This window comes from Thermobia domestica, chromosome 17 (assembly GCF_964235325.1).
Source record: "Thermobia domestica chromosome 17, izTheDome1.hap1.1, whole genome shotgun sequence".
Lineage (NCBI taxonomy): Eukaryota > Metazoa > Arthropoda > Insecta > Zygentoma > Lepismatidae > Thermobia > Thermobia domestica.
The window spans coordinates 178,204,479-178,276,567 of NC_137470.1; the positions used below are offsets into that span (position 1 = coordinate 178,204,479).

Consider the following 72,089-nt stretch of genomic DNA (forward strand, 5'->3'; position numbering starts at 1 on the left):
CGAACTCATAAGCTCCTGTCGTGCAAATTTGTCGAACACAACAGCATCTGTTGCCAAGCCGAGTCTGTCCCTGTCGGATGTCGGCCACTAGATATCACCTGTTTATTTCAAGAGTGACATAACTCAAAAATCGGCGTTACCCACACAGCACACAGATGTCCACTGGACGTCCGAGACTGATTCCGCAATGGACAACGGGACATCCCGGGATCATCCGAATTTGCACCTGGGACAGTCATAGGACCTCCGCGAGATATCCAGATATCCGCTAATATCCTGGAAAATGGGATATTCAGCGGAACCTCAAAGGAATGTCCACTGGTAAATCGTGGGATAATGTGGTCCTAGATATGTCCGGCGTGGGATTTCCTTGGGATCTCCTGTCCCATCCAGAACGTTCAGTTCACATCCTACGCGGAAATCCCCCATGCAGGACGTCCACGGGATGTCTAGTCATTGTCTCGACAATCCCTGAAACTACGTTGGATAATTGGGATCAAAATCGGACGTTCTAGGGACGTCGTGTGCTATGTGGGTATTGACTCGTGGCCGGAAAATGAAAGCTAAATTTCATGTCTATCTCTGGTAAAAATTATACAGATGTGCTTCCAAAATTGGTCGCTAGAGAGCACTTTGTGTCGTTCTTTGCGATTCGAAACTTTCAAACTCTTCTCCTGAAAATTTAGGCATTTTGAGTTATGTCATTCTTAAAATAAACAGGCGATATATATCAATCTTTATTCTTTAGACCATGGACTACTTATCCACCAAATTTCTTACAGATTCGGCCAGTAGTCATCGAGAAATAATGTACCACATAGAAGCCAAGCCGAGCCCTTCTACCAAATATAAAGATCCTTATTCCTTAGACGATGATCTACTTGGCCAACGAATTTGGTTTGTATGACCAGTAGTTTCCTAGAAATAAAGTACCACATCCACCATACACACACGCCTGGAATGAAGCTAAAAGCTCGCGTATGCTTATGCCTGGAACTAATAATAAAAAAAAAAAAGAAGTTGAAATTTTTACGACAGTGTAAAGCGTTTAACGTACTCTACAATACCACCAATTGTATTCTGCAAACGGCACTACGTCAGATTATCCTACCTATATGTAAAACTACATGAACTTCCTTACTGACTGACATAAAATAACGGTTACTTCCGGTTGACGTGGAAAGATAAAAATTGGCATGATTGTAGCTTTTCGGTAATAATCCACAGGAAAATTGCCACAAGTAAAAATTTTTCAATTTTTAGGGTGTCTAAAGGGGGGAACGAAGAAAAATGAAATGAAATGAAATCTTTGAGTTTTACGTCCCACGCTTATGCCGGTTAGGCTAAAGGAGACGGTGATTGTGAGAAATGAATGAAATGGTGGAATGAAGAAAGTGGGATGAAACGGGAGAACCCCGAGAAAACTCACGCACACGGTGTAGGGGAACGAAGAAATTCCCTATATTATTTAAATAGGCCTTATTTATGAACCTATAATCTCATGTTTTAGTTACTTGAAATTGGCTATTACAGGTTATCTTTCACATAAACTCACACATTGTACCATCTGATTTATTAAATCTTATGTCCGTGGTGGATGGAATTGACTGTAAACGCAAAATTAAAATATTAAAATATTATAAAATATTATGCCCTATGGACATTTATTTATAAGCCATGACTTAATAAACGTATAACAATGTAATACCATACAAATGATGTTAACAAAAGTTTATAGCCTAATTGCAAAATGTCTTCATCTTCTGAGGTGGAATACAAGAAATGCTATTATTGGTTATCAGCAAGACAACCCCAGCTCCAATCTCATTATCATCGTAGATTTTCTTACATGCTCATATAAATATTTTTATGTTAGATGTTACATTAGAGAAAATCAGATCCTGAAACAATAATATACATTATACAGATAAATCAACACTTAACATTATATATCAACAACAGAAAATCATTATTTTTCTTTTTATGGGGGTCTACAAGAAGATGAAAGCTTCTATTATTTAAGTTTAACGTTCATACTAAGTACAATGCTATGATAATATACTGTAAGTTAAATATTAAACTCAATATGAATGTCGTTCCACCAAGGATAAAACCTTGTAAAGTTATTAGTAGTTTATTAAGTAACGTGTGCTGTTGTGTTAAACAGAATTTGGCCAGTATATCTTTTCTAAATGTTTTATGTTTAATGAGATACAAGTCCCATTTTGTGATGTCTGCTCTTTATCGCTTAGGTCTAGCAAGCCAGAATAGGAGGTCTATAGTTAGCAGAGCACGCTGAGTTGTCCTAGATGTTCTAGATATGATCCTTCCGCAAAGTGTTCTGATAAGTTTGGAGGATCGGATTGAAGAATAAACTGCGCGATAGACATGTTCTCTTGAATGAAGACCAGCAGTGAACTGTGGTGTAGCTTATTGACTCCATATCAGAGTGTCAGATGTGGGTTCTGAGTAAAGATTGCAAACATACACTGTATTTTCCTGCTCATCTGTATATGTGCAGGCACATGCGTGTCTGACACTGTGTCCAAGACAGAAACAACTGTCGTCATGGAATACTATCACCTTGTATTCTCCTAGTCACTGAACTCTTCCCAGACACCACGAAAGACATTTTCGGCGACGAATGCGAGTTAAGTGTAAATGTGCGGGTTGAACGCATAAATCTAGACCTACTTCCAATAACCATTGAGTGTCCATGCTCTTATTCAGGGTGCCATAGTGGTTCTGATTGAACTAACTTTTGCCATCCTGTCAGTTAAGAATGATCTCTTCCCTTTTGAAGCTTTCTCCTCTCCCCTTAATATCCGAACCAAAAAGTGCTACGTAACCTACACTTTCTTTCAGATTATGGTCTCTTCGATAAAATTACTTTGAAGTATGTCAATTTAACGGTGTCGATTTGTTTATCGGTAGGGTGACCATAAAATATTCAGCTGAAAACGGGACAGGTTCCGGCTTTTTAAAATCATGAGAAACGAGAAACAGGTCAGTGCGTAAATTAGTTCCTATTCACCTCATCAATATCAATACATTTATACTGTAATATAACTTAATATACATAAGCTATAGAATATCAACAGCATTTAACTTACAATGTAGTATAACATGATGCTGCCTGAAATTATTGCTTTGCCTTAGCTCGAATCCTTGATATTACATTGAGTGAGAAGTTGACTTTTGAACTGAACAATACCAGAAGTATTTCTTAGAAGAACCTATCTTGTTGAGAATAGCTTTAGTCAAGTCAATAGGACAAGTAATTCGATAGTTATGAAAAAGAAAAGACACGTTGAAGTTTGTTCAAAATCAAGCAACTGCTAAAACCTCTGCTGCCTTTTAAGCACTACTGCGAACTATAGATCATGTTCAATGTATGAAATTTCAATTCAATTCTTGCCTCTTTGTTATTATTAATTATTAATACTCTTACAAGGAGTAAAGGTTGTGGGTTTGTTATTTACTTCTTTCACTTGCATAAAACGGGACAAATACTACTTTTTTCCATCTACTGACGGGACGACCGGGACACGGTCCTAAAACGGGACTGTCCCGGTCAAAACAGCACGTATGATCACCCTATATATCGGACAAACAATCAATCATTTTTAAATATAATAATATCTCACTAATTACTCATATTAGGAAGGTGAAATTTGGTATGTAAACTCATTTCTGAAAAGAAGTTGACTTACACATGTGACTCACATATATGGGTGATAAGGGGGGTGAAAAACGAAATGTCCAAATTGACCGAACTTAGTGTGGAATCCGTAGTTTTCGGGATCGTTAAGCTAAATGGTGATAATTCCAATGCATATTGGTGAAGCATGTACATGTCAGCTGGCCCGAGAATTGACACAGGTAACGGCAAAGGCTTTGTTTGTCGTTACTTATTGTACTCGGTTCTTTATTTTCAAATATTGTACATGAACCAAGTCTGTGCAAAGTCGGGCATTTCTACTAGTTAATTCTAAATTAATTCGAATATTAGTTCTAATGGAAACCAAACTCAGATCCCCTTTTTCTATTTCATTGGTGTGGATCCGAAATTGAGTCATGAGAATTATGTACTATAATTTTCTTCCTTGCCCTCAGAGAACAAAATCAGATGAAGAAAATGAGGAGAGGGAAGAGCGATGAATGCTGGATGGGTATGGTCGGAGACTCTAAAAGCTGTTAGAGAAACTGTGAAACATTGTAATTATGATGACACTCTGCACATCCATTACTTCTTTCATATGCTTATACAGTCACGTAGGAAGGGAATGTTTAAAGACAATGCAACAGAAAAGATACCTTACACTTTGTTCTTTCTTTGTGAATAGCCTAATTTCAAGTAGTGGAAAGAAAAGAGATCAGTATGGTTGTAAGGAAATAAATTTTATGAAAGTTTTAATTTTATGAAAGTTTTAATTTTAATCTTTTCATTCAAAAGAAATATCTTATCCACATTCATATTAATGTAGCTTACACATTTTACAACCTTAGCAGAGCTACTTTACTGAGAAAGGTGTGAACCCGTATTAAGGGACTATGTTTCGTAACAAGCGATTCGGTGCTGCATATATTTTGTCGTCGCGAATTTTGTCGACGAATTTGAAGATTAAAATATATAAAGCGATAATCATGCCTGTTGTGCTGTATGGTTGCGAAACATGGTCGCTTACTCTGAGGGAAGAACGTAGACTGAAAGTGTTTGAGAACTAGATTCTGAGACGAATATTCGGACCGAAGAGAAACGGGACTGGTGAATGGCGGAAACTTCATAACGAGGAACTACATATTTATACCGTTTACCAGATATTTATAAGATCATAAAATTAAGAAGGCGTAGATGGGCAGGTAATGCAGCCATAATGGAAGAAAGTAGGAATGCTTTCGAAGTTTTAACTGAAAATCCAATCGGGAAACGTCCATTTGGAAAAGCTAGCCGCAGATGGAAGGAAAATATTAAAATGGATCTCTTAGAAATAGGAATACAAAGTAGAAACTGGATCCAGTTGGCTAAGGATACAAGTCAATATATAGCTTATGGGAACATTGAACCTCCGGGTTCCATAGGCCATAGAGTTAGTTAGCATATACTGGTATCTTTAGAGAAATTTCACTGTGTACATTTTCTGACAGGCTTGAAGAAATGATCTAGGACATTGGGGCTATGATCGCAAGATGCATCTCAGGACATGGAAACTCTTAGCTTTGATAAAGCTTACGGGATACACTAATTGTATATCGATTGCAGTTACACTCAAATGAAGTATATTACTATTTTATTAATGCTTCTTTTATGAATTAATTTTCAAAAGCCAATTTTGTAGTACTACAGCAGATGTATTAAAAAAATTGCGTTTTCGACTGTAATAACATTTTCAGGCTAGAAGCGAAGGAAGAATTGTGTACGTATGTATTAATGTCTGTTCTATTGCTAGTATTTTCACATGAAGAACCACGCAACTACCTAAACGCTTTGAATTTACAATATAGATATGAAATTCGTAGCTACTAAAGGATTTTCTATTGAAAACTGAGATTTTTCAAGTTAGTAACAGATAAGTTATGTAACTAGATAGGAGCTGTCGCGGTAGTTACATCTGTCCTGTCCTTTTGGCAGGCATAAGAAATTCTTAGCTGCTTTTTGTATATTTCTCAAGGCACACTAAAAAAGGATATTGCATTTAGAATGGCAAACCAAAAAATATTATTATTATTATTATTATTATTATTATTATTATTATTATTATTATTATTATTATTATTATTATTATTATTATTATTAAAAACAACTCAAAATGTGTTAAGCTACAAAATACACTGCGTTCTGTGTAAATGTTTACAAGAATTTTCGCTAATTTAGACTATGCTTCATACAGATGTCTAAAATAGCATCAGGCACAGTGTATAATTAACGTTAACAATAAAAATGGTTGAAAATAAAGCCAATGAAAATTCGAAATTAATTGACTTCTTGAATGAATTCATAAAATGATACAGGAAAACAAGATCAGTATTTTTAAAATTATTTTGTAAAACTCTTATCCATGACTTACATTGAAAACTTCGTTGTAAACAAAACATTCCGAGTTGTATTAAAACATCTCTTCGGCCATTCTGTCTCAACTGTTGCCTCCAGAATTATTGTTATAATGAAAGTTTGTGTGAGTGTGTGTAGGTTTGTCCGGTATACAAATCTATACGGTTGACTTGGCATAATTTCATAGTGGTTTTATCGAAGAGATCATAGTTTGGAAGAGACCGTAGACTATATAGAACTTTTTGTTTCATATCTTAAGGGGAGAGGAGGAGACTTCAAGGTGAAAGTAGGGATTTATAATTTGTGGAAAAAAATTAAAGAAAGAATATCTCGCGAATTCCTCATGTTAGGAAGATGAAACTTAGTATGTAAACTCACTTCTAAAAACAAGTTGACATACACGTATGACATGGGAGTAAGATACCTTTAGAGGTGGGAAAAGATGACGTAAATATAATTGAAAACGACCGATATTAGTGTGGAATCAATAGTTTTTGGGGTCGTCAAGCTGCTTGATGATAGTCTCGATGACATTTAAGCTCAAAATTTAGTCAAGAACGTATATCGATTGGCTGGCTTAGGAATTGACAGGGTCAATGTCGAAGATGTTAATAGTGGTTATTTATTTTACTCAATTCTTACTTGGCGGGTACCGTGACTGAGTGGTCGAGTGCTTACCCTCCGTACATGGGGTCCCTGGTTCCATGTCCGGCCAAGTGAGTTTGTGGTGGACAACATCATGTCCGTGGGTTTTCTCGGGATACTCCCGTTTCCTCCCACATTCTCATTCCACCAATTATTCCATTATCATTCACTGGCTTATTCATCCGTTTCCCTTACCCTAAACGTAGGACGTTAAACTGAAAAATTTCATTACTTTTCATTTTGAATTCTTCACTTTTGACAAGTTGCTTCAAATTTATACTACTTCTTGTTGTGACTAGAATATAGTGGCAGTAACAAAAATTTGGTTATTTGAAATTCTTAATAATCAGTATTATTTTTCTCAAATATGTACTTGTTTTAGAGCTGTTAGGCACTATAGTGAAGAAACTGGTAATAGAGTTAAAAGTTCTTCGATAGCCATTGAAAACAATTTCCAAGTCTTCCGAAGATACTATCTAGAAAAAGTTAGTGAAATCTGGATCAAATTTGTGTGAATCTACAGAAAACTCTCTTGATCTCTTCACCTTGGAAAGGCTCTACGGTTTCGGCCTGGAAACAGTCATTCCAACTAACTTATTAGGTTTAGATTTAAATAATTTTTATTTTACTTGTGAGATGAATTTGAGTAGAATAGAATTAAGTTTTTTTTCCTTTCACATAGTATTCACCTTATGATTCCATATGATTTATGATAGCTCTAATTTGTGACCAAGGCCGTTGTCGTTCATGTAGCGATTAATTATGATAACATTGATAAAATTAAATATGATCTACAGGTTGATAAAGTTGATGAGCTACTAAGAAAAATTCCAGTTTGTGATCAACCAATAATTGGTTCTTTAAATAATCTAAAAAAAAAGAATCAATTATATGTTATACGTTAATTATGTATATTTATAAACTAACATGGTGAAATAAATAAATAAATAAATACATAAGTAAATAAATAAATAAACAAAAATAAATATAAAATAAATAAATACACAGACATTTCAGTTTATTCGAAAGAGAGTCAAGTGAAAAATCATAAAAAATAGTGAAATGTATCGGTTAAAACACTGTGAAGTCCGATGTATGGATATAAAATTACTTCTCCACCAAGTACTTTTCTCTGAACTAATCAAGTAAAGGTATCTTAATTGTTTGACGTCACAATTAATTTGTTTGCCCCTCTATAACATGTTAGTACATATATATCACATATTATCTTTTTATATTCCACTCCCCTTCTTAGAACTCATATCTCTGCCCATTTCTATATCAGTGAGCTGAATCACACTCCAATGGTCTTGTCTTTTTCACGTATCAGAGATTTTATATTTGTTCGCTCATTCTCTGGTTGTGAAACAAATATTGGTACACTTGATTGAACTAATAGTCAGTAATAGTTATCTAGAAACGATAGCTCCCTAAAATAGGGTTCTTGTATGTGTTTAAGGAAAATAATGTAACTTAATTGTATTGTTCTAATTACATTTCTCAATCAACCTTAGTAATTCTACTAACTAACTTCGAGCTACCCAAATTAGCGTAATTAATTATTTATTATTTGAAAAGATTTCTGCATTTAGACAGAACACCAAGGTCTACTTTAGGAAAATATTTTGTAGTAATCGTGAGTTTAATTTTCAAAAGGATGAAGGACGTTTAGTATTTTGAAATGTCGTGAAGGGATGTAGAAGCTAATTCAAGTAAAATGTAGTAAGCTGCTTTGTAGAAAAGCACAACATTGGCATATGATACACAATTCACCCATAAAACTCTTAGTACAATGCCAAGGAATTTTTCAGAGATTTTCATTTGTGTTCACACCATCTAAACCTCTGCTAATTTCAAATACTATTAGGTGCAGGTATTAGCAGAATTATATATATATATATATATATATATATATATATATATATATATATATATATATATATAACCTCTTGTATATCAAATTTCATATTATGAATAGTAAAGAACAAACAAATAATCGGAATTTAAACATGAATATTTTAACTTTTTGTGTTTAGTCATATGGTATGTCGTGTTTTATTCATTTAACTCAAATGTTAGATAGGCATTCTTCAATTTATTAGCAAGTGATTTACGATTCCACAAGAAATGAAAGCGTGTTGGACACTGTTTCCATTTTTTAAATTTCAATCATGTATTATACTATACTCGGGCCGCGGTGGCTCAGTGGTACAGCGTTCATCTCTGGCGCATGCCCAGCTTGCGCCAAGTGAACTTTGTGGTGGACAAACACCGTCTGCGTGTGTTTCCTCGGGATTCTCCCTTTTCCTCCCACTTTCTTTATTCCACCATTGCATTCATTTCTCATCATCACCGCCCCCTTTAGCCTAGTCGGCATAACCGTGGGGCGTAAATCTCAAAAGATTTTATTTCATTTAATTTCAAAATGATCTTTCCGATTACACACTTTAATATTTCACGCTTGTTAACATGCATATACATGAAAGTGATATCAGATGAAAGAGGAACTCAAAAAGTTTCGGTATCTGGCAAAGCTGATGTATTAGTTGAGTAGCTCGCCACTAGGGTGACAGTAATACAAGATGGCAGGAAATTAAGACAGGAAAGGGTTTTATGTATTAAATTTTCATAATAACCAATCTGAAGGCTTGCAACAATGTCAACCGGTATGGAGTTGATTTTGAGTTTAGCATCTCTTTCAGCAGCGAGACTATATGAAAGTCAAACTGTATGGATAAAATTTCAGTCGCTTACAGATAATCCTCCACACAATAGGCTGCGGTATCTGCAATTCTCTGCTTGCTTTCACCTGAATTTCTGTGGACTTCTCGTGAAACTGATCCGAACATGCTCCATTGTTTCCGCACTTGTCGATGGGCGGCCGGGCGATTTCATCTTACAGATGCATCCTCTTGCTTTAGAATCGATGTACCATTTACGAATACTCTGTCTGCTAGGGAATTCTTCTCCAAACTTAGTTCTAAACCTTGTTTGGGCACTAATAACAGACTGGTTACTATGAAATTTTAGCACACAAAAGCTTTATTGTCTTCATTTGCTGCCATCTTGTCTTACTATCTCCCTAGCGGCAAGCTGCACAACTAATGCATGAGCTTTGCCAGATACTAAAACTTTTTGAGCTTCTCTTTCATTTGATATCACTTTCATGAACGTATGTATTTAGAAACGTCAGTTATTAAAATGTGTAATCGGGAAGGTTATTTTGAATAGCCCTGTATATATTCTAATATCGTAAACGTTTACTTTTACCTAACATTTTGCTCAAAGGGGTGGAGGTTAAAACCCCAACTCACTTACGTACGCCACTGCTAACCTACCTTCTGTCATATTTCAGATATATTTGGGAGAGCTCTTCATGAAACAGAGATAACGAAGAAACAGTTAACAGTTCCTGGATTTTCTTCCACAATATGTGAAAGGACGTGGAAACATTTTAGTCTAAAATCTCGCTAGAAAGTGTGAATAATTTCCATTATGAACACTACAAGATGTCACACTTATTGATATCACGTAAAAATTGAAAGTAAAATTTCCTTATTAGTACGTTCACTAGTTATGCATCTTCACCTTCGATGGGAACCTTATAAAACTTAAAAAAAAAATATTTTAACGAAAGGAAACTCTAAAATGACATGCACGTTTTACTCGATATTCAGAATCAATTATGACAAATTAAGTCACCGTTATTCTATACGTAAATACAGTCCCTTTTATATCTAAGTGACTAAAGCTACTCTCTTATTTGGTTCCACTTAGAGGAACTTGACTTCGATCAGTGGCGTACGTAAGGGGGTAGGTTTGTAGTTTAAATCGTTCTTGAGCAATATACAGTGTGCGGCAAATCAAACGGTACTGAAAACACATCGTTGACATTTATTTATTGGATTAAAAGATCCAATATATTTCAGGCAGAAATTTCCTTGTAGGCCTTATATCTGAAGAACTACATATAGTGTAGCCAAACCAAAACTACCACTTAACTCGGTATGACGTTCTTATTCCGTAAAAGATATGAAAACTCGATTTAGAGGCCATTAAAAATTTTTGTGAACCCTGATCCAAAAAATCCAATGTTTTTCATCCAATTATAAATTTTCTTGTAGCCCTTATATCTGGAGAAGTACATATACTGTAGCCAAACCAAACCTTCCATTTATCTCAGTATGATGTGCTTATTCCGCAAAAAATATGAAATCTCTATTTAGGGTCCATTCAAAATTTTTGTGGTCCCTCATCCAAAAATTCCAATATATTTCATTCAATCAAATATTTTCCTTACGCCTTATATCTCGAGAACTACATATAGTTCAGCCAAACCAAAACTACCACTTAACTCAGTATGGTGTGCTTGTCCCATAAAAAAATACGAAAACTCGATTTAGGGGCAATTCAAAATTTTTGTGGCTCCTGATCCAAAAAATCCAATATATTTCATTCAACCAAACGTTTTCTTGTTTATTTATTTATTTATTTATTTGTTATATAGCATAATGAAACATAAGAAATTTTGTCAAATGGATATAAACTAAATGCTACCTAACCTATATTGTAAATGTAAGAGTACGCCTGTAAATCGTGTTCAAAATGTTGACCATTACATTGCACACATTCTTCATAGTAGTCCTGTAGGACGATGAGCATGTTAGTGGACACAGGTTGCTGGAACGGCAAAATAAATCACCGAATCTTCTCTCCTAACACTGGTATACTGGTACGGGGTTATTTTTTTCGGAAAATTGCTTCCTTTAGCATTCCTCATATGTAGGCATCTGAAGCCATGAGCATCTGGGAAGAATATGGGAAATTCCTTCCATGGAAGATCAAGCGATCTCTAAACTCTCATGGGCAGAAGGGCAAGTGATTCATTTGCAGTGTGGGCAGTAGCTCTGCCTTGCTGCATCCATTATTGTTGTAACGACAGATTTTTGATGCTGTAAAAACCACACATATCATGCAAGAATGGGTCAATAATCAACTGTCGATTGACGTTGCAATCAAGGTACACATGGCTTTCATCACTGAACCATACGTTGCTGATGAAATCTTCATTTTCGTATGTTATAATTACACTTCATAGCAATACAGTAGACGTGCGCGCTCAGTTCCTGCAGTTAGTTGCTGCTCTACATCGTATTAGCGGGAACAGTGGCCGATAATAAACACCTTCTTCTTTGTTGTGGATAACATTATCTTCGCGCTAACTTTACACTACGCTTGTCCACACACAACTAATACACACGTGGCGCTCACGGCTTATACCACATTGCACCTGTACGCCAGCCGTACGTGAATTTCAGTACTGTTTGTTTTGCCGCATACTGTATTATGGAAAAATAAACAATATACAACCACATTTGTCCGGAAAGGATATGGATTAAGCGTTCGAATTCTCCCCCATCCTTGACGAAATTCTTTGTACACTACTGTCTCAGATACTAACTCGAGTAGTGGTTATGTATCTTATATGCAATGGGTTTTGTCTCATATGGCCTTGGTGCAGAAAAGGGAAGTTGTGAAATACAATCAGTCATATAGTATCAATACATATAAAAACATCACAATAAGTAAAAAATACCTCTCCTCAGGGGTGACTCCTGAGGAAAATCACACCATAAATATAAATTTGTCTCTTCAAGCTAAGGGGAAAACTGTTACCAAGTGTGCTAACTATTGTATATATTGTATACAAAAAAAAAATCATGTTACGGTATTGAAGATAACTTCGAATTCCTTGTAATGATTGTTCACCAAATTGCATCTCCAGATGGATTGACTTTACATGATATTCAGTTTAGCGTCTCTTTCAGCACTAGGCTATATGAGACTTGTACCTACGGCTTAACGTGGGATCCGAATCACATGAGCTCGAATCCGGAATCGAACCCAGGTCTCCTACCCCAAAGGAGCGTGCGCTAGTTGCTTAGCCACGAGGAAACTTATCTCCAGGAGCAAAGTAGTAGACTCTAAAGGTATAGACATACCCGAAAATACCTCGCGATCAAGGTCGAGGTTTAAGTCACAGTCGCTACCTCGATACTGGCACAAACACATGGATTCAAATGGATAAGCGCATGCCCAAGATGTACGCTACATCGCGACCTAGAGGTCGACCACGATGGTGAATTAATGGTCGGGATGATAAACAACCGAGTTTGTTTTTACATCGATGCTCAGTGGAAGCACCCAAGGATTTTATAAAATAGAGAATCTGCCCATACCTATCTTCATCGTATGTAGTCAATGAAGCCAAAACACAACCGAGCATGGTTTGAGCCGGCACGTCTGATTGGCTACTCTCGTTTCCTCCATGATTGGTGGCTTAAAACATTGCAACCTTAGTGGCACGGAGTGGGCAGAGTAGGTGTGGCGAAGCTGTGACGTATGGCTTCACAATTTTGTTGTATGGGCAGATCCTCTATTTTATAACATCCTTGGAAGCATCACTGTGGCTCGTGTTGTCATTGATTCTCCTTGAAGCGCTGCACGGAATAAAACCTTCATTTGTTCAGAATTTAGTCTGCAGAGGATTGTGTGTATCCATGCTCAAGAGACTTTGCTACACAAATTTGATTATGAAAGACATATTGCTAGAACTAATGAGGAATGTTCCAGCAATATTATATAGGGGAAAACGGGGTAATGGCACGCTGTGTATAATCGCACGCATCCCTGTTTAAAGAGAAACAGAAGAAGGAGAAGGCCTGCATGGTGCTGCACTTCACCAACAAATTGGCCAACGAACCTCTCTTGAGTGGGAGAGCGCTGCAGAGAACGTACTGCGGAATGTGACCATATATTGAAAATCTTTGTTTTTCTTCAAAAATTTCACCACTTTTCTTTGTAGGTAAGTTCAAACTTACTTCTGGAGTACGATATTTTTGTAATCAATATGTATGAATAGTCGATTTACAAGTATAAGTTTGGTATTTTGTTCTAATATTTACGCATGCCAGTCAAGAACAAAAAAACAAAATATCAAAATGGCCTGATTTGGGGTAATAGCATGCATGAACTCCAGAGTGCGTGGGATTACCCCATTCAGTGGATAATTTAGAAATAGGCCTAATACTCTAAACATTAACCCCCAGAAGACGGAGGTATCATCTGTCACATGGAGGACGAGGGGGGGAGGTAATTTTGCTCGCGTTTGTAAAATACATTTTTAACCCCTACAAATATTTTTAAAGTTGTTGAATGACTTCTGCTAATAAATAAGAGTTTTGAATTTATAGGCTATCAAATATCACTAACACTTCCTTAGTCGCTTTAAAACACATATTTCTTTTTAAAAAAAATAATCTTCGTGTAAAAACCTCTTACTAATTGTTGCACGAAAAATACGCAAATAATAGTTCTAAACCGGTAAATCTGCTCGGAAAAGTATTGCGCAATAATAATATTCTAGTTCAGTGTTTTTTTTTCGTTCTTCTCCGAATTTTCAATTGTTACAACATTGTTGCCATATTATAAAGTGCATAAAGAAAGAAATTGATTTTAATTTCCTACTTTGCAGATGGTGCAAAGTCCTCCTCCAAGGACTACTAACAAAGCAAACTGCACAGAGGACCAACTGAAGGCGACATTAGACGCTGTGAAAGGGGATAGAAATATCCAAGGATGTTATAAAATAGAGGATCTGCCCATACAACAAAATCGTGAAGCCATACGTCACAGCTTCGCCACACCTACTCTCCTCACTCCGCGCCACTAAGATCGCAATGTTCCGAGCCAACAATCATGGCGGAAACGAGAGTAGCCAATCAGACGTGCCGGCTCAGATAATGCTCGATTGTTTTTTCTTTTTGGCTTCATTGAGTTCATATGATAAAGATACGTATGGGCAGATCCTCTATTTTATAACATCCTTGGAAAAATCCGAGAAGTTGTCAGATCTTTTTGTATTCATAAAGCTAATATTAGAACAAGATTAAGAAAAGAAATTTTCGGTGGACCTAGAATGGGAAGGAAATCAGTGTTTACGTCGCAGCAAGAAGAAGAAATTAAACACTACATCATAATATTGTCGAACCTCTTTTATGGGATTACTTTAATGGAGCTTTGTCGAATTGACTTTCAATTTGCAACACTAAACAAGTTACCGAACAATTTTTGTACAGAAGCTAAATTGGCTGGTAGAGACTGGGTTGAAGCATTTTTGAAACACAATCCACAAGTAAGCATCAGGAAACCAGAAGCAATATCTCTACCGAGAATTACGGGCTTCAAGAGAGACGCAGTAAAGACATCTTTTTTGATAACTACAGACAACTTATGGACAAACACCACTTTCCTCCTTCTAGGATTTTTAAGGGATGAAATGTTGAAGTAACAACAAGCTTACTGTCAGAGTTTTGTAGCTTTAAAAGAAATGACTACTGCAAAAATGTCCGTTTTTCGTATTGGATTATGAATTGTGATTACCAGCTTGCAACTACACATTGAAATGCGGGATTTATGGTTTTGTATTAATTGAAGGAATGAATTCTTCAAAGAATCAGGATATTTGCTGGTTGGAAATAGTTTTTCTGTAGCAAGTTATCGCGTGATCGTTGATATCTGTAGAAAGTGTTAATTCTATCACGGAATAATACTAAATTCTTTCGTACATTTCTTATATAATATCTTGTAACATTTGAAAATACCAACATAAAGATTCAAATTTAAAGAAAATAATCTCACACGAACTTACGTAAATCAAAGTTTAACCATTATTTAATATGTGCGTGTTACATGTGTTATTTGAATTTAATCTTTTGAATAAATGTAAGCTTTCCGCATCCAGTAGCGACCTATATATCTTAAATTTGATAAGAAACAGTCTGCCCAACTTTTCCTTGCACTGTTTCTTTCATGACGATAGCAAAAAGTGAGAAATGTAGATGCTGAAGTGAATTAATTCTCACTACTCTTATGTATGTTTCACTTTCTTTTCTACGAGGCGTGATCAAAATATACGATAAATAATTGTATCAGAAGCAAAGTGATAAGCTTACCCTAACAGCACAAGGTGTGCTAGTCATGTGCCATTTAGGTGTCCGAGCTACTTTTTAGGTACCCGACCCTTGGCACATATGATATTCTACTTCAGCTACCTTCAGTTTTAGGTGCTTGTTACATCTAATTGACATTTGCAACTATGTACCACAATTATAGCATTTATATACCTGTCTCAGTTTCGCACTCTAACAGTCATTTGTTTTTACTTCGCCACTTGGGACATATATCTGTCATGTTCTAGGTACGTCCTTTAGGTACATACTGTTACAGATACCCTAACATCACAAGATGTGCTAGGCATATGCCATTTAGGTGTTCTAATTTCATCTTCCATATTTGATGCATTTGTTGCTTTTCTTTTCTAAGCGATTGTGTACTAGAAGCAACAGACGAATCAACTTTATCAGATGGCAACTGTCGTCGATCATTTGAAAGTGAATATGGAAGAAAGTAAATAGACACTCGTCATTTTGTTATAAAATTACAAGGCGAGCAGATTTTATCTGATCCCAAACGGTTATCGTTGAATATACGCTGTTAAAGGAGCATTCTGATTACCCAAATTCAAAAGAACACAACAATTTATTCCTCTACACGCGACGTTCTCTTCATTGCCTTCGTGGCCAAGTCGGAAGAGCACGCGGCTAGTTGCACTCCCTGGGGTACATTTTCTTTTACTTCTTTGAAGTGCTTTTAGACTCACTTTAATGTAAACACATTACACATATAGGCAATTTAACATATTTTGGGGGAGTAATTTTGTGGTTCATTGACGCTTTTACGGCATGGGGAATATACCTAAAACATACTAGGCACGTTTCCCAGGTACATGTCAGACATGTGCCTAGGGGCGGACATAGACTGTGAGTATCACTTGTCATCCATGTGATTCGTCTCTCACAAATACACAAGGCATATAATGGACACATTTCCGTGTACCTGAGGGAATATGATAGGCATATGCGTGCTATGTAATTGTGCTCTTAGGGTACGTGGAAATTTGATTCAATATCCTTCAAAGTATTGTCCTTGACTAAAAATGCACTTAAACCCAACGTTAAATCAATGACTGGGAGCATTTCTGGAATGCATTTGGAAGGGCGTCCAGTTGTTCTATCGTAGCCATCTCAATGTCAGGAATGGTGTCCAAACGTTTTTCTTTAAACACGGTTTCTAGGGATGCGCGCGAGTCGAGATTTAAGCCTGTCTCGACTCGTCTCGAGAAAATATTGTCTCGACTCGTGTCTCGACTCTATAATATGTTTCTGTCTCGACTCGACAGTTTCTCTCTCTACTCGACTCGAATTCGAGACGAGACGTCTCGAAATTCGAGTCGAGACAAAATATACGAGTTAAAATATACGTACACATCAGCCAGAACTTTATGACTATCTACTTAATTGTCAGTATGTCCACCTTTGGCATGGATAACAACGGCGACGCGTCTTGGTATGGACGCAATGACCCTTGGTAGGTCGCTGGAGCTAGCACCCATGTGCACACACAGGTCACCCAATTTCCGTAAATTCCGGGGAGGGGACGATACGTCCTGACGTCATGTTCAATCACATGTACATCCCAGATGTGCTCGATTGGGTTCAGATCCGGCAAGTTGGGGGGCCAGCACATCACTTGTAACTCGCCCCTGTGTTCCTCGAACTACTCCATCACACTCCTGTCCTGGTGACATGGTGCATTATCTTGTCAAAATATGCCACTGCCGTTGGGAAACATGGTCGTCATAAAGAGGTGTACGTAGTCTGCAAGCAGTGTGCGATTCGCCTGTGCCGTCATGGTACCTTGCTGGAGCTCCACTAGATACATGGATGCTCACGCGAATGTTCCCCAGAGCATAATTAATCCACCGCCAGCTTGTCTCCGTCCCAGTACATGTGTCAAGGAGCTGTTCCCTTGGAACACGACGGATTCTTACTCTCCCATCGTCATGATAAAGAAGATATCGGGATTCATCAGACAATGGAACGCTCTGCCACTGTGCCAAGGTTCAGTGACGATGGTCATGTGTTCATTTCAGTCGTAGTTGCCGATATCGTGGTGCTAACATTCGCACATGGATGGGTCGTCGGCTGCAGAGGTCCATCGTTAGGAGTGTTCGGTGTACTGTGTGTTCAGATACACTTGTACTTTGCCCAGCATTATTAAAGTCTGATGTTAATCCCCCATTTCATTGCCTGTCCTGTTTTACCAGTCTCCCCAGTCTACGACGTCCGACGTCTGTATGAGGTGGGGGTGCCCAACCCCTCGACGTTTAGACATCGTTTCCCCTTGCTCTCGTCGCTTGTTGAAGACACTCATCACAGCACTCCTCGAACAGCCTTCATTTCTGAAATTGTGCCGAGTATCAGGGCTATTACAGCCTGGACTCGGTCAAACTCACATGTCAGATAGATCGCACGTCTTCCCCATTCTACACACGGCCAGCACTCCCACTGATATGTGTCTGCTGACTAGCAGCATTCCTCGGCAGATGCTGCTGCTATCGTCTGGATGGTTTTATATCGATAGTAGGTAGGTCAGGAAGCGAATAATCCAGAAGCTACGTAGCCCTATTGTGAGTGCGTTCATGGGAACGAAAACACAATAATTATAACTATGCTTAGACTGCGATCGCAATAGTTTTATACAAACTTGATAACCAATTATTATTATTATTATTATTATTATTATTATTATTATTATTATTATTATTATTATTATTATTATATTTGAAGTACAATGAAATATCACGACATTATTAGTTTTAATTAACTGAATTGAGCTGAAAATTAAATCTTGATAGGAAAAATATCGAAAGATTAACTATTAAGTTTATGCGTTCTGTAACTTTTTAAAGTAACAAATACTGGGATTGGTTTCAAGGCTGTTTCTGAGTGAATACTTTCTTCAAAATAATATTAAGAATTATAGACAGATTTTAGAGACATTTGAGTCGAGATTTTTGTGAACAGTCTCGACTCGACTCGAAAATTCGAGTCGAGAAATACATTTGTCTCAACTCGTCTCGAATTTTACAAAGTGTGTCTCGACTCGTGTGCATCCCTAATGGTTTTAGTATTTGTAAAGAGTCAGAAGTCGCGTCATGTCAAATCTGGAGAATACGGTGGATGTGGACAGACAGGAATAGTTCGTCAGTCAAAAGTCGGGGAACGAATTTCATTCACTCTTCTCATTTCCAAATCGGTAGTTAAAATGCTTTGTATAGACCCGTACGATGTCTTTAGTTCTTTGAAAAACTCCTGAATAGTTATTCACCTTTTTGAACGAACAATTTTTGCCACTTTTTGCACACCTTTATTTGTTTTGTTTTGTTTTGTTTTTGAGGTTAATAGATTTCCTGAACTTTGCTCGTCTAATACCGACTCATTTATGCTTTTAAATCGCTCATATCTACCACTTGTAAACAGTCTTCAGAATAACAGCATTATCGCCGTACACCAATTTCAACATTTCGTGAGTTTCCTTGGCACTTTTGTGCAACTTGAAACAGAAATTAACGTTCATGCAATATTGATGCTCGACAGACACGGTAAACACAACCTTACTCTAGCAATTCTGGACGCTGGGTCCCAAGCCAGAACGTGTTCTAAATTGACACTCCTTGTCTCAGTGGATCATGCTATCGGAAGAATTACATCAAATGATTGTAGCCCCAGCAGTTGTTTCTAAAAGAAATCATTCACTGTATTGTTTTAATCACACCTTGTATTTCTACAATGTGAGAAAAGTGTTACTATGTACTTACTGTAGAATTGAAAACAATTTTAATGTTAGCAAAATACTAAACATTTTGAAGGTGATTACCAAAACTCCTTGAAAGTGATTGGCTTATGAAAACTCCTCCTTTATGCATTTACTCTGTCTGTCCGTGTGTTCGTGCGGGTGACACAAAATCTCAAAGACTAGTTGATGATTAAGATACGGATTAAGAATTAGATTTCTGGATTTCGGCATCTATGGCCATGCTAGCCCGTCACATATGAGGAATGACGTCCCTCGGTGATTACACTATCCGAGGAAAGGGAAAGAAGGAAGCGGCCTGGGACCTGTGTGTCAGGTACCATCCCGGCATTTGCCTGGTGTCAATGAGGAAAATCGAGCAAAACCTCATTCAAGATGGCTAGCCTGAAAAAAGCTTTTACAATTTTTCGACCGAGAATCCCCACCGGGAATCGAACCTGGGACCCCTCCAGCTACTTGGTGAATCATCACCAAATTTGATCATGATGCAGAAACTCAAAAGTTAGAAATCGAGTTTTTTGACTGAGGAAAAATTCAAATTGAAAGTTGTAGAAATAGTTTATTTCTGGTTTTTACGTCGATCATCATAGAATGAAAACCATAATAGATAGGGAGATAGGATTTTCTGCAATGAATTAAGCAGCCAAAAAATATATGCCATGTCAACCCTAATCTCTCTATTAAAATCAAAAGTACTGGAAAAATACTGCCATTTCTGATTTCAGAATTTGAGAGAATAGCGTGGTACACAAACCAAATTCCTTTACGTGGTGTACACCCGACACTGCTACTTGTTCATTATACAGCGCTGTTTGTGAAAATTGCACCCCCAACAAAGACAGGTTTGAACTTGAACTTAATCCTGTCCTTTTCTACCACTTGGGTGTCGAGATTTTCCAGAGAGCTCGCCACTTGTTTCTGTCGTGCACCAGATCTAAGGATGCGCACGAGATAAGATTTGTGGCTGTCTCGTCTCGAAAATGTGCTGTAAAAATGATGTCTTGATTTGAAAAATGTATATTTCACTATTGGAAGAGCTGTGTCTCGACTCGAATTTCGTCAAGAAAACCCCGTCTTGACTCGTCTTGTGCATATCCCTAGCCCAGATCCTTTACTCTTTCTCATGGATTGTCGTGTCTCTTGGAAACCTCTTCCATAGCGTTTTTTCCAAGTTTGTCTTGGCCGCACCTTTGGTCTTTTCTTCCCTAAATCTCCTAATCTTGCTTCCTACATTTGTTTTGGAAACCTTTCCTCTTTCATCCTGATGACATGCCCTAGCTTGCGAAGTTGAGCTTGTTCAATATGCAACTGCATTGGTTTAACTTTGAATGTTTCCCTGGTGGTTTGGGTTCCTAATTCTATGTTTCTTTGTTTCTATTGTTTCTGTTTTCCTGCAACTCTTCTCAAAAATTTCATTTCTACTACCTGCAGTTTTTGTTTCTATCTCTCACTTAGTACCCATGACTCACACCCATAGGTAAGTGTAGGGACGTATACTGATCCGTAGATTGCTATTTTTGTTTTCTGGCTTATTTCTTTCTTCTCTGTTAATGGAGCCATAGATTCTGCTTGTATTTGTCATTATGCAGTTCACTTCTCCTTTCTTTCCGTTTCTGTGAATGACAACCCCTAGACATTTGAATCTAGCTCCTCTCCCCCTAGATGTATTATGCATGATTTCTTTGCCCTGCTGATGCTCATTGTTTTCGTTTTTTCCTTGTTTATCTTCATATTCACTTAGTTCGTGGTTTATTATATCCAAATTTCTTTGTAGATTAGCTTAGGTATTTGCAAAAAGAACTATGTCATCTGCGTATAGCAGTCCTGATATTTTTATGAATTTGTGGTTCCAGTTCCCTACTTGGACTTTCCAAGTTTTCGCTTGTGTTTGGTGTGGGAGGCCCGGGTTCGATTTCCGGCGGGAGCTTATGTGGTGCGGATTCCACGTTAATCAGTAGGTCCACGTCTCATATAGCGTTGCCTACACGTTACACTAAAAAATCAACTCAATCAACCAATTTCAGTGAGTAAGATCGTAGTTAACAAACATATAATAAAGGAAAAAAAACTAAATTTACACGGTTCTTCTATTTAAGACGAACAGTTTTTGTGTAAGCGTTTATAGTATGAACTAGTTGATTCCGTATTTAAGACTGAATGAATAACTTGTGAAAAATCCTTAGTCAGGTATGCCGGTCACGAAAATTGGTCTCTCGACGTCTCGAATAAGATACTCTCACGTTATCTAGTACACCAAGCCACACATTTTTAAATTTTCATTTGACCCAATAATAACACAATAAATTATTTGAATAACGGTCCTTGGATGATAGTGAGCAGTCAAGCCAGGCAAATAAAATGAGTTGCAGTTTCTGCAAATAATTCTTCACTGTTACAGTAATCGAAAGACCATGTCATCTGAACAGAAAAGAAGAAATTGCTTTGTAATTATGAACTTATTTTATTAGTGACATCTTTTGTTTAGTGATATTTAAATTAGTAAGCAAAATCAAAGTAAAGGGTTTTCCATAAAGAGCGGAATTTTTGAAATGCCCGCCACTTCTGTTCTAGTAAGTTGGCAGCACTGAACGTTACACGATTTTCATTTGTTGTCTTTGTGGTAGCAGTTACGGGGCGCCGAATAGCACATGATCGTCACTTGTTTTCTGTACACGTATGGATGGAGCGCTTGACCGCTGAACAGCGTATTGCCATAGTGAAAACGTATTACAAATATGATGAGCATTTCAATCCTCCTGACAATCCATGACCGTTTTTGTAATATCGTGATAAACGTTAAAGCTAGAAATGGTTAATTTCTGCCACTTCCGGTTTGAGTAAAGGGTTAACAGAGTAAATGAAATCTATTGTTGGGACGCTGAATTGATTTCGGACTCTATAAGTAGTCATATGTATGATATATTAATATCATATAATTAATTATATTATCTCCACTTCGCATCTTCTGTTATTAACTGCATATGTTTTCATAGAAATTACTTTGGAATGGAGAAGTGTGGAGGGAAAATGAACATTAAATCTATCTATTAAAATGCTACGTTTGTATGTTTGTCTCCAAAGAAAAGTCTATATGTTTGTCTTCAATCCTTTCGACAATGAAATGTCGAAAACCACAAGTGTTAGAAACGTGCCGTTTTCACTGCCCGATTCCAAATTTTGTGTACATTGTCCAGTTATTATTGAATATTTAAAAAACATGGTCATTATTTCTTTATTACATTTTTAGAAGTACACTGAAAGTGTTGAAATTTTAAACGAGTAAAGCATCATATCCTACTAGTTATATCACACCACATAGTTGTATACAGGGGTTGTATATCTCTCAGGTATTTGTTTAATGGCCAAATGATAATGAAAAACGAAGGATAACCATTTCTCAAATCTAAGATGAATCTTTATTGTTTGGAGCGTTTTACCCAATGAACAACATATATCACTGCCATTATAATTAATTTTGTGTGTAATGTATTTGCTTATTATACACTGCATGCATGAAGAAAGAAAACACTGATCATACATGAATTACAAACTCCAACCGGAAGTAGGTTCAAATCTTGCAAACGGTACAAGATATTGAAAAAAATCTCCCCTTTATGGTACCCTTTGCCGATTTTTATCAAAACGTCTTTTACTTGTGTCTGTAAAGGGACATGTACACATGTTGTGAAGAATGACAAAGAGATTTATGCTCATATGTGAATGATGCGCTGTGTAGAGAGCCCAGGTTAAGCTAGTACATAGTTTAAATTTCAGAAGTTAATGAACGATGACAATCAAAAGGTCCATTAATTTAGAAATTTTGAGCAAAAGGAATCATACTTAACCCCTTCTAATTAGTGTTTTGTTTGATAGTCAACATAACGCTCAATGCAAACTGGAAATACAACACAAACCAAATTATAAAGGAATGGGGACTTAGATTTTTAAAAAAGTTTCTGAGTACATGCATTCTCTTAAATTAGTTTTCAGTGAAACAACAATTTCGATTCGCGAAACATGGCCAACTGATTAGGTGTACCATAATTGGGTAGTCTAATGCATTCCTGGAAACAGGAAGACAGCTGGTAATATGTATGCCATAGTTAATGATAAGATACGTATAGTTACAAAAACGAAAGTAAGAGAAACCATTACTAACAATCATTCTTATGTAAAAGGTGTTTAATTCCAGTTTTTTATCCTAGTTTAGATCAACACCTCGTGAGGCAAATGCCCAGGGAACAAATAGGCGACCAATCAGATTACCCATGCATTTTGCAGTGGGGTATGTTTGTCTCTGCAATAGATTGTTTGAAGTCAACGCTATATGAGCCAAGTGCCCAGGGGACATTACTGGCGACCAATCAGATTATTCATACATTCTGCAGTAGAGGTATGTTTGTTTCTGAAATTGGTAGTTTTAAGTCAACGTTACATGAACCAATTGCGCAAGAAGCAGACAGGCGACCAATCAGATTACCCGTATATTTCTACATGCTGTTCTGGGGGATATTTTATCTCTTAAGTAGGTAGTTTGAGGTCAACGCCTCTTGAGCTTAGTGTCCAGGTTAGAAGTAGGCAACCAATGAGATTGTTCGTGGATGCCACAATAAATTGATCTCTGACGTACCTAGAACTTTTAGACCAATTATAAATTATTTAAGCAATTTTAAACTCATTTAAAACATAGCAGTTGATCTAAAAAGGAAAGTGACATTGTTTCGTGTCATAATGTTGACTATTGTCTCACAGAGGATGCTTCTTTAAATATGTATCTTAGTCTCAATAGATATTTCATACTCGTATATAAATATATAAAAAATGTAATATGAATAAATAATTCGTTCATTGTAGTACGAAAGGGATTGCTATGTGCAAGAATTCATTTCATGTCAGAATATTCAAATAACTTTTCGTAATTAAACCTAAAGAAATCACTTATTATGCATTATTGATGTATCGTAAAGAAAAAAAAAAAAAAAGAAAGTTGTATGTTATTTGTTACATAAGAAAAGTTACTATTTTCTTGAGGATAGTAATTTCTGTAACTAGAAATACGTAGTCCCGTCTAGGATTATAATATACTTATAATAATTATAGCTTAATAATTATAATTATAACTTAATACTTCTACGAGGGTGATTCAGAAAGTAATTCCTCCAAGGAAACTATTTGGCCAGTAGTACTGCAAACATTCTGATCTGTTTATCACTAATGCACTGATGTTTGAGCTATAGAATCCCACCTGTTTCAGCTTCCTATCTCTTCCCGTTTAGGAGTAATGGAGCAATCTATAGCATCCAGTGGTGATGTCCGGTTGAAACAGCTGGCTGTCATTGAATTTCTGACCATGGAAAGTTGTCCGCCCAGGAAAATTCATCGCTAGCGACGAGTCGTGGATACATCATTACGACCCGTAAACGAAGCATCAGTCGATGGAATACCGCTACACGTCCTCTCCATCTCCAAAATATTCAAAGTTACCCCTTATGGTGGCAAAATGTTGTTGACATTCTGCCTCATCCTGCCTATAGTCTGGATCTTGCTCTCTGTGCCTTTTGACTCTTCTACAAACTTAAGGATCACCTTAAGAATCAACGCTACATTTGTGACGCGCAGGTAGAAGCAGCAGTCACCAGTGGCCACCATAATTCTTCGCCGACGGCATGAAAAATTTGTTTCGCGTTGGCACTAGTGTGTTGCCCGTAATGGGGACTAAGTTGAAAAATAATGCCACCATTTGTTTGTAGCTGACATTGCAAGCTTTCCACTGATACCTGTATCGGTGCTATCTATCAAACACAAATAAAGGTACCATGTTGGAGACATTACTTTCTGAATCACCCTCGTATTTATTAATGAATGAATTAATATTGTCAAAGAGTACCTTAACAGAAATACTGTAAGTTCTTAATTGTGTCACTGTGTGATTTTTTCTAATTATACATTTTACTTTTAAGTGACGTGTAAAGAAAGAATTATGTTAAATTGAAGATGCAAAAACATTTTGAAATGAATAACAAACATATATAGGAATCTTATTAAGGTTGGTTGACTATAAAAAGTAAACTTTTCATAATAACTTGTAGTAACTACAAAAAAAGGCAGTCAACAGTAAAAAGAATTATTTCATACAAAAATAACGTTTATTTAGAAAAAAAAATACAATTCAACAATAAAAACAAGTAAGTTTTGCAAAGAACACACAAAAGAGTCGTCACAATACCAACAGCACACATCAGTACCAACAGTAACACATGTTAAAAGTAATGGCTTATATACAAAAAAACAGAAAAATACACATGGTAACTGTGATATTATAACTTACACCTCCAATAACATAACAATTGAGTGGTGTATTTGTTTAGGTTAAACCCACCAACAAGTAATTCAAACAATCAACAAAATATAAGTTCCAAGTTTACATGACACTTAGACAACTGTGTCTGCTCTAAATGTTTTAACGACTGATCCACAATCCAGTCCTCAGACAATACCTTTCACATTGTTCATAAACACGCTATGCATAATTTACATGATACCCTATTACCTAATAATCAATAATAAATCTTGAAATTTCAAGGATAGCTTTGCTAGTTGACTAATTTTATGAATCTTGTCGTGTACTAACATTTATATACTTGTATGAAAATGTATATGCATTTCTAAATATATTTTTGAAGATATGTATATAGAATACTATACTGATTCTTTGAAAATAATTTATACATTTGATTTTTTATCCTGATTAATTGTTTTTTATATTTAAAATGAAATACCAAATCCATGTAATTGTGCAAACGTTTTTTTATTTGTACTAAATGCTTTTTTTATTTTTGTAATGTTTCATTTACGAAAGCAGAAAATATTCTGCTTGTATTGACTTGTAATTTGGTACAAGATATCTTAATATGTATCAGTTTTGGCCGAAATATCCATGTTGCCATACCGTTATAGAGTTTTCCAGTGGTATTCTGGATTGTTAAAAAATATCTGTCTTTCCCAATTAATAGCAATTATTCTGGGATAAAGAAAAAATATGATTTATTCTAACTTTAAATATGATAAATGCTACATCAATTGTAAAATTTTTAATATTCGTTTGAAATAATCTCTAAACTAATTATTGTTTTCAGAACTTACAAACTTTCAAACTGGTGGGTAAGATAGCAATCTCAAAACACACACACAATCCATGTGTACGAGTTAATGTGTGTATTTGGATGTGTGACATGATTAGGTATTTTACTGCGACTTGTTAATACTGTGAACCCGTTTAATTATGAACTTCAACCTAGCACAAGGTTGATTATATTTTACCAGGGGGTACTATCCGTACACGATTTGTACTTCAACTTGGTTTTACACTCAAGTACTACCTCTAATAAGAGTAATTGATATGCCATTTCCATGTATCATACTTAAATACTTCTTTAAAATAATCGTTTGTAAAGGTAAGGAGAATATTTTTGAATTCTTTTACACAATTTGTATTAAAAATTAAACTCAAAAATTGGACAACTGAATCTCGTGATTTTTATGTAAATCAATTTCATTTCGGAAGTGTTTCATAATTGCAAAAGAAACGCCTCTTGTTTACAAATTGTGTGATCCATGGAAACAGCATTTTAAATGTACTTGATTTGAATAACTTCCTTGCTTAAATATGATATTAATAAGGAAGCTAAGTTTTGTTGAGTATTATTATCAATAGGGCATTGATATGTTCTATAACAATTGACTAACCGAACACCACTGGTAACTTGCATAACAATCCATCAACAACCTTGTTGTGGGATGGTAGGACACCTTTTCCATATGATGAGTTCCAAGTTCCCACATACACGCGTTCTTCATAGTACCTGTATTATTAAGTCCTTTCTTAATTATGAGAATACATTACAAGGTTTTGCTAGTGCCAACCCTGTTGCTGTTGTGAGGGCTGCCAACCCTGTTGTTGTTGCTGCTGAACTGGTCTCCATCCTTGTTGAGGTTGCTCTTGGGGCGGATGCCATCCTTGTTCCTGACCACTCCTATCCCATCCATGACTCTCCTCATGGTGCGGAGGCTCATGATGTTCCTCATGGTGTTCCTCATGATGCACGGGAACCCAGACCTTAATCCATTCAGGTTTCCAGATCTTCTTCCACTCTGGTTTCCAAATCTTCTTCATGTCCTTCTTCCAGAACTTTTTCCATTCAGATTTCCATACCATCTTCTTGGCTGGTTTCCACACTAACTTCTTTCCTTCTTTCCATACCAACTTCTTATCTGGTTTCCACACGGTTTTCCATTCTGGCTTCCAGATCATTTTCTTCACCTTCTTCCACACTTTCTTCCATGCTGGCTTCCAAATCATTTTCTTCTTCCATACTCCTTTTGGTTCATGGTGGTCGTGTCCTCCTCCGTGTGGGTCACCATGGGAATCCCAATCATCCTTGGGAATTTCGATCCAAATTTTTATCCACACTGGTTTCCAAATTTTCTTCCATTCTTCCTTCCACTCTTCCTTCCATGCGGGTTTCCAGATCTGCTTTTGTTCCTTCTTCCATACCTTCTCCCATTTTGGAATCCAAATCTTTTTCCATTCAGGAACTTTGATATCTTTCCACACTGGTTTCCATATTTCCTTCCAAACTGGTTTCCATACAGTCTTTGTTTCTTCCTTCCATACCTTTTTCCACGCTGGCTTCCAGATCAATTTCTTCTTCCAGATTCCCCTACGAAAAAGGATAGAATATTATTACCGTTTTGATACATTTACTTATTTTTATTTTGTAATTTTAAAACAAATGTAAACAAAGTAAAAATGTATGAATGAATTATGATGAAATTAAATAGCTAGTGTCAGGAAACTAGCAGACAAGTGAGTTATTGTAAGAAATAGTATATATTTAAAGCCGGTTCGACGTACACGTGTACGGATCTTCACAGTGCTTCTAGAGACGGTTCGACGTACACGTATACGTCCCGTGTAAATTATGGATATTCTGTCATCTGTTGTGTCCCAACATAAACGAAAACGCATGCCACTGAAGAGTAGACTGTAATGTGCTGTCAACTCTTTGTTTTCCGTTTTATTATATGAAATTATGTTCAATTTTGTGACATTATGTAAAAAAATTGCTGTTTTGATGATTTAAAATTGACACCTTTCTCAAAGGTTAATAAGTATTTAACTTCCGGCTTGAAAGGTTAATTTAGATCGTCTTCCAATTTGGAAAATATATTTGGAAAAAAGTGAGAAATGACATTTAGAACTAATATTTTGACCTTTACAGTAGATTTGCACGTATTTTAATTTCAACTCAAAACTGCTGTCCTATTTCGTTTTCAGTATTTATCTAGTTGTTCACTTAAGTTAGAAAAAAATGATGTTTTGATAATGATATCTTGGAAAATATCAGAAATACAGGAGGAAAGATACAAGCCCGAAGTATCTCAACATGGTACCCTGTGCACCTGAGATAATTACTTTACTATTAAGTCACGGTATCCCGACATTAAAAAAAGAATATTGGGATATTAAATGATTACATGAAATTAATTACACAATACTACAATTTTAATTAATCAACTTCTAATTTGTATCAAGAACCGTTAATTTGACCCTAAAATGCCAAATTCGGGCACAAGTTTTATCCTAGGTAAATATTCAAACAATAAACATTTGTGTATGGGGGGTTGTATAATCACCAGACGATTAAGTGATTAATATCATTTTCGTATAAATTATAGTTATTTGTATTTACCAGATAAAATTCAGTAATGACAGTAACCAGTGAATAAACTCTTGAGAACAATTTTGCAAAACATTCTAATCTTGTAATTGTAACAAGAAATTTATAGTAATAACGATCTTTACAGTGATCTTGGATGATGATCTTCTTAATGGCTAAGCGGTTAGCGTACGACCCTTTGGCATTACAGATTATGGACAGGTTAAACTTGCAGTAGTGTAAGTCGTTTTTCAAAAGAACAAAAACGGAGACACGGAAACCAGAATTTGGTAAGCCAAGGGATCATGCTGGCTCAGTGGTAGATCATTTACTTCTGGTATCTGGTTCGATCCATGGTCAAGAAAGTTTGTGGTGGACAACATCGTGCCGTGGGTTTTCTCAGGGTAATCCGTTTCCTCCCCACATTTCCATTCGACCAACATTTTCATCACCATTCACTTGCTTAAGAATCGTCTCCCTTGACCTAACTGGCATAATCGTGGGTCGTTACACTGAATGATTTCATTTAACAGATAAGTCAATCTGTCAACGGAAAACGCAAGTCAGAGCTTCATCCAACTGTCAACAGATGACGGTGGAAGTTTTAGTGATATTGAATACAGCTGTTCTGTTCTCGAATATATTACAGTACCTTTGACGTTAATTTCAAGAAAACAAACATATTGTGACTTGCTCCACTGTATCTTTAACCCATCTGCATATTTTTCTCTTTTGCATGATTCTGTTTTATAAATGTGTTAAACAATCAAACTTTGGGTAGCTTGACGGAGTCCAGGTCCATTATCGACGACACTTTGGTCTTTGTAACCTACAACAAAGTCTAAGAGCTTTGTCAAAATATAAAATATTCTTCGTAAATTAAAAGAGAACAATCAGCAGCAACAACACCACCTTCAAATTTGGTATGTAGAGATATACTAGCAGAATACCCGTTCTTTGCACGGGAAGAATACGTTTCATTTATGAAATAAAGGGCAGAATTTGGATATAAACGGTATCGGAAGTGTCACTGTTCACCCCAGGGTCCTCGAAACCTATGGATTCGACACTAATATAAGCCAATGTCGATCATTTTATAATATTTCCCCCTCTCCCAAGTTCCTGGACTGAATTTGGATTTAAACGGAATCGAAAGTGTCACTGTTGATCCCAGCGAACCCGAAAACTATCGATTTGACATTAATATCCGTCATTTTTGATCATTTTAAAATATCCCCCCTCTCCAAAGTTGCTCGGCTAAATTTGGATTTAAATGACAACAGAAGTATCATTGTTCATCTCAGCGACCCTGAAAACTACGGATCCGACCTTAATACCGGTCATTTTCGATCATTTTCAAATATCTCCCCAGTTTCTCTCCCTCCCCAAAGTTGTACCGCCAAAGTGAAATGATGAAAAAAACATCCCAGGTCCAAACCTCATCGATGTTGAAAATTTGTTCGAAATCGGTCTAGTGGTTCAAGAGGTACAAAGTCTCAAATAAAATGATTTTAATTTTTATATATAGATATCATAGATTGATTTGAAATCACATAATAATCACATAGTCTAGCCTAGGTTGCAAGAGTGTGTTAGATCGGTCCTGAACAGGGTCACCCGAAGAAAATTTTCTCGGAGGGCCCATCTCCATGGTTGCTATATTCAGTGGTGCTATCCAGCAAGTTCGCACTGGTTCGATAGAACCGTTGTTAAAATATTTCGAGTTCGCAGAACCGTTTGTTATACCCAGACATGTTTCGGAATCCTAAGGTACTTACGTAACAATTTTTATAGAGAGAGTTCGGCTATAGGCACATAATTTGAAGTACTCACCAACTCCCTCTATAAAAATTGTTGGGTGAGTACATTAGGATTCTGAAACCTGTATTTTTTGGATAGTTCACGTATTAGTTCCTAAAAGAAGTCTTGACCCAACTACGTTAGTTCCTATAGTTGTGATCTATGGACCTTTAATGTTCATTATTGCGTCTGGTATTTCTGGTATTTAATATACATGACTTGCTATATTACGTATACATTTTCGTGGGCTAAGGAACCTCCCTGCCCCTCCCCCGTCGGGGCGCCCAGGGTCCTGAAGAAAAGTCATAATTTTCCTCGCTAAATGAATGAGAAAACTTTGGAAAGTTATTCCAGGAATAGTTTGCATCTTTCTATCGTTCTTCTACATTCAAACGGTGAACATACATGTGGAAAAGTGACCAAATTTGTAATCACGAAAGGAAGTAAAAAAATAAACAGAAAATGCCATTAGAATCCCTCAGCACGCATGCATGGCGATTGCTGATGTCACCCGGAAAGTCTTTTCTTATCGAACTCGCGAGTTTCAAACCTGACAAAGAAAGTGGGAGAATGCACTAGTCGTCTTCACACCGACACACAACACACAGGCTGTTTCTCAAAGCCGTTAATCGTGGGTACCATGAGTTGATTTCTCTCGCGTGTTGTTCCATGTATTGTGGTAGAGTGACGACGCTTTTATTATCTTCGGAAGAGAAAGTTAGGTCTGTGTTACGGGGAAGACATCATCTGCACAGCATTCAAGCAGCGGCATCAAATATAACAAAGCACAAAACAAAGACGGTTGCATTTTTTAAAGCCAAGGATAGAGAATATTGGGCAATTACTGTTTAAGCAGGACACCATATGACTATTTCCCTTCGTTTTGTTATGTTTCTCTTCATTCTTTGACCTGTAACACTTCCACCATTATTACTTTGGTCAAATTACAGTAGATTCATCAAAATGGTAGTAGAAATCTCTCTTGTGGCAACATACCTTAGGAGCGGGAGGCCTAAGTTTGATTTCTGGTGAGAGCTCATGTAGTTGGATTCTACGTTAAGCTATAGCTTCACGTCTCAAATAGCCTCAACTCTAAAAGATACATTAAACTCCTAAACCAATCCCCCACCCAAAACAGTTCAAGAAAAGTAGTTCAAGAGGGATTTGTTTGGAAATCAGAAGTTATTTTACTGTACTTAACTGATTATAGGTAGTTTCAGTTGCGTATCATACATATTCCATTCATTACGAGTTAAACATATTTGCACAAGAATTTTAGAAATTATCCAAAAACTGTATCAAAAGATTATGATCTTGTCCAAGAATTTTAGAAATGATCCAAAAAATGCATCAAAAGATTGCAATCTTGGCCAATAATTGGTTTTTGGATCAGCAACCCCAAAATTTTTGAGCGGCCCCTAAATCAAGTTTTCGTATCATACTGAATTAGGTGATGATTTGGGTTTGGCTACACTGTACGTAGTTCTCCAGATATAAGGTCTGCAAGAAATTTTTTGCCTGAAATGTATTGGATCTTTTAATGAAAAAAAAAAGCTAGTAAAGTTTGTATCCTAGAGATTATACAACCAGACAAACACCGATGTTTCCTAGATATTATACAACCAAATACTGATATATCTTAGACTTATGGTCTTTATTCAGAGTCGTTTTGACGTATGATTAGCGTCATACTAAAGCCCTGATTAATGCAGGAAACATATGTTAATCGAACTCTTTAGTATGGCACTAATCACGTGTCAGAACGACTCTGCATAAGGCCCCATACAAACAGGAAATACTTATATATCCTCGAGATTATACAACCAAACTAGCACCGATGTATGATTGGTTGCATATATGTAGGCTTGTATCATGTTATGCCGGCTAAGCTAAAGGGGACGGTGATGATGAGAAATGAATAAAATAGTGGAATAAAGAAAGTGGGAGGAAACGGGAGAACCCCGAGGAAACCCAAGCACACGGTGTTTGTTCACCACAAAATTAACTTAGCGGGAGCTGGTATCGAACCAGGGACCCCATGCACCAGAGGTGTAAGAATAAAAAGTTGTGTTAACTATTACAAGTACAAAATTTAAAAAAGGAAGAAAGAATAGATAGCCTTTAGATAACTAGGTAGTATGATTACTTCTGTTATGTCTAGGAGTGTGGAGGGATACGGTGGGTCAGTGGTAGAGAGTTTGCCTCTGATTCGTAGTGTTCTCTGATTAGCCAGCCAAATAAGTTTGTGGTGGACAACGCCCGTGGGTTTATTAATACGAAGGTTATTAATATTTATCAGCACAAGAAGTTTATAAATATCTAACAGCACACAAAGTTTATTCATATCTATCTGCGTACGAAGTTTATCAATATCTATCAGCATTCGTAGTTTCTTTATACCTATGAACATACGAAGTTTATTCATATCTATCAGTATGCAAGTTTACTAATATCGATCAGTATACGAAGTTTATCAATATATATCAACCTTTTTAGTTTCTTTATATCTATGAACATACGAAGTTTATTACGAAGTTTATTAATATCTATCAGTACGCAAGTTTATTAGTATATATCAGTATATTAAGTTTATCACTATCTATCAGCATACGAAAGTTTATTAGTACTTATCAGCATACGAAGATTAATCGTGTACATCAGTGTGTAAAGTTTACTAATATCTATCACCGTACGAAGTTTATTAATATCGATCAGTATACGAAGTTTATCAATATCTATCAGCATACGAAATTTCTTTATATCTATGAACGTACGAAGTTTATTAATATCTACTACCATACGAACTTCTGATTCAGCATTAATCACATTAACAAATTCAACCAAAACAATTGTTTAGCTGCCTATTGCAAGAAAAGAGAGAAAACTGAATCTAATAAATCACGGTCAAACGCTATCGTGTGGAGTAACGAATGAAAGGATTAACATTACATATTTGTAAATCCCACTGACGTGATCCTAATAATTATAACCTAGTAATTAGTTTCCAAAGATTGGACTCTTGAGTTACAAATTCTGACAATTGCTGGATAAAGTGATGCGAGCACCGTTAGTATTAAACTGAATGGATTAAAATGCAACTGCTTCCATTTTATGTGAAAGTTTTAAAGATTTTTTTTTTCTTTCCAAGCAAGAGAAAACATGATTCACAGGAAAAGCTGTGATAGAGCTCCTGCGCCATAAGATAATTACAGGTATCAGTGGTTTCTTCCACTTCTTCTCTTGTAACCTTTGTGAACTTTCTTCACAATCGCATGTAAATGCTTCCAGTTACCTTCAACAAAAGTGTTTTTTTTCTTTCTTATCATTACATTTATTTAAATAGCTTTTCTCTGTTTAAAGGTTAATTGATTTGTGTGAAGTTGTTTGATGCTTAAAGGATTGTTACAAGAGAAACATATTAAGCGCTTCTGAATAGATTAACTACTCAGAATCTATTCAGAAGTTGCACAATGGTTAAGTTTCACCTCGAGTGCGCAGGATTGTAGGTTCTATTCCAGTCAATGTAAGTTTTGTAGTGGACACAATATTCAAGTAGATTTTCTGCTTGTCTTTCCCCCTGATACTATACACATCGATGAAGGGACTGTAGCTTAATGGCAGAGCTCTCACCTTTCACACGACACGTCCCTGGTTGGATTCCAGCTCACGCCAATTGAGATTTGTGGTGGACAAACCGTGGGTTTTCTTGGGGGTTCTTCCGTTTCCTCTCACTTTTTTCATTCCACCATTTCCTTTATTTCTCATCATCACAGTCTCCCTTAGCCTAGCTGACATAATCGTGGGACGTAAAACTGAAATATTTCATTTCATTTCACTCTAATAGGTGTCGCTTCCTAAGCTATCGAGTGTTAAACTGTGGAGATAATCTGCCAATTTTAAATTATTGTTGTGTGTACGGTTGTTGGAAAAATTCTGATGTATTTTAGTAAAAGATGACAAGTGTTGATTTGTGAAAGTTCTAGAGTTATTCGCATACATGCAATTGCTACGTCATGAATAGCTAAAAGGTTGATTGTCATGTGTACTGATGATGCTCTTTGGTTTGTTTTTTCCAGTTTGACAACATGGAAGATGTAAGGTTAAAATTGCATTTCCGCCATAGTATATTCTTTTACTTCAGGAAAGGGAAGAACATAAAAGCAACGTTTGTGAAAAATTGCGTAAAGTTTGCGGCAACAATGCTCTACACAAACTTCAGTGCCAAGGACAGTTCACGAAATTCCGTGTTTATGATTTTGATGGCTCCCTTCGGTCAGAAAGGTGAAGGACGACCAAATCAAGGAATTAATTGAGTCGATCTATCGTTACAGAACACGAGAGATGGCAGAAACTTTTCACACCCATCATTCAACTTTTCACGCTCATCTGAAGAAACTGGGGTACATAAGCAAACTCAATGTGTGGATTCCTTATGAACTCAAAGAAGTTCATGTGACGGCACGGGTAAACATATGCGACATGTTCATGAAACATCAGAAAAGCGATTTTGTTTGAAGCGATTGCTAAATGGTGGTGAGAAGTTGATCATGTACAATAGTGTGGTGCGCAAATGTTTGTGGTCTCGAAGGGGTGATCTGCCTCAAACGACATCGAAAGTAATATTCATCAGAGAAAGATTATCATGATGGGATTTTAAAGGGGTCGTGTTTTCTGTACTTTTACCTAGCAAGCAAACCATCAATTTCGGAGCATACTGTCGGCAATTGAACATTTTGAACGAAACCATCATCCAGAAACGGCTAAAACTCGTTAATCGTAAAGGACCGTGTTCCACCACAACAACGCAAAACCACACACAAATTTGGTCACCCGTCGAAAATTTTGGAGCTTGGATGGGATGTGTTGCTACTTCCACCATTCTCACCCGACCTTGCACAGTCAGACTTCTGCTTGTTTCGCTCTCTTCAACAGTCCTTCGCTGGTATAGTGTTGAATTCCAGTGAGGCTATAAATCAGGACCTTTATAATTTTTTCGAGGATAAACACAGTTCTTCCTATGAACATGAAATTCTGTAGCTTGCTGAAAGATGGTGAAATTTATTGAACCAAATGAGTAATATATCATAGATTGAAATGTATTTCTGTGACAAGAAAATTATGAAATACGTGTTGTAAAACGTAGACCAAATGCTTCAGGACTTTTCCGACAACCTGATAGAACAAAGTTCTGTAGTTCGAGGTAGTTCGGTGTGTAGTTCGAGGTAGTTAGTGGGTAAACTTTAAAAAAAGTTAAATGTAAGCAATTAGGGCTTTCAATTTAGTATACCTTTAACCTATATAGTGTAAAACACGCTGAAGCCTCGAGCGGAATAACTAGTTTTATTTAAATATTAATATTTTACATGATTTTGGTGTGTTCATTTACTCGCATCTTCGAAAGGTAGATGAACAGAATTTATCCTACGGAAAACATGATATAAAGATTAAAAAAAAAAAAGCCTGATGAGTATACAACCAAACTTTTAGATGTATATATTTAGTTGCATAGTCTCATATTGATAAAAAAAATACGCCTGATGGGTATACAACCAAACTTTTAGATGTATGCATTTGGTTGCGTAGTCTCTAGGAAATAACTAGAATCATCCAACTTAACGGAAATGTTTACTACATTGTAACGTTATGATCACAAAAAAATCACCATTAAAATAAGCAATACAGGGAATAAATATTTGATATTAAAGTAAAAAAAAATCATCTTCATTATTGTAAATTATTATTTATAGTGAAATAAATAATTTAATTATAAAATACATTCGTTTATAAATTCCAGTTTGTGATAGGAGTGATGGTGATTCGTCATTTAATTTTTAATTGTTATCATTTCGTCGTATATATTATAACAGACAAATCTCACCTAAAGATCTGATACTTACTTGGGTTTCGGAGGTGGATGACCCTCTGTTACAGCGGCTGCTGCAAGTAGCACGCCGAGGGCAACCTGAAACAAAAATAAACCAATATCTTAATAGCAGAGACATTTTTGGCACAGATTTAACAATAAAAATTGTTCAATACTATTTACAGCATTAAGTGTAGATTTTTACATAGCACAAATATTCCCACGCGATCGTAACACATGTATAATCCTAGAAAGTCTTTTTATCCTAAATGACATGCTTACAGGATTAGGTTTATCAGCTGATTTAATTTTCGAGCAAACTGCGAAATATTTAATTGATAATGACTACGAACGGAATATTTTACGAGTGTGTCTCTTAGATATCAAATTTTATAAATCAGGAACGAGAGCTATTACTAAAATGGTATTCGAACCAAGGTCATCCTAGTATGGCAAGATATTTACTCCATAAGCGATTTTAATGAAGTGACATGAAAACGAGCTCTTTAGTCATAAGGTTATGGGAAGCTTTAAAATCTTCTTCCAATGCTAAATAAACATATCAAGAGTGCTACAAAATATTGCTGTGTATTTTAACTTGAGCCATATCAGAGCTGTATCTTTCATAAAGGAGGCCTGAATTCAATTCTCGATAAGAAACATGTGGTTCTGATCTCACCTTCAAGTATAAAACACCAAGCTGCGTCAAATCAAATCTTTATCTTTGATATGGGAGGTTCGAGTTCAATTCTTGATTTATACATTCTGATAATACCAAAATAAATTTATTTCCATCCCATTCCAACTACTTATAACAATTAAAAGAGTATTTTCTAGGTGTATATAGGAAGTGAAAATCGGTTTTAGTTGATTTTCGTCAAAGTCGTATTTATGTAGGAAGTTCGTTTAAATCTTCCAGGTATTGTTTGAGGATATTGTCATATATAAAGAAAGAAATGCGTTATAAGTGCGGTTTTGTTTAATCTAAAATATTTTTTGGTATATTATAATTATTCTATTGAGGCTAAATAAATGAAGTTTAATTGTTTATATGGCACTTCAGAAATATTTTTGAAACATCTTCAAATGCTCACTTAGTCAACATCCTCTTAACCCAAGAAAACGTCAAGAATTCCATGCTTTGTTCTTAACCTTTGAAAATTTTAATCCGTAAAATTAAGTTTTTTTCACGGTTATTTTTGTCAAGGCATGAACTCAAGTTGTGGCTTTCGAGTCCTAAATCCGGATAACCACAGCCTTAACAAACACAGTATTAATTTAATTTTATGGTTTAGAAATTGAAGATTTTTAGGCCCTATTGAAACAATGGAGGAAATAGAAATACGATTCCATTTTTTGTTTTAAAAAATGAATGAAAAGTTTTTTTTTTTTTTTTTTTTTTTTTTTTGCAATAGAAGAAATTTTGCTTGGTCACACGGATTCCTCCTTACTTTCACTTGTCAGTTGGGAATAATGGTTTTCGTTCTCACCATTAAAATACTTCGCAGACACGCCATGAGCTGAGGACCGCCACCTGACCTTCATTTTGGTTTTCCGCGGGCAAATGCGCTTTGTGGTCTTCCATCAATTGTTCGTTCATTAGCACATGACAAAGAAATAGATGGCTTCAGCTTGAGGACAATGTCATGCTAACAAATGGACTTTTCTTTTGACCTCCTTTCTTCGTTTGTCTTTCGCCTTTATTAATTTAAAATTAGCAGTTGCTCGTTTGTTCTTCTGCTAGCGTGTGCCACTCGACTGGTAGTTCTGCAAACACGGTTTCCATTGTTAACCTCAATGTGTAATAAATTTAATTCACAGTGAACTAAAATTAACAGAACATCTTCTAATGCTAGGTTTGTGTTTCGTTCATGTTCTATCATTACCTCAAGCAGTGAAAATTTTACACTACTTCCTGGCATAGTTCGAGGTGTCATCACTTACTTTCTGCTCCCAAATTTTCTACTAAATGTAAAAGTGTTTATTACAGTGCTTATTCTACTGCTTGAGATCCATGATTCGATCCCTGACAAAGTAAGTTTGTAATGGACAACACCTTGTCCATGAGCTTTCTTTGGTACTCCCATTTTCTCCCACTTTCTCATTCCAAAAATTCTTCCATCGTCATTCACTTGCTTTAGTTAGCGTCTCCTTTACCTTAAGGTTGGTTTAAAGGGACAAGTTTTGTCTATAGATGGCAGTGCAATCTTCGTATCTTTTCCATGTATTTTTTACCATTCATGAAAATTCACGATTTCTCTTACAAATTTCAACCTACAGACTTCAAATTTTTAGAAAAGTAACTTCATAATCTATCGAAGGCAATAATTCATGCCGATTTTTTATTTAGAATTTTCTTCATTGTTGAAATGGCTTGATTGTTGAAATGGATATCCAAACGTTTAACAATGGAACTGTTTCAACAATGAAGACAATTCTAAATAAAAAATCGGCACGGATTGTTCCCTTTAATAGGTTATGAAGTTTCTTCTCTAAAAATTTGAAGTCTCTAGGTTGAAATTTGTAAAAGAAATTGTAAATTTTTGTGAAAGGTAAAAAATACATGGGAGAGATACGAAGACTGTAGTGACATCTATCGGCAAAACTTGTCCCTTTACCCTAACCTTAAAGAACATAATCATGGGATGTTACACAGAAAGATTTCATAAGATTATGGGCATAATCTTTCTCCAAATATTTTTCTAGTGTACAAAATACCAATTGGGTGTTAACTTAATCGAATGTTATAAAAGCTTTTAACTTAAATTATCTTGGACACAATTTATATACATTTAATATAAATTCCATTACGATTTTAAATAGGCGGGTAACTTCAATAAGTGTTTTAGTGTTTTTGTTTTTTTTAATATTTCGTTGGCTAATTGTGTTGGAAACAGTTTATGTAGAGATAGAATCAGTGTATACTAGCCACGTTCAAATCGTTCCCAACCGGCTTCCTTTATACTAAAGCAGGAAAGTTACTCTGTGTTCATAAATAAAATTCCAATAGATCATAAAGGGCAGGGTGCGTTGTCATCATCGTTAAACTTACGTTAAAATTGGATACATTTTTGGTATGTATCAATAATACTCATAGTTTTAGTACCTTAAAAAACACAATAAGATAGTCCTTCCAAAGTAATCAACATACTAAATATTGAGATATAAAGGTGAAACGACGTGCTCACTAAGTTTGCACATCACTTTCTGTACAAGAGGATACAGCTGTAACATTGATTTTTTCTCCAGTAAGGCAACCGGGAGACCACCCTCAACTAGAACGACTTGTTGGAAATATCCTTCTCATGTTAACAAAGAAACATGTGTGTTACTTCAATGATGTTGTGTTTTCTCTGAAGCCGCCTGAGGATGATTTGGCCGCGTCTACTTTATGTTGTACTACAATTTTAAATACGTGGCTATCGATATATTTCGAGTAACGTACTCACACTATATTTTGCATTATCGTTGTTTCAATAGACAAAAACGTTTCTTTGTGGCAATTAATTGACGCTCCTTTATTTCTTTAGGAACTACAGTACCTAACTAATTAATTGATAGTTTCGCTTATGTATTTACACAACACAGACATTATGAAAAATATATCGGCTATTTACATAGGCTTAGAATCGCATTGGGATTTGAACCCTAGTGCATTATTGCCTTAAAATAAACCCTTTCACACCACCCAATCTCCACTTTGTCCCTGTAATTTTCTAGAGATTACAGATATATATCATAACTATCAGTCTATTTTTGCAATACCTAAACTGTATTTGTGTAACACATCATTTTTATAACTTTACTTTGTGCTTCATCCACACCTTGGTAAAACACCATTTTCATGTCTCATTTGATTCTTTATAATACCTGATTTTGTGCTTCATTTGCCACTTCGTAAAACCTCATTTTATTTGCCATTTGCCCGTTTGTAAAACCTCATTTTATGCCTCATCTGCCTCTTTCTAAAACCACAATTTTATGCCCATTTTAGTTAACGGAAGATGATACCATAAATTAAACTTACGGATGGAAGAACTGCGCATCAAAATTATTTTATAGGTTGGTTCCGATTGGCTTTAATCGCCCCTTTCAGCACCGAAGCTTTATCAGACTTGGACTTATAGCTTAATGTGGGATCTTAATCACATGAGCACCCACAGGGACTCGAACTCGAGTATCCTTCGCCTAAGATGCGTATGCTGCCAATATATCCACGAGTGAGCTCAAAATTATTTCATAACGCGTACCAAATTTGAAGTAATTAACAGTTTTCGGTGCCTAAATACTTCGGGACTAGCCACAAAATAACCGTTTCATAATTCTTTTTCTTTCTATTCTTTTTCTTCTTTCCTTAACGTGGTAAACACTCGCTTTTGTGAACTTCTTGCATCTGGTGCATGCATGAAAATAAGGCTTTAGTTAACACACAATTTTAATCAGGAAAATGTAGCATGAAAGGAATTTAAGGGCTATTTTTTTAAGTTTTAGTGTCCCTTTTTAATCTTGAATCTGAGTCAGACGTGTGTTTATTGCTTAAAGTGTGAAATCTGAAAACCAAGCATTTAATAAGTTTTAAGTGTTCATCTAGTACACGCATGAAAATATGGCTTTAGTTAAGAGATAATCACTAATTATGTAAATCTGACATAGAGGAATTCAAGGGCTTTCTTGATTTTAGCGCCCCTTTTCAATCCTGAACTTAAGTGAGACCTAGGCGTACTGCTCAAAAGTGTGATTTGAACCAAATGAGCTCATATCGGAAGTCGAACTGCCGTAAAACTAAATTTACTTGCAGTACAGTAAATATGAAATGAAATGTTTTACTTTTACGCCCTTTGATTATACTACAATTGAAGGGTAAGGGGAAAAAAGAAGGAATGTCACAAAATTGCATTTTCGAGAAAACAGCGTTTTAATATTGAAAACCGCGTAAAAGACAATAGAATTAGTCAAATATTTTGCCCCTTTTTAATGAACATTTCTACATCTACACATCCATGGCATATACAGTCAAATAGTACCAAGAGTCACCAACAGATAGAACAAAGAACTCGATAAAGCACATACATGGACATTCCTTGTTTTTTCCCCTTACCCTTCAATTAGACTAAAGAAGACGGATGGATGGTTATCAAAGAATTGCTCAAATGCAAATGTGAGCGGAAAGGGAAGAAACCCGAGAAAACCCACGGAACCAGCAGTACAGTGATTTCATTAAGAGGAAAAGGCAAGACAATTGATTTGAACGTGCAATGCTTCTTTCTTTACATTTTGTTTTAAATGTGAATGCAACACGTAATTTATTGACTTTGCTCAATTACAGAGTCAGTGGTTAATATATATTCCTGTCAACGTTTCAGTGTAGGAACTTTTCATTTCTATATTCTGCTAACATTACGAAGATTTTCACAGAACGTAAATTAAATATTTTTTTTTAAAAAAAAAGAAAAATAATTTTGTTATTATAAAAAACTGTAAACAGTTTGTTATTATTTCCCTGTTAATAAATGTAATGTGTATGTTCAAATGTAACGAGCTGAGTGTGTATGTGTATGTATGTGTGTGTGGGTGTGAAAGGTAAAAAAGCGTTTTTCCGGATGTGTGTTTTTTTTTCTAACTCCCGCCTGTTCGTAAAAGAATGTTATAAGATGCGACATATATATGTTTGTGAGAATTTCCCATTTCACAGGACATGCTCGACACGTGTGAATGCTGTGAAATTGACAACAGCGATAACTTTCACCAGAATTGTGAAGACTTGCTCTACATTATTTAAAGTTACCTTAATATTCTCTTTCTTAAAGCATTTTCACAACAAAATGGCGAGTATTACTTAAGATAAACAGCAAGAATACATGTTACTTGTGTTGGATGTTATTAACTGTGTATTTTAATTTTCTGTTAGGACATTAGCGTAACATAACAACAAGTCAAATTAATACTGCTTCACAAGTATCACAGGAACTAACACAACTGCTATAATTGTTATGAATAAGTGTCATTCTTATTTGTAAAACTAATTTTTGGATTCATATAGAAAAATAAGTTACACAGCATCTTAGCCTTAATTAAATGGATATCACCGGGAATGTTATATTTAACTACTACCATCAATTACCCGTTTTGCTTGGTAGAAATAAGAAAAATGACTAATATGTTCCGTTAGTCAGCCACTTTTTATTATTGCTGAAGTGCTTTCTGATATCGGTCATTTTCGATCATTTTTCTGTATCTTCCTCTCCCCCTTCCCTAAGTTGCAGCGTCAAAGTGAGATGATAAAAAACATCTCAATGCCGAACGTCATCTTTGTTGAAAATTTAATTGAGATTGGTCGGATGCTTTAAGAGTTATTAAACCACAAACATAGCCACTTTCTTTTTCTTTTTTTAATTTATTTATATACATCATGAAAAATAGCAAATTTTAAATTTTTCGTCTGGTAACGCAAAGTCGAAGTTTGAAATGATGCAGACTTTTAGGCTGAGATGGTCAAATCCTTACATCTACCCACATTGGTTCATTGGTAGAACACCTGCCTTTAGCGCATACAATGGTGCCTTTTGAGGGCAATGATACCATAACGAAGGCTATCGATATCCCGTTTAAAATCAATAACATTCCCTAATATGTATGCAACCTGCACATTTGCAAAGAAATGTTGGTTGTCTATGATAAAGGATATGTTGCTTTTCTTACTGCCATTGTTTCGGTCGGATTCGTTAATGTAGTCATTCCGTTAACATCCTCACGTGTAACGGCGAGTAATGATTTTCCGTGACTTACGTCCGTTACTTCACAGGATCTCTTTGAACAAAGCAATCGTTTGAATTTCGTTATTTGCACAGGTAGTAGAAGCTACGCATCTTGCCGTTAGATAGAAGCAAATGTTCTCCAGCAGTTGACATCTTCCTGATAAAATTGAAACTTTTGTGCGTGATCCTTTTTACTGCCTTCCAAAGTTAATTTTAAATAAAGAAGCTAATTCTGGGTCACAAGAACGGAAGATAGGATAGTGAAAACTTACGTATATTTGTTTTGTACAACGCGATATTGTTCTTTTCTTTATGCAAATGAGAGAAGCATCGCCGATTGTCGTAGAAACGCTGTAGGGTCTTTGTAAAAATACACGGAGAAATTCTTTTTTGCTTTGTCGTGCATTATTTCGTTAAGTTAAAAAGGACAGCATTGCACGTATCTGTTGCTTATCTTTTCTCTTTTTAGAAATTTAGAGGTCAAGTACGCGTGCGTTACTACTAGTCACTGTGTTGATGTGATCCCTTCTCAAATAACACTGTTTGCTTTAAGAACGAAAGGCGATTTTATAACCTGCAGTCATGCAAAATGTGTGTATAGTTTGCACACAAACAAAATCAGCCTTTTTTTCATCTAAGGTCAAGATCTATTACAATGAAAAACTGTTACTTCTTGATATATATATATATATATATAAAACAGTCTGCATTGATTCATGTTTTAATTGACTTGTTTGAGCGAAAAAATCTAGAGTTGTTGCTGAATCGAAAAAAAGATAAGTATTTCAGTTTAACGTTCCACGCTTATGTCCTTTAGAGTGAGGAGATGATTAAGGCAAGTGAATGATTGATGACGAAATAATTGGTGGAATTATAAAGTGGGAGGAATCGAGAGTACCCCGAGAAAACCCACGGACACAATTTTGTCCACCTCAAACTTATTTGACGGGGGATCGAACCAGATACCACATGCAGCAGAAGTAAGTGTTCTATCAAAGATCCACCGTGCGCCCCTGCTGCTGAATTGAGTCGATTAGAGAGAATCTGATCATTGGATTCTGTTCAATTATTTGAACCAAAAATTAAATGTTACTTGTCGACTTGCTCTCCTCTGATCGATTCAAAGTCGACGGGCAAGTTCAAAGATGTCCAAAAAGGTGAGGTATTGTGGCAATACGGCGTGTTATTCTAGAATTATTTGTGAAAAATGAAATGAAATCTTTGAGTTTAGCGTCCCATGATTACACCCTTTAGGCTAAGGGAGACAATGATTAAGGCAAGTGAATGATGATGAAAGAATTAGTGGAATGAGAGAATGTGATGAAAAAGGAGTACCCCGAGAAAACCCACAAGAACAATGTTGTTCACCAAAAACGCACTTGTCCTGGAATCGAACCAAGTACCTCCGCACCAGGTTTAACCGCTCCACCACTGAGCCACCGTGTCCCCGTATAGTATCAAGCTTCAAGGTTATCGTACCAAGAATCAAACCCGGGACTCTCCACACGAAAGACGTGCGAGGTAGCCATTAGGGCGAAAGGAAAGGTTTCTGACAAAAAAAAAAAAAAAAAAAAAAAAAGTTGATTTAGTTTGTAATTTCACTATACTGTTTAATACAGTTTGGAGTTCATGATAACGCTTTTCGTGCTTAAACATACAAATTCAATCATTCATTTGCGATACTTTAAGAAAATTATTCCAAAAAAGGGTCAAGACGAAGCTTAACAATTTTTCTTCTATCAATCAAAAGCAAGTGACAATATCGATAAAATATTACAAAAGATACATGCATATTTGACATATTCAATAGATGATGACGCAAATTCAATATTCCTTGCTTGTTTTTGCAAACAACATGAGCTCCCGCCGAGAATCGAACCCGTGTCTCACACGTCAAAGCTGCGTATACTAACTGGTTAGCTATGAGTGAGCTCGTGATGTAGATTTATATCTGATTAATGATTATGAGTAGCTTTAACCGACCTGTGTCTTTCTGTGTTCGTATTCAAGTCGAATATGTTAAGAATTCAGCGTGAGAATGAGTTAAACGAGAAACTGAAGTATATGTTTTAAAAAGGAGCTCTCACTTTTGATTTGAGATGTCCGTGGTTTGGCCCCAGGCCATGTGAGTTTCTGGTAGACAACATCATAAGTATGGGTTCTTCCATTTCCTCGGAAATTTCCATTCTACCAACAACTTTACAATCATTCATTTTCGTGAATAATCAAGTTTCCTTTAGTCTAGAGGACACAATCTTGGAAAATTGAAATAAAGTTTAAATTTTTTGAAGATTTCGTTTTTCTTTTCACCTTCCATAGCTAAAGATTACTTAAGTATACGAGCGCTGACGCAGGGTATGCTAGGATCTACAACATATACATGACGTCAGTATTTCTATGTTCTTTCTGGTGACAGAGTGGCTAGTATGCGTCTTTGGTGCAGAGGGTCTCAGATTCGATTCCCTTGACAAAAGAATTTGAAAACATTACAGAGATCGCCATTCCACTTTAAATGGTAGGTCAACATCTGATATAACCTCGAAGTTGAAAAGAGACGGTATAGTTTAACATACAAGAACAACACACGGGCTACGAAATAAAAAAAATGGAATACTATACAGGGTGTTTCAAAACAACACCGACAACGTTTGGGAAGTGATTCGTGACACCAAGATAAGATAAAAAGTATAGACCAACCTGGGTGCACAAATGCTTCCTTTCCGAGTTATAGGCTGCCGAAAACATGGAGAAATGGACTTTAAAGGCCCACAGCTCCAATACTACACGATCTACCGTAGTCGGGTCAAGACTTCATTTAGGAACTAGTGGGTACCTTATCCAAATATCCAAGTTTCAGAATCCTGTGGTACTTCCGCAACAATTTTGATAGAGGTAGTTGGTGAGTACTTCAAATTATGTGCCCGTAGCCAAATTTCCTTTATAAAAGTTGTCTCATGAGTACCTTAGGATTCGGGAACTTGGATTTTTGGGTAGAGTACATACTAGTTCCTAAGTGAAGTTTTGACCTGACTACGGTAGGTCCCGTAGTTTTGGAGCTATGCGAACCTTTAAGGTTCATTTATCTTCATGTTCTCGGCAGCCTATAACTCCAAAAGGAAGCATTTGTGCATCTGGGTTGGTCTATACTTTTTATCTTATTTTGGTGTCATGAATCACTTCCCAAACGTTGTCGGTGTTGTTTTGAAACACCCTGTATATGAATACATCAAAACTGGATCTTACAAACAAGATACAAGTTTCATTATTTCGCCATAACTTTCCTTTAAAAGTAGAGAGAACTTATAGCTTGTGTAGGAAAGCGTTATAGCTATATATTTTAAAGTGGTTTATAATGTTTTAAAAAGGTTATCTTGATTTAGAAACAGAATATAACCCATTATATCGTTGAATTTACGATAGAAAGATCGTTTAAACCAACCGGTGTAACATCTCAGATCTTTTTTGCTTTCATCTAACATAAATTTCATTTTAAGCACTATCTTAATTTATTATAGTATAGTTATGATATAAAAGAGAACGCTACAGAATCCATCTTCTCACCGAAACAAAAAGAGCTTACACATGGAATTAACATCCTGACCTTATTTGAATTACTTTTATTGCATGTATTTGTGTATGATGAATATTTTAAGATGACAACTTCAGTGCTTGAAGCTCACATGTGATTATTTTTTTATGATAAAGATTATTATTTCATTTTTTTTTTAAATTTTCGTCTGTTGTTAATGTCGTATTGAAAGATTTTAATATCGGTTTATAATGTTATTCAAAAGTTCAAATCATTTCTCGTGTAAAAACTCAGAAGGAAAGAAAATGAATACCGAAGATGTAATAAAGAAAGAAAGTCTGTGTGTAGGCAATAAGCACTGAAGACCCGCGATCGAATTTGATGGCATACCACTCTACAGGGTGTTTTATACTAAGTGTCGAGGTTTAAAGGCCTGTACTATTTATTACAATTAACTTACAATTATAAATAATACATCAAAAGAAAGAGAAACTCAAACAGTTTTTCCTACATGTGTTCAATAAAGCATCATTCGTCAGAGGGCACACATCGAGTCGTTAGGCGAGAAAGCCCCATAAACTTTCCGCCGGAATATTGCACAAAACATATTCAATTTAGGGGAGTCTTGCTGCAACTGCACAACCTCGTCGGGATTTGCTAACCCCCAGATGCGAACATTATGAACGTTCACATCGCCAGTTAGGAGAAATGTCGATTTATCACTGAAAACGACACGATCCAGAAAATGTTCATCGTCATGCAGCGATATTTTATTTGCAAACTTGGCACGTAAAACCGTGGTCTGTAGGCTTGTAGCAAGTGCAAACAATAAGGAGGTATTTGTAAGCATCTCTTTAAAATTCTAGACAGAGACGGTTACACTATAATTACAGATTCAGTCTTTAAAAAATGCAAACACAAAAAGCTTTCTGCTCACTAGTCGACATCTTTGTTACTAGCGCTTCCTAACGGCAGATAGAGGAAACAATGCGTACGTACAAAACTATTTGAGTTGCTCTTTTATTTGGAGCATTATTTATAATTGTAAGTTAATTGTAATAAATACTACAAAACCTTAAAACCTCGTTAATTTGAAACACCCTATATTTCAGGAGGAAAATTGCTGGGATAGTATCTTCAACTATATAATTTGGAAGCCTTTCTTTCCCATTTTTATTGGCGCTGTATACAGACTACAATACAAATTGGAGTCTCAGGCTGTGTCTGAAAGCTAGTTAAATAAACAAAATGAAATAATATGCATTTTAATGTATCTTTTTCGTATGTTGTAGGTTAAATAAGATGGAATGAACATTAAGAAGATTATTGGTGGAAAAATAGAAGTGATGGATAATGGAAGATTCCCGACAAAACAAGAATTATACTAACGATAAAAGTTAACGTGACAGATCAAAGTACCATCTCGTTTCAGGGAGGTTAAAGCGATAATTGTATTTTGAGTACCCTCTTCGTTTTTTATTCTGTTAAGGTTGCACGGTGACTCAGTGGTAGAACGCTTAATGCTGGTGCTTGGGGTCCCTGGTTCGATACCCGGGAAAGAAAATTTGTGGTCGACAACAACGTATCTGTGGGTTTTCTCTGGGTATTTTCGTTTCCTCCCACAATATCATTCCACCAATTCATCCATCTTCATTTATTTGTGTTAATTATCGTCTCCTTTAGCTTAAAGGGCGTAATTATGGGATGCTAAACTGAAAAATGTCATTTAATTAAAAAAAAAAAAAACGATTTATACAGACCCTTGCAAGCTCTTACAGATCAAGTCTTTTGCATCGAAGAACATCAATTTCCTTTAGCAAAAGTTAAGGGCCCTAAGGGAAAGACGAATAAGCATGCGTCTCTGTTGAAAATCCAAAGCGTAAAAACCGACTGGCGGTGGTAATGCTGTTATCGTTTTCTCTTTATTGTCAGAATATTCCGGATTCAAATCCCGCATACGACCATTTCTTATGCCATAAAGATATTCAATCTAAACTTATGTTCCGTATAATTTTAACATGAAATTTTTAATTATATTTGAATCATAGACAAAATATTTAGTTACTTTTTCCATTGATATAGTCAGTGTATTCATAGAAATTAATTCAAAAATATAATATTAGGAAAAACGTATAAAATACTGTTAATGTAATGAGAGCAGCCCCACGTATTAAATTCAGGTAGAGCGAAATTTTTCATAGTACATTTTGTTAGATTCTTAATCTCATTAGCATGAAACAAGTTAAAGAAGAGAGGACCTTATCTTCTTCCATTATCTTAGTATGAACGAATCGGTCGCTCATAGGACAGTTAACAGTCCCTGTCGCTAATAGGACTGTCGCAAGTTGGAAGATACCGAATAAAACATGCTGTCAAATATGTCTAGAGCAAAGACGAATATAGACAGTAGTTCAAGCACTAAAAAGATTATTATTTAATCGAACTTCCGTTCGAGTCTTATATGAAGATATCACGATATAATATCGCCGCAAAAGCAGCTGTAAACAGAAGAATATCCAATATTTTCTCCTTGTAATCGAGGTGAGGTGAGGTGATTTTTAGTTTAACTTCCCGTTCAGCAGCGAGGCTATATGAGACGTAGACCTACTGATTAACGTGGAATCCGAACCACATGAGCTCACGCCGGGAATCGAACCCGGGTATCCTCCTTGTAATCGAGAGGTGATGCTTTTGAATCAGCTGGCTATTCTTGCTAAGATTGGGAGCGCGGTGGCTTAGTGGTAGAGCTTTCACCTCCGGTGCTGGCGGTCTCTGGTTCGGTCCCAGCTCGCGCCGTATGGACTTTGTGGTGGACAAACAGCATGCTCGTGGGTTTTCTCGGGGCTCTTCCGTTTCCTCCCACTTTCTTCATTCCACCATTTCATTCATTTCTCATCATCAGCGGCTCCTTTAGCCTAATCGGTTTAACCGTGGGACGTAAAACTAAAGATTTCATTTTTTTGCTAAGATTTTGGAGTATTTTTTCTTAGTCTACCACACTGAGATGGTACTTCTAATAGGTGGACCCTGTCAGTCTATAAATGTATTTCTTTTCTTAAATCATCAAATACAATTGATTGTTCGCTTATCGAAGTTTAGCGCCCTGTTTTAGCACCGAAGCTATTTGAGATGTCAACCTACAGTAAAGATGGAATCCGAAACTCCCTAATGCGTTCCAAATTTAACGCTGGGGGCACGGTGGCACAGTGGTATAGCACTTACTTCTGGTGCGTGGGGTCCGTAATTCGATCATTAGCTAAGTAAGTTTGTGGTGGACAACATCGTGTACGTGGGCTTTCTCAGGGTACTCCCGTTTCCTTCCACACTCACATTCCACCAATTCTCCAGTCATCATTTACCTGCCTTAATCATCCGTCTCCCTTAGCCTAAAGTGCATAATCGCGGGACGTTAAACTGACAGATTCAAAGTTTGAGTCTCTCTTACCGGGAATATAACCCGGAATCTCGCGTACCAAAGTACATAGCACAAGTTAGCCAGCAGTCAAACAGGGGCACCTTTGACTGTCTTCTATCAATAACATAAACATACCATGCACTAGTTAAGATTTACCATCTATTCTGTCATGTTAACGGCATAAACAGGATGTTCCAAGACGTCCGAGTTTAGGAGGTGATTTCTAACACCAAAATAAGACAAAAAGTATAGACCAATCTGGGTGCACAAATCCGTTATTTCGGAGTTATAAGCTGCCGATAAGATTAAAAAAAAATAAACTTTAAAGGTTCATAGCTCCAATGCTATGGAACCTACCATAGTCGGGTCAAGACTTTACTTAGGGACTAGTTTGTGCCATATTCAAATATCTATGTTTCAGAATCCTGCGGTGCTTCCGCAACATTCTGTATAGAAGTAGTTGGGGTAGTACTTCAAATTATATGCCGGTAGCCAAAGTCCTCCCATAAAAATTGTTGCGCTAGTACCGCAATATACTGAAACATGTATTTTTGAATAGCAGATATATTACTTCCTAAGTGAAGTTCTGACCCGACTACGGTAGGTTCCATAGTACTGGAGCTATGGACATTCAAAGTTCATTTTTGTTCATGTTTTTGGCAGCCTATAACTCCGTAATGACGGATTTGTACACCCAGGTTCGTTTATACTTTTTGTCTTATCTTAGTGTCAGAAATCATTTCCCAAACGTTGTCGGTGTTGTTTTGAAACACCCTGTATATTTTATATAAACTCAATTTGACAAATGTTTACTATTCACTTACATTTTAATGTTTATACACAATATATTTGACGGATGGTTAGACCTAACTGAATGAATGAATGAATATTTATGGTTCAATTGGAGAAAAATTTAATAGGGGTCGACAAAACTGGGAGAGCATAATTCGATAACAAATCCTTAAACAGTGTTTAATGGCATGTTAATGTTAATAATTGGTTCTTGAATCTAATATAAATCTGAGAAAATATATATGAATTCATTACGTGTGAATCAGGAACTGATACCTTGGTCTCTTTTCTCTCGTGGTAGCACGGATACGTGTTAATTTTTTGAAGCATTTATGTTTGCTCGTTTATTTAGCACTATCTCGGAGGCGTACGTTCAAGCGCTGTACACAGTATGGAGCAAATGATCAGCGTCAATATGTGCAATTGGGGAAAGTTGTTATTCAATAACGTTGTATTCAAATTTTCACTTTCACCACGAAATAAGGAAATATCCTATTTGAACAACTTATCACAAATTTAGTTACTGATATATTAAATTTTCTTGTGTTTGTTACTTAGTCTTAACATCCTTATACCATAACTCTATACGCCTTAGACAGGAGTCACGTCAATAACACTTTGAAGCTATAATGACTCAGAGATACAATTCTACGCAAAGAGATTCAGCCCCTTAATAATATAGGAAGTCAAAGTGCTTCACAGTGGCGTATTTAGGATTTTGTTTCGGGGGCTATGCACAACACGAGGAAGTAAGGACAATTGCCCACCTAAGATTAAGATTTAAATTTATTTTAAGTTATAAATAAATTGAAGTTTAAATGGCAAGAATTGGAGACTGGTGAATCTTATGTGATATGATACACACAAAAATTTAGCAGTACGTGGGCTTTCTCAGGGTACTCCCGTTTTCTTCCACACTCACATTCCACCAATTCTCCCATCATCATTTACCTGCCTTAATCATCCTTTTATTCTATTCACAGAAGGAAAAGGAAACATCCTCTTGGCCTATCTAATTTCCCGGGCTACTTATTTCCCCCTTTTGATTTTCTTTAATTCTAACATTTACCTTCCTTTATAACTAAACGATGTAAATATCTCTTTGCTATTATAATATGACTGAAGTCCCATTATGTTGATATACGTGCAAGTTGGTATGGAACTCCAGTTTCGCTTATCAACTCGCCTTAGTTTTGATGTTATTAACGACGGGCGACTTGAATCACAACGACGGGCGACTTGTATCACAACAACGGTCGAAAGTATGATAAGAGAAACAAAAGAAAGTAACAACCAAGAAAAAGAAACAGAAGAGTAGAATGGACGAAAGAAAGAAAAAGAGAGCAGTTCTTACACGGAATGAAATTTGACAAATACAGTATTATTTCTGAACAAAGAGCATAAGAAAATGGAAAATTGATGAAATTCTTAGAAATGGTAAAGAGGATTATTGTTGTACATGGAATATGAAAAAACTAATAAATTAATTTCAGGAGGGAGGGGCTTGAGCCCAATAGCCCCTAAATACGCCACTGGTGCTGCAATTGTACAATTGACTACCTGTGTATCAAACACTTAATTGCACAGTTGTTGTATACATGACATATAGAATAACACTACTTTAAGGAGAAACGGCGGCTCAGTGGTCGAGTTCTCGCCTCTGCTGCATGGAGTTCTTAGTTCGATTCCCTTTCACGAAAGTTTGTGGTGGTCAACAACGTATCCGTGAGTTTTCCTTTTTTTTTTCGATTCCTACCATATTCTTATTTACCAACTATTTCCATATATTTCACTTTCATTAATTTTCCGTTTCCTTTAGCCTTAAGGTCAAAACGTGGGACGTTAAACTACATATTAAATTTATCACCAACTTCAAACCTATTAATCTACTCCAGCTATTATTTTTTTTTCAGTTTGTTGTAGTCCTTTTAGAATGTGAGGGGGAAGTAAACGGTCCACCCTCCTACTGCTTTACTGGATTATTTAGGTACGTTAGAATAAGCGGTCTATAAAGTTTGTTTTTGAGCAGAACAGTCAGACAGACTGAGACTGTGGAAAACAGCATGTGGGTTTTCTCAAGAATTTCCCACTTTCTCACGTTTTGTCAACCTAGCAATTATTTTGTGTCATTTATTTGTAGGGATGCGCACGAGACGAGTGGAGATAGGATTTTCCTGACAAAATTCGAGTCGAGACGCTACTCTTCCAAGAGAGAAATATACATTTTTCGAGTCGATACATCACTTTTACAGCACATTTTCGAGACGAGACAGCCACAAATCTTGTCTCGTGTGGATCCCTATTTATTTGCTTTGAACATTCTTTCTTGCAGCGGACACGGCACACCATCCAAATACTAAACCTAAAATACATTTTAATTTAATTGTATTCTACTGAAATAAACGATAAATCTGCTGAATGCTTTAGGTTAAAAAGTGATTTTTGAAGCACAGTTCATAGCTTAGAGATAGCTCGTGAGGGAAGTTACACCTATAAAATGTAAAGTATTTCGAGCTTGAAAGCCATGCAGGAAAACTTTTTAAATGTACTAATCGTTAAGTACAATTAATTCACTAGATATTTTTTTATTTCCTTACGTTCAATCAATAAAACTTTAATTTTTACCAATTAGATTTCCCTGACGAGCCGCCTCTGTTATAGCTTTATCTCGAAAAAGATTTCTAAGGTTCTAATTTCTTTTGAAGTGATATTTTAACAGGTCTACTAAATGTTTTAAGAACTAAGAGTTTCTACATCTAACTTGGTGTCTGATTTAACTATCATTGAATCTATATTTAAGAATACGTTTCGTTATTATTAGTAGTATTATTAATTGTAAAGGAAGGTATAGTTGCCACTAAAAGAGTTGGTTTTGAGTTTAACGCCCCTTCAGCAGCGAGGCTATATGAGACGTGGACCTACTGATTATCGTGGACTCCGAACCACTTGAGCTCCCGCCGGGATGCCACTAAAAGACTATACTCACCTCGTATATTGTTTTACCAACAACCTCAGAATAAACTTAAGAATTTGATTACTTGAAGTTGAATAAATTACTTCTTCTACTAAAATTAATCAATAGGTTTTAGAAACATTACTTAAAAGAATGTTAAAGATATGGGTATATTCTTTCAGTGTTATCTGTGCATTAACATATGTAAGAATAAAACTGAAGTTAATTTTAAAAAAGTAGACAGAAAGAAATTTAAAAAAGTATTTTTCTGAAACACTTTTTAACTCTTAGGAATGATTCATCACTATATTCCTCGGTCTATTCGGGAAACGAAATTTGATATTATATGTCGTGAAAATAGTGACAAAATAGTTATTGAAGTCAGTGGCGTACGCAACAGTTCATCAAGGGGACGTTTTAAGCATCTAAGTTCATATAATTTCAGGTGTTTTTATATATGTGTCTTAATATGGAAAATGCTTAGTTTTGCACAATATCTTGCTCAAGAGGGGGTTTAAAACCTCCGAAGCCCCCTTGCGTACACCCTGGTTGCTATGATACTTTAGGAACCTAGCGAATACTACGTAATGCATGTTGTTCACTATACCGTTTCATATTAGATCTAAGATCGAGTTCGTTTCACTCAGCTCTACGCGTTTTAGTTCGAGGCTTTCAGATCTGATTAAATATATGGAAAAAGATACAATCATTTTTGTGCTTTGTATTTGATGATACCTATAGAATATATTTGGAAGTGAAAATGAAATCATTCAGTTTTACGTTCCACGATTACTCGGGAATGAAGATTTTCTTTATCTGATAAAATTGTCACTTTTTCTGTTCTTTTTCTTCACATACTCTGGAGTTTGTATGGTCAACATTTTAACATTAAATACTCAAACCTTAAATACTAGCCCAAACCAAAATTTAGTTCTTTTTTCCTGATAGCATGCGTATTTGAGATCCCTGAAATCGATAATTATGTAATGGATACTATCAAGCATTCTCACAAATATAATGCAACTTATCGTTTTTTATCACCTAAATCAATGTATCATTTGATACGACCGACGAAAATTTATTGTTTCTTTTTACCAATGTGTAAGTAATTTCTCCTGTTTATAAAACGTTTCAATACTTAAGGAACATTACAAATATTTTCCTGACATATACTGATATACTGCGAATAGTGAATACACTGAATGTATCCTATGTTGTAGTCAATCAAACAAACATCACTGCCGGCGAGTTGCATACTTTCAGGAACTTTTTGAGGTTTTAATTCTTAATCTTCACAATACTTCAGAAATACCACAGAAATGTTTGTGAATGATCTTTCTGGTATTGTGTACGGCCACATTGAAAACTGAATTCTCTCTGAAATATTTTCTTTTATTCTTTTAGCAATAAGCTCCGAATAAATAGATCCTTTCGGTACACTTTTCTATAAATTAAAAATAATGTAATACAGAAGATCTATTTCTTTCACATATTAAATTCTTCCAAAACCATTGAGAAAGCTAGTTTGAAGAGTATACTCTTATACCGTTACCGTACAAATTTCGCATTGTGGTCGTTTTCTAAATACATTTCGAACTTCACTTTGAGCTGCTTTATGTGTTTTTGTTAGTTACTGTTATAAATACATTTTTTCTTTCTAACGCATGCAAATATTTTAATTATACTAAACGTAAAAACTAGTGTGTAAATATAATGCTTGTAATTAGAGTGTGTAGTATTAATGTTGATATAGTCTAGCTCTTTGGTTCTCAAGATTAGTGTTAAACAAATTTTGAACCTAAATTGCGGAGATACGAAACTCAAATTAAGCTATTTTACAAATAGTTTCTGCTTTTAATTTTTAATTAAAAATATTTGAACAAAATAAATCAAGATCTATTACAGATGTAAATTAACAAAATATAATTCTAATGTATCTACAAATTAGGAGTGCGTTTTGTGCTATGAATTTTCAGTTTTGGATTTTCTAATTTTCCGAATAGAATTTTCTGATAGAAAATGTATGAGGATCAACAAACGTTATAAATTTTAATTTTCTTAACTTATTTTTAAACAAGATATTTTAGATACTTTTGCTTGATGTTCATAATAGTGATTTTATAGGAAGTAAGTCCACAATTGAAGTAACTGAAAATAGTGTTTACAAAATATTTCACCTAGACTTTTACGATGCATAATCCATGATATGTTTACAATTATATCACCATCATGTATTGAACTGGGTCCTCAAAATTATTACTCCTAGTTCACACGATGGTAGGGGAATTATTGATTTTAATAGAATGAATATTAAAGTATTTATTCTTCACTTCACTTCTTGAGAACCATTTTTCTAGAGTATATCACTTCTCTAGAGAATACCATTTTCAGCATTAGTAACTAGTATAATTTCAAGCTATGAATATCTAGATTAGAAGGTGCAAGTACCACTAGGAAGATTCCTGTTAAAATCATCTAGATTTGGTAATATGTCTAGATTGAGAATTGACCGAAAACCTAAATTTTACTTATTTTCTAGACGAAGTATGGTGAGTATCGTCTTCGTGCCCAAAATAATGAATATCGTCAAGACGATAAGAATACTAAACCGTCTAGAAACGGAATACAGCTAGAACTAAACATTTCATCTAGAAAATATAGTAAATATACCAAGTAAAACCTATGGATTATAGACAATTTATTCAGCAGGTATGTTCCAAGTGATACTTGCTCCGCAATGTACCGCAAGAGTAAACACTAAAAACTTCCGTTTTGATATACATTTTTTAAAAAATAAAATACACACTATTTTTCTCAGATATTACGCGAATAAACCCGACTGCCCGAACGGTATTGACGACATTTAAATCGGAGATTCCCACGAATAATGGACGATGGTTGGTCATAAATGAGCCACTGTATTGATGTACCAATCAAAATTCAAGATAGATCTCACCAAAAAATTTCTTGATAACACTTATTAGAGTCGCACTTGATTTGTGAACACACGGTCTTCAATCACAGATAAGAACCACAAACACAAAATATAAAAACACAATAAGAACTAACCAGGATGTTTTGAGTTCTCATGGTTTCTGGGTATTTCTCCTTGCACGGAGAAAACGAAGGTGTCCCTTCGCTGGGGAAGAAATGCTTTTTGCAAGATTGAGGACTCAGAACGTTGTCTTTTATATTCTGTCAGAAAATCTGGGACCCACCGAGAATTTCTCATGGAGCACCACTCGCTTTCATCTCCCTTCTCCAGGCGAGGGAGGGGGCACCACAGAAGGCATAGGGGGCGGGGAGAGGGCAACTGAAAGAAAAGATTCTGCAGAAAACTTTCTTCGAACGAAAGAAGAAAAAATGAAAGGTGATAAGGAACTCTTATACTATAAAGCATGTCTTCTTCCTTCACCGGTAACGTTACTCAGGTGCGAATACTGTGACAATGATTTTTTTCCCTCTAAAACAGTTCTTGTCACGAGTCGGAGTTTCCGTGATTTAGAACGAATCCGGTGACAAGAATGAAAGGACAAACCAATGAACTAACACACATTCTTCATCCGACCTCGGGCTTCATTCAGAGATTTCGAGGATGTGCGATGCAGACTCTCGTATGCGTGACACCTCAAAATGAAGAACCATAATTAAGTTGATGTACTTTTAATGTTATATGTTATTAGGGATGTAAGTGAAAATACTGAATAGTCATTTTTGATCAACCTTAGGTATCACGGCTAATTCTATAGCACAGATTTTCAACACGGTATGTATATAGGTGAAATAATTAGTACACAATTTATTATGATAAATGATCATTGTTTGGAGTGCCACGCCTTTAGGAACCTGCAGATGCGAGTGAAAATATAGTCCACTGGTTTACCTCGAGAAGTATTTTCTTTTCAGTGGAGGTGAAGGGCGGCAATATTACAGTTCTCATTTTACTGACATCTTCGACATGAGATCTAATCCTACACCCATAAGATCGTATTCAATGTAAAAAATATATGCTCATTAAAGAAAAATAAAAGTTAAATACAATAGGAGTAAAATAAAATAGAAACAATGAAAACAAAATAGCTCTCCTAGAGACAATAAAGATGATAAAAGAAATCGTACATTTATGAATGAATTGGCTAGCGTTTATAATAAAGGATTATTAGTATTTAAATATTTTCGCCTAGATGTTTAAGCAACCCGTCACTCTTTAATAATGCTTTGAGGGTTGCATACTAGCCTTACGCGAAACGTTTCTTTATGAATGGATGGGCTTGCGTTTACAATAAAGGCTTAATATTTATAGTATCTAAATATTTTCATCTAGATATATAAGTAACCTGTCACTCTTTAACGTTCTGAGGGTTGCATATTAGCGTTGCTCGAAACATTCCGTTATGAATAAATGGGGTAGAGTTTTTAAAATAAAGGATTATTACTATCTAAATATTTTCGCCTAGATGTTTAAGCAACCCGTCACTATTTAATGCTTTGAGGGTTGCATATTTACATTACGCGAAATGTGCATTTATGTATGAATGGAATAAGGATAGCAACTGTTAAAGTCACCGTTACCCACGAACTAATTAATGGATTGAATCCGTTAGCAAATGCAGCGATATAATTGGACTAACTATTTGTTTCAAGAAATATTTTTTTAAAAAATCACTCTTGTTCAAGGGTTATTGTGTAGAGTAAACGATGGACTTAAGTTACTGTTATTCATTATGATGCTAACGGATTGGCATCGTTAACGAACTCCTAGAAGATAATTTCTCTAGCTATTTATTTCAAGAAAAATATTTTTTTAGAAAAAAATATTCTTTGGTTCAAGGGTTATCGTGTGAAGTAACGGATAGCGTTTTGCTTTCATTTTCGTTCGTTCAAGAGTTATTAGGCTCACTAACGGATTAACGTAAGTACTCGTTAGAAAACTAACGGATTGGCTCCGCTCTTCGTTATCCTTTCATTAGTTACGATCAGAAGTAACGGATACACCAACATTACAATATTACAGGTCGTAATCCTTACGTAATTCTAATAAACAGGAAAACTACGAGTATTAACGGACAGTTGGAGAATATTCAGCTTTACATCCGTTCGACTGAACGAGGAGACACAGCGTAATGCAAACGGAAAACAACTAAAAAATGGGTTATTGAAGAAATAGTGCAGAAAAATACAGCAATAGGACATCGAGTTGAGTTGAGTTGAATTTGAGTTTAACTTCCCTTTCAGCGAGGCTACATAAGACATGGACCTACTGATTTACGTGGAGTCCGAACTACATGAGCTCAATAGAACATTGAGTCAGTATATATATATAGTTAAATAAGGTGGGCACAATGGCTTAGTGGTAGAATGCTTAGTTCAGAACCAGTTCGATAGAAAACGGAACCTCTTGGGTGGGTTCTTTTTTTTTCGTACAATTTTCTTAAAAACTGTTCAGTTCCTTTTGTCCCTATTTCATAAATAAATATTTCACTAATAATTTTTTTTTACATTGCTAGCTGAGGCTAGCTACCTTTGAGAGGGTTACGCCCTCTTTTAGGGAAGAGATGTGAAGGAATTGAGGGTTGTGAGATCTCTGGTTGGTCTAAGTGCTTTATTGAATTTCTTTCATAGTAGTAATGGACTTAAGGAACTTTGCGTTCCTTAACATGAGGTGGAGAAAATAGACAAATACATATAGACAACATAAACATACATACATAGCTGTTATGAAAGATGAAGTTAAACAAAGATCAACAGTACAATAAATGAGAAACACAATTGAGGTAACATATACAATAAACATAATCAGAAAATAGAAACTAGAGTATAATAACGCAATAGTAGAGTAATATAATTAATGAGGATGAAGTATGAGATGAGGTGCAAGCACAGGACAACACATAGGAACATATTAGTGGACGAATGCAGTTATCTTCTTGCCTAGGGGGACTCTAGGCTATGATGAGAGACATGATGAACCCAAGTTAGTATGAGAAAATCACTGTGCATGAAATGATGGAAAAATGAGAGGTGAATGAACATGAGTGACGTAATCGTTCAGAAGCAAGAGTGAGGGATCATCAGGAGGAAGCTTGTAATGGTATAATGTAAATAGAAGAGATAATGACGTGTGAAGATACCGTGCGGGTGTGGGATGTAAGGCTATGTAGTGCATTGTATCGAAAAGTAGTGGATGTTGGGTTTGAAATCGGCGTCGTATGTAGGAGAGTCGAAGGGATTCAAGATGGTATTGCAAGGTAGGAAAATTAGTGCGTTGATACAAGTCTTGTGTGGGGCTGGGTAATTTTATGCGAAATCAATGCGGAGAGCATGACGTTCGAGAATAAGAAGTTTCTTGTAGAATTTGTCTGATGCTGCAATCCAAGCTGTGAAACCATAGGTGAGACTAGGACGGAGAAATACTTTATAGGTGTTTAAGACTGTGTGTGATTTGAGACCCCATGTCGTTCCTACGAGACGTTTAAGTAAGTTCAGACGATTATGCGCTTTGGTCACAACTGTTTTAAGATGTTGCGTCCAGGTGAGGTGTGTGTCGAATGTGATGCCTAGGTAGGTGACTGCCTTAGTAGCCCGTAGTGGAACCTCGTCCACGTGAAGAGATAGGCAACGGCGATTGCGGCGAACCTTAGTAGTTTTATTTGGCGGAAGAAAGATGATGGCCTGTGTTTTTGTAGCGTTGATGGTGAGTTTCCACTTCCGGCACCAAAAGCTGAAATCTGTGATGGCTGTTTGTAGGATATTATTTATGTGCTGGATGGATGTTCCTAGAGCGAGAAAGGCAGTATCATCTGCGTACTGAAAAGAATAGACTTGTTCTGGGAGACATGGCATGTCAGCAACAAACAGAATGTACAACAGTGGGGAGAGGGCAGAACCCTGTGGAACTCCGGATAGTAAGAATATGGGATGAGATAGATGTTCATTGATGGCAACATAAGTAAGGCGACCTGAAAGAAAGTTAAAGATAAGCCGGATGTATGTTGTAGGAAGCTGAAGCCTGATTAGTTTATGAATAAGTCCGAGATGCCACACTTTATCGAACGCTTTCTCGAGATCGAATAGTACGAGACATGATGGTTTCACTCTGTTATAGTGTGTGGTGATAAGGCTTGTGAGTCGTAAGAGTTGATCGTTTATAGAGAAAGAAGGACGGAAACCTGCTTGAGTGAGAGGAATGATATTTCTTGTGTTGAGGTAGATATGAAGGCGTTTGACGTTAATGCGTTCGAGGATTTTACTGAATGTGCTTGTGAGTTGGATCGGCCTATAAGAAGAGATCTCATGAGGAGGCTTATGTGGTTTTGGAAACATAAGTGTTTTAGAGGTTTTCCAAGACATAGGAAAGTAGCCTGTACGGAGTATAAAGGTGAAGAGATTGGCGATGAGGATGAGAAGTGTAGGGGGGCACTCCCTGATCTGACGATAGGTGATATTATCGAAGCCTGGCGCTGTGTTTCGTTTACATTTGATGGTATCTGTGACCTCTTGGACAGTGATGGGTGCAGTAACATGTTGATCGACACTGAGTTCATGCATGGTATTGGGTTCCAAGAATGGAGAAGTGTCAGCTTTGTCTGCAACATGGGGTGTAATTCCAGGTGGTGGCGGTGTGAAAATGTTCTGCAGATGATCTGCAAAGGCATTTGCTTTCTCTGTATCTGTGTGAGCTACGGAGTTGCCGATCAGAATGGGGTAGGGAGTTTTTGTGAACTTGCCGCATAAACCGTTGAACTTTTTCCAAAATTTGGTAGGATGACTGGTGGTAGACAGATTATTACAGGTTTTCACCCAACACCGGAGTTTATAGGCCCTGATGTAGTTGTGCACAGTTCTCTGCAATTGTTGATGATGGTGTAAGGCATCAGGATTTCGAGTGCGAATGTAATCTCGATATAGTTGGCGAGAACGTGTGATCATAGTCAGGTAATGTGGTGGGAGTCGAGGTTGATATGGAATATTTTTGGTGGTAGGAATGTAAAGAGTGCTAGCTTCCTGTATAGTAGAAGTGAGTGTATCGACAGTGCTGTAGAGGTCGTCTTCGGAAGCGGGCGATGAAAGATGTTGAGTGCGTTTAGTAAGATAAGAGCGATAGGAGTTCCAGTTAGCTTTATCAAAGCGAAAACAGATGCGTGAAGGCAATGGAGGACGAGGTGAAGCAGAAGAGTGAAGATTTATTGAGAGTTTAACAGGAGCATGGTCACTTCCCAGGGTATCAAGTACGGAAATAGTGCTACGAGTTATTAGATTGCTAGACGTAATAACGATGTCTGGTGTTGTGTCAGAGATTGGCCGAGTGGGTTTTGGTAACTGATGAATGGTTCCAGTGGTGTGTGTGGTGATGAAAGCTGCGAAATTGGTACGATCGTGATCTGAGCGACTGTGCATATTAAAATCTGCCATGATGATATAGTGGCTATAGGTGTTTGAAATATGTTGTACAAATTCTATTGGGAGAGGATGGCCAGGCCGGATGTAGATGGTTGCTATGGTAATGATAATTGATTTGAAATATACAGTGGAAATTATATATTCAGGTAAGGGTGTATGAGTATAATAGAACTGACGGTAAGGCAAGTAAGGGGAGAAACCAACCGCTACGCCCCCATTAGCGCGCTGTGCGGGCTGTAAATTGTCTGCACGTAAAATGGTATATCCTGGTAGGCGACATGGAGTTGCTTTGGTTAAGAATGTTTCGTTTAAGAGGAAAACTGTTATATGTTCCTCGAGTAGCAGGGTTTGAAACAAAGGTTTGTTTTTAGTAAAGGATCGGATGTTCAAATAAAGAAAGTTTAGAGCCATGATGAAATTAAATTCAACCGGTTTGGGGTGTTGGAGAAGCATGAAAATGCACTGAGTTTCCAGAGTATGTTGCTGTGAAGTGAATATGAAATGTTGCTTTGGCTGCAAGGGTGATTTGCTGTAAGATGTGTGGCCGGATGAAAGGATGGATATTTTGCAGTGAAAGAGTAAGAAAAGTAAGGAGTTGATTTATTGTGACTGGGGTATCTACTGTGGGCGGAGGGGTGGTAACAAGCGATGTGGTACGCAAGGGTACAACCAGTTCCGGATGTTGCGGCGTTGGGTCCGGTTTTGCTTTACATTTATAGCTATAAGTAGGGTGGCTGTCCGGACATGTAGAACATTTCGCTGGTTGGTGCAAATTAGTGCAGAAACGAGTTGAGTGTGGTCCTGCACAGTAACCGCATTTGAAGTCATTCTTACAGTCAGCTGTATTATGCGTATTATATTCTTGGCAGCGTTCGCATCGAACTGGTAAGGGTGCCATTGAACGCGATGGTTCGACTCTATGTTTACGGTTATATATGAAAGCTCCATGTGCAAGCAAATCGTCGATTGTCTCCTGATGGGGTGTGAGGATGCGAATCATGAAAGTGGGCCCACGATCGTTACGAATTCGGAGTACTTTAGAAATGGTGTAGCCTTCGAGTTTTAGTTCATCATGAACTTCCTCGTCTGTGTAAGACGGGTCGACACCTCGGATGACTACAGAAAGAAGCGAGGGTCTCCGTGGTGGAGGGGGTTGCTTGCGTGTCGAATTAGTGAGATTGGTGATTTCGGCTTGTGGTCCGAAAGTATCGATAGGCACTTTGTTTCGAATCGTCGTGTATAGATCAGGGTCAGACGTTTTAAAGATATAACCATTTCTTGTGTGCACTATTTCCCTGATGGCAGCACGTGGAAGATACTTCCTTAGTTGGAGTGCAACAAATTTCTCATTTGAGAACTTCGTGTCGTAATTGCGGAGAAGGATGGCAAAAGATGACTGAACAGATGGAGGAGTAGAATCTGCTGGTGGTCCTATATCCATAGCGTCATTGGTCGGGTATTCAGTATGATGCTTTTTCTTCGGCGGTGAGTTTTGAACTCGGGCAGCATAGCTAGCCTTTGATTGAGGTGACCTGGATCGGACCGATGTAGAAGATTCGACAGATGCACAAGAAGTTTGAGAATCTTTCCGTTGGCGAGAGCCAGAAACATTCGTTTGTGTCTTTGATGATCCCTTCCGTGGCCCCACCTTCGTGGGACAAACAGATGGTCCATCGACAACAGTAGGTAGATTCGTATGTCGTCCGCTAGTTCGTTTACCAGGTTTCGTGCCATGATCCGCCATAGTGAAGTCTATCTGGTGGGCAGATGCCCAAATGCTGTGTATATGATGTGATGTGATGTGATGATAGCAAGGTTGGACTACCCGTTTGGATAGTAGTCCAGGTAAGGCAGTTCCCCTATTAATGCAGTGACACTGTACACCCTTGGCTGAGATAAGTCTGATGAACAGTGTCCTGAAAAAACGCGGAGAAAAGCCCAGGATCAGGAGTAGGAAGGTTTTCAAAAACCGTCACCGTTCTAAGTAGGTGGCGCTTCAGAGGCAAACCTCTGGAAAGTATCCTGCACTAATAATCTTATAATACGGCATTAATAATTTTGCATGAAAATGTTCACAATGGGTAGTTGGCTCTTGGGGCAAGTTAAATTTTTATAGGATTATAGAATGTTCTCACAACACTTATTTGTTTACTTATTTATTATTATTATTATTTTCATATTTCGTAAACAATTTTTCCGTCATGAATACATTCACAATTTAAGAAAGGGATAGTAGGAACGTTTACCACAGTGGCGCACAGTGATATAGTAAGAAGTTTGTCAATGGGGAAGTGTGTGTGTGGGGGGGGGGAGTTGCTCAAACCCCTAAGTTCGTGTACTCATCCGGTTTTGTATCTTAAATGTAAACATTAGTGTTCCCAACCGCTTAAGAGACCTAAGCCCTGAGAAATTAAAATACCGCTAATTTTACAGTAATTATGTGATAGCTATCTTCAAATAGATAAAAGACAATCGAAATGTGGAACAAGAGCGCACTAGACAATATTATTTTGTGTGAGGTGCCGTTATCACGAGTCACAAAGTAGCTGTCTGTTTGCAGCCAATTAGAAACGCAAAAATAAATGCCGATATTCCAAATGGCTGGAAATCGAAAGCAGATAAGTGAGTCGTGATAACGGTATATCATGTAAAATAATATTGTCTAGGGCGCTCTTGTTCCATATTTCGATTATATTTTATCTATTTGAAGATATCACATAATTACTGTAAAAATAGCGGTATTTTGATTTCGCAGGGATTAGGTCTTTTAATTTGTAATTCTATCATAATTCTTATTGTCCTGTTCGTAAAAAACATGTATATATTCATTTTTTTTAAAATACAGTTTCCGAAGCCATTCACAGAGCATTTTAAATCATCCACAGAAAAAAATATACATTGGTCTGAAACCGCGTTTTTCAACCTTTACCTTATGACGACAATCTATTAGTACATAGAAGTTTCCATGACACCCACGCATAGGAATTTTCGGTAGATTGACCCAAATTCGAAAACATTGAGTGGATCCGGATGAAGTGAACGCTCCGTGAGCGCATCCACGACGAAGATAAACCACACGTATGTTTCCCAAAAGTTTTGAGAAGGTTCGGAGCCGATGAGTGTCTCCTATACGAGACGCATTCTATAATTTTACTCTTCATATTAAGCTGTCCGAAATAGGACACACACCCTTCATCAATTATTATTATTAAGTATTCTGCCATTTGCAATGTTATGGGACTAATGCTTTTATTAAGGTTTGGTCTGGAAATATTTCTTCCACGTTTCTAGATCTTCAGATTCCTCTTTTAACTCCCAATATTTTCTTCTATTTTCCAAGTAATCGATCAGTTGTAATCCTATGACTCGTTGACTCCTTAATTTCCTTCCATCTTTCCTTCTATTGCTGTATGAAGAAAGTTTCTTTGTATGCCCAATCCAATTGGCCTTCCTACGAAGAATGCTGGTTAAAAGTGTTCTCTTCTCTCCTATCCGCTTTAAAATATCTTCGTTTATTAATCTCTTTGTCCATTTCATCTTCCCCATCTTCTTCCAACACCACATTTTGAAGCTAAATATTTCTGCTGCCTTGTTTCCGTTTGGCCTTTCAACAAAGAGAAGTTTTGCAAAATCGACAGTTTAAGTCAATTTTCTAAAAGTTGAAAGAAAAGGATTCACCGAGAGCAGGCACTTAGCTTTTCCGAGAATTTCCTAATTCACACCACATATGCCTAAAGGGATTTTAAAAAATCAAATTTAATTTAAATGTACTGGTAGTTATTAGTGCCCCTCCCTCAGAAATCTTGGATCCGGCAACTATATAATTTATGGTTTTGTTTATTAAGCGTAAACACATCAGGCTACTTAGAACATCTAAGTTGCAACTTTGAAAATCGCTGAATACACTGTATCGTATTACGTACTGGGAACAATGTAATCTGTTAGATTTTGTTGTAGTTATAAACTGTCATCTTTGTTCACTCTAATTGCAAAACCGCATGTAACTCGAAATCTTTGTCGTTGCAGGACACGTGATCAAAAATGGACCTGACGAGAAAGCACTTCCGTGACATGACTTATTACGATTTTCGTCAAGGGTTAACACAGCAAGAGTCTGTTCGTCGGATGACTGCTACTTTTCCTGATGAAGACCCATCCCAGACGACAATTCACAGGTGTTTTCAGGAATTCTGATATGATTGATTCAGCCTGAGTGATGAGGATCGTACAGGTCGTCCATCGACAGCCGTTGTGCCTAAAAACATTGAAGTTTCGTAAATTAATTAACGCACAAATAGACGGCCGTATGAGGTGGTGCAAAGCTATGACGAAACTGTTCAAGTCTGAATCATCTAATTTGGAATTTTAAGATCGTAACAGGTGTTGAAACGTTTATTTATGCATACGAACTGGAAAAAAAGCGACAATCTGCTGTGTGAGTCTTCCGCCATGAACCTAAACCAACCACAGCTGTTCGTGCACGCATGTCTCCAAACAAATGATTCCATTATTTATTGGTAAATCAGGTCATATTTTAACTGTCCCACTGTAGAATCGTAGAACAGTCAATGTAGAACAGTACACAACCATGTGTCTACCAGAAGTACTGAATGTCAGCAGACAGTTCAACCCCAGTTGGCGAAGCATTCTGCATCACGATAATGCCAGCTCCCACACAGTAGCAGCCACAAGTGATTTTCTGGATCAGGAAAACGTTGAAGTCATGTCATGCAGCTTATTCCCCTGATTTAGCCCCAGTGATTTCTTTTTGTTCCCAACAATCAAGAACATGTTGCATGGAAATCGCCTTTGTACTCTAGAAGAAGCCATCGAGACATACAAACTGCATGTTTTACATGTACCAACGTCGGAGTGGCATACCTGGTTCAAGAGGTGGTTCTATCACATAAAACAATGCATTGCCGCACAGGGGAAGTACTTTGAAAAGCATTAAAAACTGCTGTACTTTGATGTTCTTGCGTTCTATCTTTTTCCTGAAACTTTCAGTTCAACCCTCAGACTGGAGTAAATACAACACTGGCGGCCCCAGCGAAAATCGGCACTGCTATCTTGGTCATGTAATATAGTATCAGGTGTTTGTAGACAATGTTAATGTAGTAAATATTTACTTTTGCATAATATCTTTCTAAATGGTACGGTTAAACCTCGTCCCCAAAGATGGCGTGTGCCTTTTATTTCTTAATAAACGTCAAATTGAGGTTTGTCTTATACGCCAACAACTTAAGGATTCATTTTCAAGGTAAAGATGGAGTTCCCAACAATCGGTTGACCCATTCTAACACAAATACTTGACTATGGGGCTGTGCATTGTTTAAATAGTGTGGTAGTTAGGGTTTTAGAGTATTTATTTTTGGTAGCCAAGCATCTCTGCCTGTTATTTATCAAATTAATTTAAGGGTAAATTTAAATCAATAAATTAGTATGTTTTTCTTCTACAAAAAGCAAGGTTTTATTTTCATGAACTTAAAAAAAAACTAAACATACAAACTAAATTTTAACTATTACTTGGGAAACCAATTTGTTTAGCTTGGAGCCTAAGAAAAAACGACAGCATTTGATACACAAAAGTGAAAAATACAAGTTACGGTAACAATAGCAATTTTCCACCCATATTTAAGTCTAGCTATCTCTTTGGATTCAAATCTGAATGAGTACTCGCTTTTTTGGTTGATTTCTTGATGATGCCTGTTTTTGCCTTCCCTTTTTATATTCAATGACTTTTATTATTCAGACCCTGAGGTACTCCATAACAGCTTTGTTTTTTTTCTTCTAATTACTCTTCACGCTACCTGACTGTCGGAGAACGTAATTAGTCTACGATAAGTATTACTGTTTGTCAAAATTTCTTTTTTACCTAATTAAATATTATATATAATTAAGTATATATATATCTTACATACAATTGTTAGTTTTAACAATACAAAAACAATATTGGTTATTTGACTAACCAGTAAGAATAAAACTTTTTGATATATTTTACACAATATGATGAAAAATATTTTTTTTCTTAAACTTAAGTCTTATAATTTCATTTACAACTTAAAGGCTATCGTATATAAAACGATAATCATGCCTGTTGTCCTGTATGATTGCGAAACATGGTCACATACTCTGACCGAACAACATAAACTGAAAGTATTTGAGAATAAAATCCTGAAACGAATATTCGAACCCAAGAGGAACGGGAATGAAGAATGCTGGAAACTTCATAACGAGGAACTATATAATATATACGGTTTACCAAACATTGTTAGGGTCATCAAGTCTAGAAGGCTTAGGTGGGCAGGTCATGTAGCCAGAATGGAAGAAAGTAGGAACGCAAAATCTTAACTGGAAGACCAATCGGAAAACGAAAATTAGGAAGACCTAGGCGCAGATGGAAGGACAATACTAAGATGCATCTCACAGAAATAGGAATACAAAGCAGAAACTAGATCCAGTTGGTTATGTACATAATTCGGTGCAGAGCTTTTGTGAATACGGCATGGAACCTCAGGATTCCATAGGCCATAGTGTTAGTAGTAGTAAGTAATGTATCCTGTATTCATTGTTCAATATATGGAAGATTGAATTTCCGGAAATTTCAAACATTCCGGTGAAGAATAAAATTCCGTCGAAACAAGATGTAATATTCCTGGTTCATCTCATGAAAAACGTGTGGCTAAGCGGTTAGCATACCGGGTTTGATTCCCGGCGGGAGCTCAAGTGGTTCGCATTCCACGTTAATCAGTAGGTCCACGTCTCATATAGAATCGCTGCTGAACGGGACGTTAAACTCAAAAATCAAATCAATCTCATCCAAAACGAGACAGTTGGGAACCTTATATGAGGAGGGCAGTGCACAGCATATATATTTTTGGAATGGAAAGAAAAGGAGTAAGTCCAGCATTTGATTTCCGGTGGGGACACACGGTCAAAAATGTGTAAAGGATTTTTCAGGCCAGCCATCCTGAGGGAGATTTTCCCGGGTTTTCCTCATTCACACTAACCAAATGACGGGATGGTACCTAACATTCAGGTCCCTTCCCTTTCCTCGGATAGTATGATCGCAGAGGGATGTCATCCCTCAAACGTGATGGGCTAAAATGGCCAAATATGTAGAAAGCCCAGAAATTCAAATCCTAATCCTAATCTCTTGTGAGCAGTGACACACAGTGTTATGATTCATTGCTATCGCCATACTGAGAGTAAGATTTCACAGCATTGTTGAGACTGTTTGAAATGCATGGGATAGTATTTCTTTATTTAGTAAGACAATAACTATTGTCTTCCAAAGTTTTCCCTGGTGTATACTGCAGTTCTTCACTGTCTGGAAAGTGACCATTTTGTTCTTTATCTATAATAATAATAATACTAATAATAATAATAATAATAATAATAATAATAATAATAATAATAATAATAATAATAATAATAATAATAATAATAATAATAATTTTCTTTTAGAAATCTTAATGTATTGCTATATCACAATTGCATGAATATTAGGATATTTTATTATTTCAGCAAAAAGCAGCGATCCTCGGTGGGGATGAGATTCTTTTTCTTGTTCTACCTTTTACAAAATGAGGAGACGGGGCACGGTGGCTCAGTGATAGAGCGCTTAGCTTTGGTGAGTGGGGTCTTCTGGTTCATTCCCTAGCCAATTAAATTTGTGGTGGAAAACATCGTTTGTTTTTTCGGGTTACTCCCGTTTCCTCCCACTTTCTCGTTCCACCAATTCTTGCATCATCATTCACTTGCTGTAATCATTGTCTCCCTTAGCCTAAAGGGCATAATCGTGGGACTTTAAACTGAAAGATTTCATTTCAGTTTTCATTTACAAAATGTGGCTGAGTGGTCCACCTAAGATGTTTAGACAAACCATGGATGTACAAATTGTAACATACTTTTAAACGAAATGAAATGAAATATTTAAGTTCTACGTCCCACGGTTATGCCGGTTGGGCTAAAGGAGACGGTGATGATGAGAGATGAGTGAAATGGTGGAATGAAGAAAGTGGGAGGACATGGGAGAACCCCGAGAAAACCCATGAGTACGGTGTTTGTCCACCACAAAGTCCACACGGCGCGAGTTGGGATCGAAGATAATTTTAAAAGTAGATAGAAAATTATAGAGCATCGAGACCCTGGGTTCCATAGGCCATAACGATCCGAGGGTTCGTGAAGGTTCCTATTGTTTGGACATGGCTCCGTGCGATTTTTGTCTGTTTCCGAAAATGAAAAGACACTTGAAAGTAACGGACTTCACACTCCGTAGTACGCTAGACGACGGCTTCCCTAACAACACATTCCGAGGATGAGTTTCAGATTTGTCCTGAGCAGTAGAAGGATCGCTGAACTCCGTGTGTGGAAGCTGAAATTAACTGCTTTGAAGGAGATCAGGACGAATATATCAGGTGGGTATATTTTCCTCTGGACCATGGTGGGATAAGTTTTAGACAATGTTTATGTGTATATTTTTTTCAGTGTTCAATTTTATAAATATTTAATTAATACTTCTTGAATTAATTACTGTATTAGAACTTTTATTATTTTCTCATGTTATTACTAAATGTCTGTATATTTGTTATGCTATTGAACAGTACACACGTACATTAGTGGTTGCCTACATGTATGGGAAAGTTTCAACTGACAAGAATGTACTGTTCATATAGGACATGAAACAATGTGTTCTATCTCTAAGCAATTTTTAAACTTATTGCACTCTCGGTTCTCGAATTGAATATTCTAAATTTAAAAAAATGAACTTATAGAAACAAATTTTGTTCGAAGTTGGCATGATGATAGATCGTTACTTGTTTAATAAGCATATAAAATAAAATTCTTATAGTTCTTGACTTGTAAAACATCAAATATCTGGTTTTGACTTCGTCAAATTTCAGCAATAAATAAATAAATAAATAAATAAATAAAAATAAAATAAATAATCGTGAATTGTTTTTTAGAAACACTTTGTGTAAAATAAATTAAATACAAGTCATAACTGTATAATTTATTATGAGTATTTCTGCGTATATATATTAGAAATATTTTTTTCTAAGAGTTTATTTGAGAGAACGGACTCCAGCTTCGAAATTATACAGGTTGGTTAGTTTTTAATTTAGCGACCCTCTTAGCAGCGAGGCTATATGAGACGTTGTCCTACAGCTAACGTGAAATCTGAACCACACGAGCTAGTGCCGGGATCTGAGCCCGGTTCTCCCACGCCAGAGGCGAGCACGGTAATCCCCTTAGCCACAAGGGAGCTCGAAATTATACAGGTATAGATGGTATACTCTACCACAAAGTCACTGTGTCTCCCAACTAACAACTGTAGAAACACAAAGACTCCATAGAATATAATCGTTCCTTAGTAATTTCCAAGT

At 36.4% G+C, this 72,089-nt stretch overlaps 1 protein-coding gene across 1 annotated transcript; it reads right to left on the minus strand.

Moving 5' to 3' along the window:
* Positions 1 to 25,598: 25,598 nt before the first annotated feature.
* On the minus strand, positions 25,599 to 57,516 carry LOC145674518 (uncharacterized). The gene is made up of 3 exons (XM_081744673.1): positions 57,370 to 57,516; positions 36,891 to 36,955; positions 25,599 to 28,194 (listed from the first exon to the last, which is right to left on the minus strand). Exons 1-3 carry the CDS (start codon positions 57,388 to 57,390, stop codon positions 27,387 to 27,389), a joined length of 894 nt encoding a protein of 297 aa, XP_081600799.1. The 5' UTR covers positions 57,391 to 57,516; the 3' UTR covers positions 25,599 to 27,386.
* Between the last annotated feature and the right edge of the window lie 14,573 nt (positions 57,517 to 72,089).

Excerpts from the sequence above, each read along its gene's own strand:
- LOC145674518 (XM_081744673.1), bottom strand. The coding sequence starts at position 57,390 with ATGAGAACTCAAAACATCCTG. Across the intron at positions 36,956-57,369 it reads TGAGAACTCAAAACATCCTG|GTTGCCCTCGGCGTGCTACT; the intron begins GTTAGTTCTTAT and ends TTTTTGTTTCAG. Across the intron at positions 28,195-36,890 it reads CATCCACCTCCGAAACCCAA|GGGAATCTGGAAGAAGAAAT; the intron begins GTAAGTATCAGA and ends CCTTTTTCGTAG.